This window comes from Lycium barbarum, chromosome 9, assembly GCF_019175385.1.
Source record: "Lycium barbarum isolate Lr01 chromosome 9, ASM1917538v2, whole genome shotgun sequence".
Lineage (NCBI taxonomy): Eukaryota > Viridiplantae > Streptophyta > Magnoliopsida > Solanales > Solanaceae > Lycium > Lycium barbarum.
In genome coordinates, this window is record NC_083345.1 from 6,370,710 (window position 1) to 6,442,798 (window position 72,089).

Sequence of the window (72,089 nt, forward strand, 5' to 3'; positions counted from 1 at the left end):
ATAATAAATTATATTCCTTTTTTCTTGGTTCCATAGTAATGAGCTTCTTTAGACCTTCCGGTTCTTTTCATTTGTATTTTTATTGTATTTTATGTAATATTGAATTAAGATAAGCTTAAATGGGACATGGATGTTGAGGATTTATATAGTGGACTGTCACTCTTGACTTATTGAGGAAGCTCTTATAGTAGCAATGACCTTTTTTTTTTTTATATAGCTAATTATGGATAAATTATTTGGGTCATGGGGCTCTTTACTTTAGAAAAAATCTATAAATGAAATAATTGTGATTTTCGGATAGTAAGAATGATGTCGTACCGAAAAAATAAAAAATAAATAAGAGAAAGTTGAGTGATTTTGTGATTAGAAAAATAAGTTTAATGAATTTAGATCAATTATATTTACAAATTGAATGACCTTCAGCGAAATTAACATGAAATGTTAGAGCATGTTGAAGACTACAATTTTTTTTTTCAACCTCCTAAACTCTATGACCATCAAACAGCGCCACAAAAAAATTGAACGGAGGAGGCGTCTAATGTAAATTGGTGATTTCCAAAAATGTATTAGCTTCACTGTTCACAAGTCAATAGTCAATACAACTGAAATTCTGCTCAATTAGCAACACATTACACTATCTCACAGTTTGAAATATTCGTAACTCTTGCCTCACAAAATTAACTTATCGCTTACAACTAGAATTTATACCCGACGAACAACAATTTTTTTTAAAAAAAAAATTATTAAGCAGGATAAAAAAAAATGCAAGACCAACCCTTACACTGTCCCTGTTCTACAATTTCTACGAAGTAAGCATCAAAAGAAAATGACAAAAATAGTCCCTTATCTTTTGTAGTAGGTTCAAAATAGTCCATTAAGTATCAACTGAGCAGTTTTGATCATTTAAATTTGTCAAAAATTAACACTTTTAATCTCCATCAAAGGCCTGCAATCGGGACTTTAGTTCCGGTGGTTCGCTTTGCTGCCGGGGTGCAACATTTGTGAGACTTCGAATGGATTGGTCCGTACGCCTCTCCCCCTCGCCAAGCCTGAAGAAAGGAGCAACTTAGATACCTCTTTGTTAACTATATTCCTGGTTTGCTAAAAGGGTCCTTGGGCCCCATCAATCTCTATACCCTTGATGCAATGGACTCCCCAAAGCCACTAAACCGCTCTCTTCCACTCGATTTGAACTGAACCTCGTTCTAGTGAGATTTTCTCCCTTTTTGAAACTGAAACTCAGTTGCCTATCTGATCCTTGGTCTAATTGGCCTTTCTCTATAGCTCGAATCGAATAGCTGGGCTACCCATTCCCTTGGCTTGGTTGGTTATATAAGAGAATCCCGGGAGAAAGCAAGTTAGACCTTACTTAGGGCGAAAGATTTCTTGGATGGTTCATTCCAGTCTGAAGTCAGTCAAGTCATGGAATTGGCAGAAGTTCCCCCTTAACCAACCCTAAGAGGGAATTCTTCTATTCATTAAGATGAAGCCATTCAGTCAGCTCTGAATCTGAACTCAATGATTGCAATTCAAAAAGGGCATGAAGCTTTGGCTCAGTACAGTAGCATTTGACTTTGGGAAAGAGAATCGATCACTTACCTTGCTTTGGCATGCCAGAAGCATTTCGCTATGGTTCTCATTGATTGAGTCGATCCCGAGACAAAGCAAAGGGAGTTCCGTGGGTTCAGTTTGCTTAGAGGCAGAAAGCCTAGAAGAGGCCTAGAAGTCATAAGGAATAGGCACTGTACCGGCAGCGAACTCTAAGGTTTGGCTTTTTCTTTTATTGACTTTCCTTTCTTGAGTCAATGTCGCATTTTGCGTGCTTGGTTAGATCTCCTAACCTAATGTAATGAACGAGAAGGTGCAAAATTCAGTCTTAGCTAAGCATTCGAATTCTGGGTAAGAGATGTTAAAATTTAATCGGTACAGTAAAAAAAATTAAACCTATATTCACAATCTCATTTAAAAAAAGAAAATTAAAAGAAAAGGTCAAGTATTAATTTGAAATTATTTAGGAAAAAAACAAAACTTCCAAACCCCTCCTTAGCAAATCTAATAAAAGGGCAGCGAGCTAGAACCTAACTCCTATTACACTTTTACAATACTCCATTCTAGGTGCACAATGCAGATGCTTTTGTAAAATTACTTCACAAATCAATATAATTGAAACTTTGACCTTCATTGTTTATAATTTTTTGAAATATCTCAAACTCTTGCTTTATAAAATTAACTTATGAAGATATTACAACTAGAACTTATACTCTGATGCACAACAAAATTCGTTTTTCTAAAATTTAGTTAAGCGGGTTAAAATAGTAAAGATCAACTCTGAGGGTTTGTTTCGTGAGGAAACAAGTTATCCCAAGATTACTTAGTTATCCCACCTAATCTTTAGGATTATTTATATCTTATGCCATCGTACCAAACCAGTCCTTACTGTGTTTCTTTTCTGCAATTTCGACAATGTAAAAAAGAAAACATCAGGAAAAATGGTCCCTTATTTTCTATAGTAGGTTAAAAATAGTCTATCAAGTATCAAGAAAGCACTTTTTTGGCTAAGCTTAAAACCTAACTCTCCTATCACTCGACCATACGCCATTAGAGTCGCATAATGTCCTCTCCACAACAGATGCTTCTCTAGAATTCCTCCATCTCTTGTTTGTAATAATGGCACATGGAGGTTATGGAAAACGCAGAGTTCCTGAAGCTAATAATAATAGAAACAGGCGACCCACCAAATCATCATTAGGTGTTGACAAGAAGAACAAGTCCAAACCCAAGGCTAAGGCTAAAGCTGTGTCTATCAAGAATCAAATTCGCTCAGTTGAACGCATGCTCCGCAAAGTACATATTTACCCCTTGTCTCTCCTTTTTGTTTTTTGAGATATTATTATAGAGAAACAAAAAATGAAGGGTTTAGAATGTACTTTCATATTTCTCTCATTATTAGGAATCATAGGTTTTGTCTTACAAATATCTAAGTTTAGGCAGGGGCGGAGCTAGCATGGTAGTCTCCGGTGCGGCCGAACCCACTAACTTTGGTCTAACCCCTGTATTTGTCTTGATTGAATATGTATAAATTGTTAATTTAGAATCCTGTTGATAAATAGTTGAAGAAGAAACATTTTTTTGCTTCAAAATAGTAATGGCGACTAGAGCATGATGAATTAATGGCTCCTTTTCTCTCCTTTTTTTTTTTTTTTTAAATTATTATAGAGAAACAAAAATGAAGGGTTTGGATTGTACATTTATATTGTGTTCATATATTCTGTTGTTTCTAGGAATCACTGGAGGTTGAACTAAGTTTAGGTATCACTTTGGATATGATTTTTGTTTTGTTACATTTATATTTAGGTATTTTAGGAAGTATGTAAAATACTGTAAGTAGCATTTTTGTGTAGTAAAAACTTTAGTTAGTTACAGGAAAAACTTTTTTTTTTGCTTCAAATAGTAATGGCGCATTGTAACAGGAGTATTTATACTAGAGTGCAACGAAATGGGGTTGAATAATGCTAATATCTCTGAAAAACTTGAACAATTTATGAAAAGAGTGATTTTTTTATTTTAAAAAGCGAATTTTTTGAATGATGAAGTATATGAAAAGAGTGAATTTCTTGAATGGTAAAATATATGAAAAGAGTGAATTTTTTGAATGGTAAAGTTTATGAAAAGAGTAATTTGGAAAATGCCCTTTTTTTTTCCTGTCAAATGTAGTTTTGATTCTTAATTAAGCTCATTTCTATGTGTGCTATTGGAAGAATTGTTTTGTTGATGTAACATATAATTTTTAAGTTTGATTAGAGTTGGTTGCAGAATTGATTAAATCCTGGGTGGTGTTTGCATCTCTTAACTGAACTAGTAGTTGCACACCATGGATGGCTTAAAGTTGTTGTCTTTGCTCAACTTTTTTTTTTTTTTTTTGTTCATTAGCTTAAATTGTCAACAAACTATTGTGGTAAGTGTTTTGGAAATAAATGTTGATCATAAAGGATGGGAATTGTAAATACGAAACAAATGGAGCTTATCGATTTGGAGAAACTTTAACATATAGGAGCAATAGGGTGCTTAGTTTTTGGCATTCAGTTTACGGCCTGATTGTTTTCCTATCATCTTCTGTGAAAGAGTCGCTGTTAGCTATGGATTACTGGAACAATCTACAAAGCGTAGGGATAACTAGTTTCACACCCAATAACTGATAATCTTTTCTGACAATGATTTCTGTCAGATGTAAGCAACAAACTAGTGTTTTTGATAAATATTCTTTTTTATACTAAGCAATATTAGATCAGACAAGTTAGACATTAGTTAGATAAGACAACGGAATGGATGTAGTGGATTCATATTGCCGACCACAACTGATTTGGGATCAAGATGTAGTTAATTGATTGATTGGCATGTAGTTATATTAGGATTTTAGTTAAAGCAAGTGTAACGTCAATTTAATGTTTATGGTATTCCCACTAATTGTATAGTATAAAAACATCCTGTGAAATTATGTCGGATGACTATGGATTACATTTTTTCACTATTCCCACTAATTGTATAGTATAAAAACATCTTCTGAAATTATGTCGGATGATTATGGATTACATTTTTTCACATTCTACATGTCATGCTGATGTGTCTGTATTCCACTTTGAGTTCATAACTATCTACCTGTAAATTTTGTTATCTGAGTTTTGAGACTCAAATGTGGGTTTGCACGAAATAGATTTAGAGCAAAGTTCTGTGCTTGGTATTAGTTCTCTCAAGTGACATACAGCTAATGTAGGAAGCTAGCATGTTCATTTAGCATTTTTAGTCTGTAAACCCTGAGGTGGTATAAGATTTGAGTGCAAAATTGTTGAGAAAAACATAGTAACAGGATATTTTTCCAGGATCTGCTTCCTGAAATTAGAGAAGTTCAAAAACAGAAGTTGGATGAACTCAAAAAGCAGCAAGAGCTTCAGAATCGTTTGGCTTTGGAACGCAAAATATTCCTTCGCAATAGGAAGGTTAAGTTTTTTGGTTAGTAACTTCTTCTCTGCTTTATACATTTGATATGCTTCCACATATTACGTTCTAGTGTCAGGATTGATTCATTGAACTTTCAAATTTATGGGCAGATAGAAGAAAAATTGAGAGAAGAATAAGACGTTTGGAGAAACAGCAGCGCACTTCATCTGGTAAGGCCCAAGAAACAGAAATTGCTGAACAACTTGCTAAACTGAAAGAGGACCTTGAATATGTTCGGGTGAGCTTCTGATTAGTTTACCTGTTTCTTATGTTCTTTGGTTTTCATCTCCGGTTGAGTTCGACTCTGTTTCTCGCAGTAATGATCTTTTCACCTAAGCAGTTTTCTACTTTTTCTGGTCCAAGATTTAGTGGGCGTTTGGCCATAAAAATTATTCACTTTTTTCCGGATTTTTTTTTTACTTTTAGCGTTTGGCGATAAAAATTATTCACGTTTTTCCGGAGTTGTATTCCGGAATACTAAAAACAAGAAAAACTTGTTTTTCAAAAAAATTCCACTTTTTTACACTACATTTCACCAAAAACTACAATTTCAAAAACTATGGCCAAACATAACTCCAACTCCAACTCCAACTTCAAAAATTCCAAAAAAAGTGAAAAAGTTTTTGGTATTTATGGCCAAACAGGCCCTTAGAGTTTAATCTATTTTCTTTCCAAAGAAAGAATTCAATGAGAAGTATAAAGTCAAGTGTTTTCTTCTGAATATTATTGTGGATGCCATTTGTTTTTTGCTAGTGAGAGCATTAGGTCCTCTTATATATTGATGGAGATGCAATTGTTAGCGCCTAGGTTTGGGGTCATCTAGGGTTCCTTTAAGAATTTGCTAATGCAAAGATCACCTGTTGTAATGGATAACTCAGAATTCTACCTTTGCAAATGGTTTCTCGTGTAGTACAATAAAACGTATGAGGTCTCTGCTAGTGTAAGGTCAAACATAATTGGTCATTTTTTGTCTTCTCACTCTGATAACGAAGTACTATTTCAAACGCAGTTCTTTCCCAAGACTGAGAAATATGTACCCTTGTTTTCGGGAGGTGACGAGCAAGATATTGTTGACAAAAGATGTAAATTACGGGAGCAAATCAAAGCCAATATAGTTGCTGCTGCCGCAAGTGGGAAAGATTTGGAAGGTACTACATTGTCGTTCAATCTGTAGTTCACATTAGTTTTGACTAGCTCGTATAGAGTTCCTTTTGTTTTGAAGATGCTTATTGCAACACCTGGTACGTCAAAATCTGTAACTAAAAAACACTACATAACAGAATATGTGTGTAAGCTGATTTTATCTTATCTTAGCTGCTAAGTGATCAATCCTCGTATCCTCGTCAAAACTAAATGAATCTTTCCGTTTTCTCATTTTAAGCATTTTAATATGAAACATGTGACCAAGAGCGTTAATTACTTGTATAGGGAAAAAATTCTTTTATAGAAAAAGGTGCACTTTGGTTGATGGTTATGTAGTGTTAGTTTGTTGTAGGTATTCAAATTAGATATTTTCGCCCATGCTTCTGAATGATGGCATTGTGAACAAGATCTTGGTTAGCTTCAGAGAAATATGTAAGCATAATTTATGGAGTAACATGTGGAAACCTTATTTCCTTATCAAAAAAAAAGAAAAAGTGGAAACCTTATTGCCTTAGATTAAGAACTTACTCTAAAGAAGCCTGTAACCATGCATCTCCTTGATGCCTTTTTATGAAATGCATACTTCATCAAAAAAAAACTTACGCTTAAGAAGCTCTTGAGATTTAGCAAATCTGAGAGCGGGAGATGGACTTTGTGTCAGAAGCTGCAACATAGTGACCTTCGGTCGGTTTTAGTGGATGGACTTTTAGACGGAACTTAAGTTGCTCTTCTCACTGGTGTACTTGTTGATTTCTAATTTGGTATTGGCAACATTGCTTGCATCGACTGGAACTGACCCCTCTACTTGGGCCTTTCCTAACAGAAACAGGGAGCGAAGATGATGGGCTTCTTGATTTAAGCGATGATGATTTCTTTGAAGGTGGAAGCTCAAGCGATGATGCTGATGACGAGTGGACTGATAAAAGTGCAAGGTATTGATATATACTTAAAAAATACTCTTTCGTTTCAATTTGTGTCTTACTTTCTATTTTAGTCTATTCTAAAAAGAATGTCATTTTCTATATTTAGTGGCTCTTTAATTCCAATATCCTACTTAATATATTTAAGATCATAAGATTCAATGTGCATTTTGGTACATTATAAACATCTTTAGTTTAAGACAACAAAATTCAAAAGGTTTCTTTACTTTCTTAAACTCCGTGCCTAGTTAAACTAAGACACATAAATTGAGACGGAGGGAGTAATTGCTATGGACTTTATGCTTGCAGGCTATTAATAATTGTTCTATGTTGAGTCAAAGTATCTTTTGGGTAGATGGACTGAAGTCTATAATATGCGCAAGCGGAATTATGACATTACATAAGGGTCAACAATTTTCTCGTGATGTTGTTTGATGATGTATTAGTGTTAGATTTTAAGACATAATATGAGCTTGGCAGTGAAGTTAGTACTAGTTAAAGTTGTTGTATCCATCCTCTTCTAAAACTCGATGGAATGAAGTAGGGACACAAAAACCAATCTCCTCCTAAAGCTCAATGAAAGACTCGAGAGATGGAAACCAATAAAAGGTGCATGATTGAGTTCGAGTCCAATTGTGAGCACTTTGCTCAGATTCTTCATTTTCTTATACCAAACAAACAACTACGCCTCAATCCCCGACTAGTTAGCGTCCACCTCAACAACAGCAACAAACCGGTGTAATCCCACAAGTGGGGTCTGGGGAGGGTAGTGTGTATGCAGACCTTATTCCTACCTTGAGAAGGTAGAGAGGTTGTTCCCGATATACCCTCAGCTCAAATAATGGTGAAAAAGAGGCAGTAGCAATAAGCATAACAAGATAATAAGATAACCGAGGCTAAAGAAACAACAGGTAATAATAGTAATCTAAAAATAAGGAAGTACAAGAATAAAACTCACTCTGAGAATGGGAAAGAACTACGCTCGACTATCTACTAACCTTCTACCCTAATTCTCGGACCTCCACACTCTCCTATCAAGGGCATGTCCTTGGTGAGCTGAAGTTGAGCCAAGTCCTGCCTAATCGCTTCACCACAATACTTCTTCGGCCTACCTCTACCCCTCCTCAAGCCCACTACGGCCAACCTCTCACATCTCCTTAGCGTCCACCTTCTACTTTAAAAAAAAAAAAAAAAAAAAAATGGAGTTTCCTCTGGGGTCTTTAGAAGGCGATTAATGCTTGCGTACTGATCGATTTGCATGAAGCCTTCAATGCGGAAATTCTTTTTGTGAGCCATTTTCTTGTTGATCATTATAAGGAGAGCTCTAATACTTTTATTGCAGAGAACAAGCTTCCAGTGCATCTGGGAAAGCAGCTTCAAGCATGTCCAGCGATGAAAAGAATCTGGTCTCTCAATTTGAATTTTCTACCTTTGCTGCTGAAAGTTGACTTCGAAATTTAATATCAACGTAGTCTCTTACCATTTGAAATGTTGTATGCAGAAGCAAGTATCTGCCCGTGCTCTAATGCCGCCACCTCGTCCTTCGAGCAAGTCTTTTAGTCATTCAGCAAATAAAAAATCACGGTTTGGAGGATGTACAAGTAAGAAATCATCTTTCCGTGATGTGTCAACCTCCAGCAACACATCAGATAGCATTAATCGATCTACCTTCAGAAAAGGAAGACCTGCAGATTCACTCACAGGCAACAGTGGCAATATCAGCTCTAACTCTGATGCTCGAAAACCCAAAAGAAAGAGGAGACCTAAGAAGAAAAAACAACAGGTTGTTACTTTTGAATGCAATGTGGCTTTTCCTTCCTGATCATCATTATGTCTTACTTTTGGTCTTTTGGGGGACTTGACATACTGAAGACGTCCCATAAACATGAGGCTAAAACAGTCAAAACAATAAGTTAAAGTATTCATGTTGGTAAAAAAATGAGAATGGTCTAGTTCAATTACTTCGGGTTCTAATACATGAGTGTATACACAGAGTCAGTTGTTTGACTGCGGAGTGGGAATAACTGGAATATCCACATGGTGCGGAGTGGGAATAGCCGGAATATCCACACATACATATATAGTGCATGTACTGCCTAGCATAAATATGAAGTATGTTTGGCCTCTTGTTGTCGTGTCCTCGATCCCTTGAATGAAGGTCGAAGAATCTGTCTAATGCATCTTCTTTACTTGTCTTTTTCCCCTCGTGTGAAATGCATCTTTTCATTGTTGAAATACCAGATGATAATATATATAGGCTGGGTTTAAAATAGGTTGCCTGTTGGTGGTACTCTTTTCTGTTACTTGGTAGGTCTTTTCTGGAGTTTAGCTCTATACATTAGAAGTGCAAGATAGATATATAGAAATTTATGCAGTGCATCTTATTCAAGTTCTGCGTACAAACTACCCTCCTCAGACCCCACTTGTGGGATTGCACTGGGTATGTTGTTGTCATCTTTAGTCAAGTTCTTGAATCTTTAGACTGCTCTGCACAACTTTCACCACCTTCGGTATAAAATACAGAATCCTTATGACTGTATATTAAACACACTTTTGACTCATGTTTCGATTTATATTCATAACTAACTCCTTGTTTACAATTTTCTCAGGCTTGAATCAAGTTCGTATAGTTGCCAATATCGTTGCAGCTTTTTTTTACGAGTTGCGAGGACATTTGAAATGCCTCTGTATTTCAAGAATTAGATAGCAATTTGCTGAGGCTACATATGTTTGAATAACATCTGTTTGATATAGTCTCCATTTTACTGTTGTAATCATTGCTTTAATCTCCAACCTTTTACACCAGTGCCTCCCCCAGTTTTCTCCAAAGGGGTGTCAAAGAAATACAGTATTTATTTAGTGGCAGTTCTTAGGACACCACAATTTCCAAATACATCACTTTTATTTCTCACTAGTAAAAATGTGTATTTAGAGACATCATCAGACCCCCACATACACACATTCTTCACGGTTTATAATTCCCCAAGGTAACAGACACTTGTGTGAATTAATTCTTACAATTTCAGTTTCTTTTGGGACACTGGAATAAGACTTCTTATCGATTATATCAAAATTCGTCTTAATCATTGGGATTTTTCTTAGACTCCCTCTGTCCCATTTTGTGTGGCATTTCTTTAGTTTGTTCCAAAAGAACTATCTATCTTTTTTTATCTAGAAATAATCTGATATTAAAAGAATTTCTTTAGTAAATGAATTATAGTCACGCAAATGTGTACAACTTACTATCTTAAATGATTAATTACAAAAGAGTTTCTTTCTTAACCTACGTGTCTTGTCAATTATCATTTACATAAAATTGAATGTAGGGAGTACTACTAGAGCCCGTTTGGCTTAGCTTATAAGTTGTTGAAGATAGCTTATAAGCTATTTTTAGCTTTTTTGAGTGTTTGGCTGATCAGCTTATAAGTTATTTTATGCTTAAAATAAGTCAAAATAAATAAATTGGGATAGCTCAACTTATTTTTTTTGGCAAGCTAAGCCAAACGGGCCCCTAATGTTACACTAATTTTTCTTAAAGGGGAAATATGAAACATTGAAAAAGTTTTTATTACAAAAAAAGGTTCCTTCTCTGAGGTTGGTACGTAAATTAACCTTTTCATCTCATGAAGTAAGTATATCAGTGAATTGAATGGCTTGATTAGATCCCCACGGTGATAGTCGTCACTCGTCAGGCCTTTTCTATAGCGATTGATTTTTTTAAAAAAAAAGAATATTTGATGAAAATATAAATACCACTAAATTTGAACAAAAACTTCTTCAGGTTGATTTATGTATGTTTCACTCTTTGTAATGCGAGTACAAACATATTTCTTTTTGGTCTAACGGTGGTATTTATATTTCTTGGATACAAGTTAACAATATTGTATGATCAAACAAACTCTAAGTTAGTTATCACAAGAACATTTTCCTCATCAAGTAAAGTATATTCTTCACTTTAGCCAAAAAAAGTATATTCTTCACTTTAGCCAAAAAAAGTATATTCTTCATCGGAGACTACTTCTTCATGCACAACTTAAACAACTTTTCATAGAGCTTCAAGGAAGAATGACTCCTATTTTAAGTGTTCAAAATCTTCCATATAAATAAGAATTTAGTGGACAATAAAGTTTAATATAACATAGTGTCTTAATCGTAGTAACTTAATATACGTACCTACTAAGGAGTAAAGAGTTGGTGTAGGTTTATTAGTAAAGTAAACAATATACAAGTTTGTTTGTTATGGTATTAGAGCAATTAATTCCAACATAAAATTCCACATAAGATAATGCACTGTTTGGTTAGCCGCATAAAAGAAAATTAACCATATAATTGATGCAAGACAAAATGTTAAATAAGTATATATGTATTAACAATTGGGGATTAAACTATTGAAAGAAGAAAATGTTCTTTTAAATAACTTTTTGTGTTGCTTGCGCCTTCTTTTTCTTCTGTTTAACTTTTCGTTCAATTTTTGGGTGTTGAAAGAATCCAGTTATTGATTGCTACATTGGATTCCAAGTGCTTTTGATTTTTTTTTGGTCAATGAACAGTAGATAATTAACTCTACCCCCCCCCCCCCCCGGGCACCCCACAGCCTCACCAAAAATATTACTGCAACACTGGGTCTCAATTAAAGTAGCGAAGGTTTAATTAAAAGGTACTTTTGCTCTGTCAAGTTTTTACACTTATTATAATAGGGAAATTACATTCTATGTGCACGGTGCTGACAACTACTATATTTTATAAAATGATCCAAGTTACATTATATGAAAGTTTAAAGAATTTTTACAATAACGATGTAATTTTACCTGTTATAATTTTTTTTATCATACGTTATTAATGAATGCATATTTATATTAATTAATCTGATTGTATAAATACTTGTTATAATAACACTGTGTAGAACTTAAACTCTTCTTTAATACAATATGCAAAAAGTATTCTACTCCTTCCGTCCCAAAATAAGTATCACCTTAGAAAGAAAAAAAAGTTTCAAAATAAGTGTCGTCTTAGGAATACAAGACAAAAACTAACAAGTGTTTTCAACTATGCTTAGTATTAAAGAAGCAGTCCTCTTTAATATTGCTCAATTCTAAAAAGACATCAAATAAATAGAGAGTCTAATAAACTCTACATTGTGTTTATTGATTTGTTAATATGCATAATTTTTGCTAAGGTAAAACTTATTTTGGGACGGAGGGAGTAAATACTAAACTCAGAAATGGTTGCAAATTAACTGAATACAAGTGAATCATTTCATATCTTTTCTTAAAAGTATCCAAAGAAGTAGAGATTCCCTAAAAGGAATAATATGTTAAAAAATAATATAAGGAAAAAGGATCAGCTAAAAAGGTTCCTTTACTTAAATTACTGGCTTAATTGTTTACTGAAGTGTGAACACTTGCAACTATTACCTCGTAAATCTCTCCTCGACATGTGTTAATTAAATGTATCTGGACAGTGAGTGAAGAACAAGATTTGAGATATACATATTGATTAAGAAGTAATCAAGTTGTTAAGTACTTATTTAGTTATTTTCAGTTAACTTTTGTTTGCTTTATGTAGTACGCACAGGGCTCCAAGAAAACTTATTTTTTAAGCCTTAAAATTCGTTTACAAACATTAAAATAAGTAGCAGAGCACAAGAAATTTTCTTGATTGCTCAATAAGATTCTTATGAAATGTTTTAATTATTCGATAAATGTATTCTGTCCACCAACTAGCAAACATGATCCTTAAGAAAGATTTTGGATTCTTATGTCAAAAGCCCACTCTCCATTCTGAATAAACAATTACCTATTAACCCTGATTAAGAGCTGAAAATTTGTATTATACAAGTTTTTTTTTTTTTTTTCTTGGTGTAAACACGGGTGCAAATACATTTTTTCTTAAACTTGTTGAAGAGTTTTACATTGGGCTCTTATCTCTCTTACTCTCTTTATATGATTTAGATAATTCTCTCCTCTTGAGCTAGCTTTTAGAGTAAGGTTACACCCAAGATCAATTCCTATAAAACATGATAACAAAGCATGGACACATTCTAATTCTTATTATCTGACATTTGGCCCCATATTAAAACTTGTCCATGCTTCAGATACCCAATCCTAGGCGTGAGGGGGGTGTTGAAGAGTCTCACATTGAACTTTATGGGATGAGTGATTTCTTTATATTGCTTGACAATTTTCACTAATTGAGCTAGCTTTTGAGGTTGAACTTAGCTCAAAACATATCCGCAGACACTTATGTGTGAAAGATTACTCAAAGTTTCTAATAAATACTTCTTTTGTCGCATTTTATGTGATGTCATTTGATTGGGTACAAAATTATAGTTTTTTTTTTTTTTTTTGACTTGTGGTCTGAAATAAAGGAGTAGAATGTAGAATGGAAAGTCTAAAAGTAAATCATTTCTAAATATAAAAAGATATCATTCTTTTGAGAACACTAAAAAAAAATGCATCATATAAATTGGGCATAGGAAGCATAACATTTTGAACTCATATTTGCGAAAGTTGAAAATATGTGGTCAAACTTATCAAAGTTTATATCTTCAATCCGCCTCTAAATAACTCTCTAATAGCATCTCATGTAAGCCAATAGGGGCGGAGCTAAAGGGCGCGAGGGCTTCATCTAAATTCCCTTTGTTGAAAAATTATGTTGTATATACGAGATCAAGAATCATTTTGAGTGCATTATTTATAATAGACATTGAGTCCATTTAACTTCTTCATTTACTTACTTTTTATATTATAAATTTCCTTTGTGAAACTTGTGACTCCAATATTACAAGGCAATGTATGAAGATACCACAAAGACAATGATAAAGTTGATAAACAAAACTAAAATCTAATCACATGAATCAATGGAATTAGAATCTTTTTTTTCTTCCCATTAGTCTCATTTTTCTGTGTGTGTGAAATAGGGCAATTCTGCAAGAATATAGGCATGTTCATTAATGGTGGATTTTTTAAAATTAAGGACTTTTAAGTTTAATGCATTCCCTGCATCTGTACTTCACTCATTCTGAACTTTGACCATGTCTGGTCTAGCTTCATGTGGCATTTTAAAGTTTTGTTCTTTAATTATTTCAAATAATTGAACTTTGACCTTTTCAAGATGAACGAAAATTTAGGTGGACAGTATAATGATTGTTCTGAAGCAATTAAAACTTCTTGCCAACTTGTTAATTAATGTACCCTGAAGTTAGAATCCAATGAACTTAGCGTGATTTGGTTATAAAAAATATTTTGAAAAATAACTATGAGAAGATGGTAGCAGTTTGTTTTTAAGTTTCCAAAAACTGAGCTTGTAAATTACAAAAAAGTGTTGTTTGAACTGTTTTTATTAAGAAAAAGTTAACCTTTTCGGAAGATTTCTAAACTCAATTTTTGGAATCTTACAAAGACTCAAAAAACGGGAGTCTTTCGGATTAGGTTTAGAGTAAATGTTTTCTAAAAACCGCCAAAGGAAAGTTGGTGGGTAGTAAGTACCCTTCTATACTTAATCGAAGGTCTCGAGTTCATGCCCTTAGAATGGAGTCGGCTTTGGTAGACCGTGCCTTACCCGAAAGTGGAACGTTCAGGCATAAATCGGGATTAGATGGTCCCAAAACGATTACCAGACACTCTTTAGAGAAGGAAAAAAAGTAATTCCTAGAAAAATTTGGTTAATCTTTGGGAACTAGAAAATTTTGGAGCAACAGTAAAGTTGTCTCCGTATAACCTTTTAGATCATGGGTTCGAGCTGTGGAAGCAACCACTAATACTTGCATTAGGGTAGACTATATACATCACACTCTAGGGCCGCACGCTTTCTGCACCAGACTACCCTCTTCTAGAATATTTTGGTTTGGTTTCGGAAACTAAAATCTATTTTGGCAATCGAACGGCTCTCCTTTTCTTGTTGGGTAAAGTTTTTTGGAAAAATTGAATAAACAAAAAAGGAACTTTGGTTAGTAGTATGCCACACGAAAGTGTATGAAAGAATCCAAGTTTGCAACTTCTCTCGCTTTTTCTCCGCAGTACAACTGATTCCTACTTATCTTGATGAGCATATGGAATCTAGTGGAATTCATTGAATGAAATTTGCTTGCAATTAAGTATTTACAGCTTTTTGTCTTCTTTTGGTTTGAGTTTATATTTTGATTGAAGGAAAAATCTAATGTTATTGAGTCCATATAAGTTCAGCTTTTGGATATCAAAAATTGAAATTAAATAGAATCAATTAACATCAGCTATTTCCTCTAAAGGAAACTGGATATAAGAAGATTGTTTTATGCATTATATGTTTGAGCCTTCAACAAAGATATCCTCTAAATTGTTGTTGTAGGTATGAACTGAAGGTCGGGTTCGAGCAATGGGTATGAAGAACTTTTCTGTAGAAACTTTGTTAATTCTTTAGTGAATCTATACGAAGAATTTTTCTGTAGAAACTTTGTTAATTCTTTAGTGAATCTATCCAATACGAATCCAAATATCCCCACATTTCTTGTTGAAGAAGCGTTGATTCTTTTTTGCCTTATGTTATATAAAAAGTTCAATAAGTGTTTCTTATCTAGTGAAATATAGGGTGTCTCACAATACTGATGTTTTAGAATTTTCGATTCTTGGTAATAAAACAACGCCCTTTTTGTCTGGTTTATTTGCTAAAGTCATCATTCTTGTTTTAAGTAGTTCTTGTTATGATTTCTAAGGTAATAACTCAACTGGATTGCTATCATCATTGCAGACTGTTAAATATGAAACACAGGGGAAAAGAATAGTTTGCAAGATGTTCAAGAATAAAATCAGATCAGATCCAAGAATTAATTTGAGAACCAAAAATACCATTCACTGTGAATTTGTACAATTGCTTCCTTAGCAACAAAAAAAAAAAAAAAAAAAAACAAGTAATTATACTTTGTATGCTTGATGGATTATTCCAAACAGAACAGAAAATAACACTTGCAGGATCTTTAAAACCACCATGGTTTGCCTTTCCTGCTATGTACACTCCATATCATTTGACTCCAAAAAGAAACAACAAAATTAATAAACTGTAATTACTAAGGTTTTTTCTGTCCAGGAGAAAAAACTGTTTTGATTACAAGAGGATTGCCCAAAAAAAAAAATCAATATTCAGGTTCATTTAACTCAAGAACCCAAGCTGAAAAAAGACCTCCTTTTACTGCCCAAGAGAGGAAAAAAACTTCATCATCTTCATCATATATTCTTCTTCTAGCCCTGTCATAGAAAAAGATACAAACTTTCTATTGGGAAGTTTATAATTTATAGTTTTATACTCCACATCCCAAGCCTCTTGCTTCTGATCCTTTCATTATTCTCAGCCTCTTACAAGATGACATGAACATTCTGCAATAACATACAAAAAACCCATTAGAATTATACATATTGTATACATAAATATACATATAATATACATAATCAGTGTATAAGTTTTGTATGTTTTGCAAGATTACAAGATTCAAGAACTTACTCCCAAGGAACATCACCAACAAGCATCAAGTCACCATCTTTATCTTCATAAGCAGGTGCAAATTCAGAGCCTTTGTAGCCTTCTCTTTCTGAGTATTCACCTATGGTGAGTTTGAACATGTTTTCTAAGGCTTTTAACAGTTCTGGATAACACTTGTACATTTTCAGATCAATTTTTCTAAGATAAGGCGCACCATCCATGCTAACTTTTACATACATCCTAGATTCAGATTCTGTTTTCTTTTGTTGGATGTTATTCATTCTGTTAGATCTCACTGGTGGCCACCCCACAATTTGTGACCTGCAACCATTAAAAATATCAAATTTAGTACTCTTTTCTGCAATACCTATGAGTTGTTTAAAAAAAGTACAGATTTCTAAGGGAAATTTCAAGAAACTTACTTGGAAACAGGTGGAGTTTTGACATGATCAGAACTAGACTTTGATTCACAATCTTCTTCATCCAAAGCCCTTTTGTTGTTATTTTTGGAATTAGACAATATTTCTTCTTGGTCAGATTCTTGATCTTCTGTACCTGGTAAACCTAATCTCAGCTCAGTTGCTTTGAAATTCAGATCCTTTTGATGTGTACTTTCCATTTTTGGATACCCAAACGAAATCAAACCTCTGTAGTACTAGTAAATTAGCCTCAAACACAAAGTCCCAAAATTTCCAAATACTTTCTTGATCAAGATTGCTGCTTTATTTCCTTTAAGAGTTGGCAAAAAAGAGATGTGCAATGCACTTGTATTTGTATTCAAAGAAAAGGTTAGGTCTTTACAAGTTGTGGGTTGCAGTTAATATAAACACAGAAAGGGAAAAGGAAATTTGTAGACAAAGGAACTTTAGTTGGGTGGGTGGGATTGTCGGGGAGTGGAGTGGGGGTATTGAAGAATCAAAATCATATAGAGCCGGTTTGGATGAGCTTATTTTAAGCGGCAAACAGCTTATAAGCTAAAAAAATAAATTGGGATAATTCAACTTATTTTTTTGGCTTATATGCTATTTTCAATTATAAGCTGCTTTAGATAAGCTAAGTTAAACTGACTCAATTATTTTTTTGAGCTTTTTTTAAGTATAAAATGATTTTAAACTGACTAGCCAAACACTCAAAAAAACTGAAAACAGCTTATAAGTAACTTATAAGTCAATCCAAACGGGCTCATACTCCTCCGTATCAAAAAGATTATACTTAAGCTATTTGCATACACTTTAAGAAAATATTAACTTTCAGATAAAAATAGATAATTTAAATAAATTATTTTTAATTAAATAGATATTGAATTAATTATATAATATTTAACAGAAATAAATCTGAAAAAATAAAATTAATTTTTTTTTTAATTTTATAAATAAATAATTTTTTTTAATTAAAAAGAATTAAATGCACACTCTTTTTTGTTAGGAGGGTGTACTACATTATTTTTTAGCTGAAAGTACATAAATTTAGGACAAAGGGAAGGTAAAGTTGTCGGCAGCAAGAGTAGCAGCTTAAAGACAAGTGAACCTATATTTAGGGGACAAGAGTGGGACAAGTTCGGCCGCCCATAGGGAAAAGACTTTGAGGATTCAATGGAATTGAAAGGGATGGATGGTCAAGATGAGTTTTGGGAGGTTGTGGAGATAAATCAGCTACGTTGGATTGTATTTCTTGGGTTTTGAGAGGTAGGGTGCGTGGTGTTATGTTTAGCAAAACTTTGCTTTCTTACTACTTAGTCCAATTTGCTTCTCTTTCTTATTAAACTAGACGACAGCACTGACCCAACACTTTAGATTATAATGTATTTATGTATATATATAGTTATTTTTGAATAATGATTATATATAGAGTATATATGATGTTCAAAACACGATTAATATAACATTATAGTTTATGCTCCGCATTTAAAATTTTTTTATATTAATGTTTGCTACGAATACAAAATCGGAAAATTTATTAATATTTTTTAAAAGAGAAGACTTGTTTAAAAGGAAACTATTTTCCTTTTTACCAAATTTTAATTTGGATAATTCTAATTCAAATTATTAAATTAATTTTACATGTTTAAGACGAAACAAAGTAGAAATTGATTTTCTATTTAAACGAAAAAATACTATTTTTTAATTTTTGGTAAATATTCTCGGTTTAGCTCATTTTACTTGTCATGTTGTCTTTTGCATGATTTTTTAAGAAAACGCCGATTAGAATTGTAATTTGACTAATTTACCTTATTCATTATTTGATCTCCATTTGATATTTTTTTTTACGATATTAATCTCTTTTCACATTTATTAGAGGAAGAATAAAAATAAAAAAGTAATTAAATTCTATCTTATTTTAAAATATAAATATTTTAAGTATATTTATTTTAGTGAACATAACAAATAAATGACATGGCGGAATAGCAAATACAACAGTTTAATATCTAGATTAGATCTCAGGCTAATATAAAAAAAAACTGTATGGTTTGACTACTTAACTTTTTGAAAAAAAGCAATTTCATTTGCTCCCACTAATGGATTGATACGCATGTGGCAATGAATCCATCATTATGGACTTAATGAGATACTTTGGAAATTACATGAATATTGTTTGATTTTTTAATATGGAGCGCACTTTTTTTTTTTGACATTATTAATTTTGTACTATTTTTATGCATATATATATATATATATATATATATATATATATATATATATATATATATATATATATATATATATTGCTTGATTTTGTCAATATGGGATACTATGTTCAAAATACGATTAATATAACATTGTAGTTTGTGCTCCGTATTTAAAACTTTATTATATTAGTGTTTGTTACGAATACGCACGTGACAATGAATCCATCATTATTAACTTAATGAGATACTTTGGAAATTAAATGAATATTATTTGATTTTTTAATATGGGGTGCACTTTTTTTTTTACATTATTAATTTGCACTATTTTTTTAATATTAGTTGTTGTTTAATATATATGGGGCCCACAATTTTTTTTAATTAAATTGGAACGGATATACATATATATTAGAATTATGGGGCCCACACTTTTTTTTTGGACATTATTAGTTCGTACTATTTTTATGCATATAATATATATACATATAGTATGTTTAAAACACGATTAATATAACATTGTAATTTGTGCTCCGTATCTAAAACTTTATTATATTAGTGTTTGCTACGAATATAAAGTCTGCACTTTTTTTTGACATTATTAATTTGCACTATTTTTATGCATATATATATATATATATATATATATATATATATATATATATATATATATATATTAGAATTATGGGGCCCACAATTTTTTTTTGCACTTTTGTTTTTGACATTGTTTGTTTTTTTAATATGGGATTCACTTTATATATATATATATATATATTGCTTGATTTTGTCAATATGGGATACTATGTTTAAAACACGATTAATATAACATTATAGTTTGTGCTCCGTATTTAAAACTTTATTATATTAGTGTTTGCTACGAATACGCATGTGGCAATGAATCCATCCTTATTAACTTAATGAGATACTTTGGAAATTAAATGAATATTGTTTGATTTTTTAATATGTGGTGCACTTTTTTTTTGACATTATTAATTTGCACTATTTTTTTAATATTAGTTGTTGTTTAATATATATGGGGCCCACAAATTTTTTTAATTAAATTGGAATGGATATATTACTGCTATATAGCGCCTACAATTTTTTTTTTTATATTAGTTGTTGTTTAATATATATGGGAATATATATACATATACTATGTTCAAAACACGATTAATATAACATTGTAGTTTGTGCTCCGTATCTAAAACTTTATTATATTAGTGTTTGCTACAAATACAAAGCTAACACTTTTTTTTTTAACATTATATTTTTTTTTTCATATGGGGTTCACTTTTTTTTTTTTTTTTGATATTGCTTGATACATTATTAGTTTGCACTATTTTTATGCATATAATATATATTTTCAAATTAGGAAATAAATCATTCATTTTGGCACGAACTAAAAAGAAAATAGGTTCACATAAATTAAAACAGAGAGAGTAGTATTTTTTCTCTGTCTCTAATTAATTGTTATGGTTACTAAAAATAATTATTCTTAAATTATTTATCATTTTAGAAGTTCAAGGTACAATTAATTACTTTTTTCTCATTTTATCCTTAGTAGAGCTTTGTCACTAATGAAAATGACACATAAATATAGTGAATATATAATGAAGAGAGACTATAATCATACATAAATAAAGATAAATTTAGTCAAATACCTCTTCTAATTAATATTTCTTAAAAAATGTGTAAAACACGAATGCGGCAGATAATTTGAAACGAAGAAAGTGCTAATTGTGTGATTAATTTTTTTATTTCACATATTAATCGGTTCAAAATTTATAAACGCAAAAATATAGTAGAGATTTGAAACGTATGCAGGAAACTCGCACTTGCGTTTCTTAAGAAGAGAACTCGTAGGAGCCAACTTTCCTCACGGATGTTGCAAATGCACAAACAAAACACAGTAATCAGCGGAAAAAACTAATTTCAATTCCATATAGCAAGAAATGCATTGTGAATAAAGTAAAACCAGAAACAATTGATATTTTTTTGGGGTTCCAAGTAATTAGTCCACTATTTATGAAATAAGGAGAAAGTGGACACAAATAAGGAGGCCTTCAAACTAAGCCTCTGCGGCTAAGTATGTCCTTCAACTTTAAGTATGCACAAGTAGGCACCTCAACTTGTCTCTCATTTGTCAGTTGAACATTCTAACTTACAAAATGATTATTCAGGCATCTTCAAAATGTATGTGCTACATCATCATTCGTGTTTATGTATTCAACTTTATACAAGTTGAGGTGTCTACTTATGCAATACCCAAAGTTTGATGGCATACATGCCAGCTAAAGTCAAGTTTAAGGGTTCATTTATGTATTAGCTATTATAGTATTAGTTAAGCCAATTTTTTTCTCGATATAGTAGGAAAAGAAGAAGATTACGCCAGCGGGAATATGGTGAAATAGTTAAAAATTATCTAATTCTTAATTACTACAAATATCGAAATCGACCTTGGACATTATAGAAATATTTCAGTATGAAACATTTTACAATTCTTATAGTGTGCTTATTAGTCATAAATATGAATTAATTAAACAGTAATCGAATAATTATTAATGAAGAAAAAGAGGAAAGGAAAGCCTACCATGTGAAATGAAAAGGAGGGTCCGCATGAGTTTTGTTTATGTATGGGCAAGGCAATGGTATAGCTTTTAGGGGAACTCAAATTTTTCGTTATGTTCATTTCTGACGGGGCGGATCTACACCTTGCCGAGGGTGTTCGGGTTTTCGTTATGTTCATTTCTGATAGGGGCGGATCTACACCTTGCCGAGGGTGTTCACCCGAACACCCTCGGCAAAAAATTACAGTGTACATATAGGGTAGATTTTATGTGTTTATGTATATAAATTAACTTTTGAACACCCTGAACAAATACAAAAGGTTAGCTCAAGCGGTCCAGGGTGTTCAAAATTGTCTCCAACATCCTAGGTTTGATTCTTAGGGATAACATTTTTTTTATATCTAGCTTTTATTATTTTTTCCGAACACCTTGAGTGAAAATTCTAGATCCGCCACTGATTTCTGATGCCTACATTAGCACATGATGTATTATTTTGTTTTTAGTTTAATATTTATGTCTTAATAGTGTAAATAAAAAGTACTACTACATAATCAAGTCGATTATTAATAATTATAAATAATTTTGTATAAATATAAAATAATAGTTAACTTGTCTTCATAAGTTAGCAACAACAACATTGATAACCGTTGTAATTAGTCATTATTATGTACAGCTAGAATATTAGTCATTATTATGTATAGCTAGAATATTTCCTAGAATATTATGTCCAGCGAGAATATCTCCTAGAATAAGGTAAGTCTTTTGTATATATTGATGACACAGCATCATACTTAATCAAGGAATTGATTTCCTACATGGTATCAGACTAGGTTTTCCTTCTCCCCAAAACCCTAACCTAGCCGCCACCCTAACCTAGCCGGCCGCACCTCCCCTCTCCCCTTCGTTCCTCTTCTTCCTCAATTATTCTTCCTTCCTTCATCTTCAAAGCCACCATAACTGACACAGGAGCAAAGTTTCACTCCGCCCTCTCCATAACCAATGTCAAATCTCTCGTTCCTTTCACATTGGACATTGAAAATGGTCCATATCATTCATGGGTGGCGTTATTTAAGGTGCAAGCCCGAGTGCATAACCTGATGCATCACATTATCCCCCCTAAAGAGGCCACGACTAAGGCTAAAATTGATGCCTTACGGGCAGCTGATCCTGAACTCTATGATCGTCTTGATGCGGCAGTCTTACAGTGGATATATGGTACGATCTCTCCTGAATTACTTCAAGCCATATTGGTGAAGGATGACACCGCGGCGAAAGCCTGGCAGAGGTTGGAGGCCATCTTTCAAGACAACAAGGGTTCCAGGGCAACCCATCTCGAGGAAGAACTTGCTGCTGTCTCTCTCGAAAAATTTTCAAGTGCGGATGCGTATTGCAACCACGTGAAAACCTTGGCGGACAGGCTGGCTGATGTGGATGCTCCAGTGGCAAATAGTCGCCTTGTCTTGCGGCTCATTGGTGGTCTTCCAAAGGCCTACTCTGGCACGACGGATTTTGTCCAAAATCAAGACCCATTACCACCTTTTGAAAGCGTTCGATCCCGAATAAAATTGGCGGAACGTACTCTCAAAAACCGTCTCTCCAAGGAAGCCGGCGGGAATGCTGCTTTTATTGCCTCTACTGGCGGTGCCCAACCAGGTAACATGGAACATGTTAACTCCAACTCTCAGAATAATTTTTCTTCAAGTTCCAATCATGGCAAGAATAATAACAACAAGAACAAGAAGAAAAATAATAATGGAAAGAACAATGGGCAAAACCGTAATAATGGCCGCAGTGGGGGTGTCCAGAACGGTGGCCGCGGCACCAACCAGTGGCCGACTGCCGGCACCAGTCAGTGGCAGCCTGTCACAACCCAACTAGGGGCCGTGACGAGTACCCGATACTTGTACCGAGCACCCCTTACCTGTCGTTTTACCTCTATTACTGAGTGGGCCGTATGAACTATACCATATTTTTTTTTTGTTGCTTAACATTAACATTAATAGCATAATTATAAACACGGACTAATAAACTTTGCTAGCACATTATACAGCGACGAGGGCCATCAAAAGTATAAAACATCTAACTGTACACATCTGTCTACGAGCCTCTAAACATAGTACACATATACATAGAAAGGGCCTACTGCCGTGCCCGAATATATACACAAAAATAGTACCAAGGAACTGAGGCTCCAGGACAACTGGAGCGCTGCCAATTGCTGCTGATAGGACTCCTAGGAATCAGGTCCGTCTACCTGCTGACCTGCGCGGCATGAAACGCAGCGTCCACAAGAAGGGACGTCAGTACGAATAGTGTACCGAGTATGTAAGGCATGGAAGATAATATAAACAGAAACATAAGGTACGATTAACAATACCATGGGATCATAGGACATATAATGAGACAAGAAAGTAACCTGTACATATAAGTGCCCTTTGGCGGATACCATGCATGCTTAGCGCTGCGGAACGTGCAGCCCGATCCACATGTGTATATACTATAACATATTGTTGCGGAACGTGCAGCCCGCTCCATGTGTACATATAGTACCTTACTTCCTTGGAAAACATCTTCTTTCATATATATATATATATATATATATATATATATATATATATATATATATATATATATATATATATAAAATAAAACATATCATATTGCCGAGGCGTCGGCTCCGATCCATTTAACCATACACCCCGCGTCCGGGACGAAATTATGTATCATACTCCAACTGATCAGGTGGCTGTGCGTCTATAGCGCCTTCCCTTTCCTGTACTTCCCCATATACATATACATATACTTATAAACATACATCATCTATACAACATGCATGAAAACCCAAGGAAGTTACGTATCCATCGGAGTGACGTAAGGTCGGTAACCTCCGATTGCATTATGGAATAACCGTGGTCGCTTTGTTTCACCTCGAAGGAACGAGTATTTTAAGGCGAGACTACCAACGTAGAATGGCGTTAAGAGAAACATAGAATAGGATCATGGGTATCATAGACGTCAATTCATATGCTTTGGAATCTTTAGAAAATAGTGTCATAACTAAGAAATAGAATTAAAGATCGGGAACTAGTTTGATACTTTCATACTCATATTGAATTCTTAGCTCAAGACTCTTAGTCATGGAATCATTTTTGTCATACTTATCATAGGCATATTCTCTTTTCTAACATCATTGTTATCATTATCGTCATAGAAGTATTCTCGTTAGAATAGTTATAGTACTTGTCATTTGGTAACGGAATAAAGATCAAAGGTTTCCTTTGGATTCAACTTCAAAGTAAGTCAAACGGAACAGTAAGGAAAATCCGGGAACAATGGGCCCACCTCGGGTCAAATGAGGCGGCGTACCAAATTTACGTACGTTACATTTCATGACGGCACTTGTGAGGGTTTTAAGGTAGTCGAGTCCTGTTTATGCAAGCTCCAGGTGTTTAGGAGGTTTTTCCAACATTTCGCACACTTTCTAATTCAATTCTACTGAATGAAAAAGGGGAAACTTTAGGTGCGGATTCCGAAAAATAGAGTTGTCCCCGAGGTTCATATGCAACATATTACGTCTAAGACATGCCATAGAAGGAAGGGTGAAGCCTTACATACCTCTTTCCGCTCCTTATGCTATTCCGAATTCAAGTTGCAAATCCGCCAAAATCTACAAATTGGTCACATTTACCAAACTTTTATTAGAGCATTTGGAATTGGAATCTTAAGATAATACTTGGCTACCGAAATTTCGGCAGCACTTCCCCTGTAAATACACCATCCACAAAATTCAACTCAGCCAATTTTTAATCAATAACAATCCGGGAATTCAACCCGGCCACACTATCAACATAATGTCAACAACCATACTAACAATTTCCATATTCAATCCAAGATACATTATAACAACTTAATCAATTTACTACTTCTTTCAAAACCTCCCAACTCCAATAAAAACAATAACAACCTTATAATATATATTCCAACAACACCATACTAATATCATTATCTTCCATACATGTAAGAACATAATATTCAATTTACATAATCTTCCAAGACAAGCCTCCAACTACTAATACTTCACTAAGCTCATTAGGCTTTTATTTGCAATATAAAATCCACAACACAACAACCAACCTACTAAATAAAACTTGCTCACCATTCATTCATGATTCACCAAATATACACGGCTATACATGTGATATACAACTCACGGCCAACATCATGCACACATGGCTACACTTCACTAAAATCATCCAACTTCCATTATTAACGTAGCATTCATTACAACCACAACTATCCACTAGATAAAATAATTAAAACATGATTTCCACCCACACATAGACATACACGGCCACACAACTATATTCTTGCTATTCATGAATTTCACTCACTTTTGCACACTACAACATGCATAAACATCCATAACATATAAGAAAAGAGTTTCACCTTACCTTCTTCTTTGATTCTCCAACTTGCTTGAATTTCCAACTTATGAATTTGTGTTTTTCTTGCTTCAATAACAACTCTACTTTGTTAAGGACCCTCCACTAGGTAGAAAATGATTTTTGAAGGAATTTTTGTCAATTTTCTTGTTAATTTTTGCACTTGGCCGAAATGGCCTTTGAAGTTTTCTCCTTCTTTTCTTTTCTCAAGTGTTCTTGAAATTTCTAGGGAATTATATGGAATTTTGTGAAGACTTGGTCTTCTTTTAAATCATTCACTTAATTCCCATATGGGCTTGGTGTTGACACCCAATTTTGTCCCACCTATCCTCCGAAATACCTATTTTTCGCTTCCAATATTTTGGCAACTTTAAAAAATAATTATTTGCATTTTTTTATTAATACCGACATTTCATTATCCTGTCATTATCTTTACTACCATCACTACTGCCATTATTATTATTACTATTATCATTATTATTATTATTATTATTATTATTATTATTATTATTATTGTTATCATTATTATTACCAGTATTATCATAATTTGCGTTTCAGCATTTTTTACCACCTTATGCATGCGCATCGCATTTATTTCGCACAATTAAATGATAGCGTTTATTTGTTTTCAAAATGATTTTTTGCACGACTATTACAATGTCATATAATTTTATTATTTGAGCACTAATAATTACATATTTTATATTTTAGTCTGTATTAATTCAGTCCATAATTAAAATCCTAAAACTCTTTGGGCTGAAACCAATTCATAAAATCAGCCCACATTTTAAAACTCATCCAACCCAGCCCATTTCCTAATTAATCAGCCCTACTCTAAATTCCCCAGCCCACTATTTTTAACCCAATACCCGGTCCATTAATCCGACCCGCCCCTTCATTTAACAAAGGAAACCCATTAGGGTTCCCTTCATCTTTTTCAGAAAACACGCCGCCCCCTCCAGCTCCCTTCTCTCTTCTCCTTCCCCGCTCCTCTTCTCTCTCCCACGCACGCCTCTGTCTCCACTTCACCGTGTCTCCCCCACGCGTCTGACACCCCACACCTTCCTGTTCCCCACGCTCTTCCCTCTCCCGCTTCCTTCAACAACTATAAAGAAAGGGGAGAGATTCAAAAGAGGGGGCTTGGTTTTCGATTCATGAAATCCCCTAAGAATCAAGTTTTTTCGAGCCGCAAAATCCTCCTAAACAAAGCATAAGCCGCCTAGAATTCCTCAAAAAATCAGTTTGTCTTCAGCATTCGTAAGCTTATTTCAATATTGGGTCAAGAATACTAGTTCCAGTTCGTATTCGTTTATTTTGTTGTTGCATCGAGCGTCGCAAGCTCGGATTTGGTAGTATTCGAGCGTAGATTGGAAACCCCGCGCCTCACTTCGCTGCATCCGAAGCAGGTGATTTCCTTTCCCTAAATTAAGTAGTTTGGTGTTTAGATGATGATTATATGTTTAGCTTAAGTTGAAGGCGCGATTAGCACGATCCCTCAATTCTGTGTTAGTTAGATAAATGATTGGCTTGTATGGGTGTAGTTTAACTGGGTGATATTAGTCTTACACCCTGTTATCCATATGATTTTGTATATTATTTTGTTATATCGCTTGAATATCTCCTATAGTTGTGTTTGATCTATGATCAGTAGTTCCCTCGTTTATTTCAGCATTTGGCTTCTCCTGATCTTATTGCTGCCTACTATGAGTTTATGCTAGTTTCGGAATATAAGTGGACTAAATCTTTAGTTTAATTAGGTTTTTGCTTGACATTGTTTTATTTTACCATTTTCCAGTTTAGTAGTTTGGTTGCGTGTCAGTATGAACTATATTAAATGATATCATTAATATCTCTGTGCTAGGCTATAAACTGATTCTGATAGATTCCGATGTTAGTATGAGTTCATTTTGGTTCATGTAGTCTTCAGCATGCTAAAGTAGGATTTAAACGATGTAGCAGGTCTAAATAGGATTAACAAGAGTCTGAATTCAACTTGGGTCTGCTTGTAAACATATAATGTCTCTGATTAAATATCCCTTTCTGCTTAAGAATGATTCAAATTATTATCTTGTTATAACTAGTTTGAAATTAAAATTCATGCTAAGGCTGTTTTGAGTGAGCCTTATGGAATGCCCAAGTTTAATTCATCGTACTATAGAGTGAGGTGTTGAGTGTGTGCAAGTCTTCTTCTCATTTACATATCAAACTTCCTGTCGTCTACTGCGAACAACAAGGAGAAAGGATATTTAGAAAGGCTTGACTTGACACAAAATCTATAACCAGGATACAACTCAGCTTTTTGTTGATGTCTTGTGTTGAAATTCTCCCTCAGAAATCAACTGTCATGTAGGAAGTTCAAAGAATAATAAATGATCATCCTCTGTCATGTATAAGTCTGTCTTCATTCATTAATATCACTTAAGATCATTATATGGATCAGTTGAGCGCAGACCCCTAGGTACTACTTGTTTAAACCTGAAAATTGCTATATTATCATATTCCATCGAATTACCTTTCGAGATTATTTGGGCTGTTGTTTTGATAATTAGAAAATGCTAATTAGCCCATCTTGCATCCTAATGTGTCATCGGTTTGGACCAGTGTTCTCCTGGAATGTATATTTTTAGAGTCTGTTTTCCCTCTTGTTGCTTTAGTCTTCTAAGCCTGATGCTTTGTTCTGTATGGTCGATCTTGGCAAGTTGATATTTTCTTTAAGAATTATGTTGAATTGATGCACTCCTTCCATGTGCTGGTTTGGTAGCTACTAAAGTCTAGTGCATCAATGCTGTTTTGAGTGTTTGCTGACCCTGTTCTTTGTCAAAAACTGCCCTAAAACTAAGTAACTTTCAAAGGAATCTCATTTCGCTTGGCCACTGTTTTTTTTTTCTAGCAACAGATATTCACACTTAATAAGGCTATTACACTTAACAAGACTTACCACTGCTATCAGTTGCTATGTTGCCCCGAGCTACTGCAATTTGGATAAAGTTGCCACTGTCCCTTTTGAAACTGTTGCTGCATTTGTAATATCCATCTTAGATTAATTAATTGCTGCATTTTGTTGTTGTCTGTGATTGGCATGTTTGTGACTAAGCTGTTTTTTTTTTTTTTCTTATTTTTCTAAAGAAACTGATATTACACTTAAGTTACTAGTTTAGAATAGCTGCTACTTTTGCAAAAGAATAGAGGAAGGTACCTCACTTGAGATATTGCTGGAATTTTTAAGAAATAATGGATGCATTCGGTAATTAAGAAATAGATGATACATTTGGTAAGGCAAACATAGGGATGGGTTTAGCCTCCTCCGATAGCCAGCCATGCTTAAGGTTCTAGAAATCTTTGGAACTTGTACGGCATCGGGAAGATGAAGGCGAAAGCTTTTCAGTATTAGCCTTCTATACATCCCTATGAACGTGTATACATGATGTATGCTTAGAATATACGTAATCCGTTGAATTGTTTTGAGTTCATATCTCATCTGTTTAACATTATTCATTGGTCACATACTAATCCTTTTCCTTTCGTTTTATGCATGACCACCGCATACGAGTCCCCCGGATTCATCTTCTTCCCCATTTGGTGTTGGGCTATAAAGCCCAACGAAATCTCCTCCGTGTCCAGCCTCCCCTGTCCGCAGCAAGCATATAAAATATTATGGGTTAAGGCCCATATTACTGCAGCAACCCACAATAATGCAAAGAAGTTACTGGGCTAAAAAGCCAACTGCAGCAGATCAGCCATCCTTAATATATCTACTCTTGTATTTCGTTTTGTGCATTTAATTTGTATCATGCGACTAACTCTTTGTTTGCTTCATTTTCCTAGTTTAGATGAATCCTAATAAATTAGAAGGTTTAGTTTGGGAATGGGTAGTTAGTTCAAGGAAAAGAATTAAAGAATATTTTATAAACATGTTTTTTTAAAGTTATCTAAATTATGCATAAGTTTAGCCGAATGTAGTTAATAAAACATAATTTTGTTTATACTTTCGAAAATGCGAAGTTAATTAGTACCTCATCGTTTAGTTTGTTTCAAGTATTTATTAAAACATTGCACAAACTTGCGTTTTCTTCTATTTATTGTTTTATGCAAATCTTATTTTAAATAGCATTATTTCATAAATTTATTTTAAATGGCATTTGAAGTGTTTTTTTTATGCAAATTATTATATTTTCTACAAATCTCATTCTAAATAGCATTTTTATTTAAAGCCTTATCAACTTTTCATAAGTTCTATTTTAAATGGCCTTTAAGATTCCCTCTTATGCAAATTATTATATTTTCTAAATAGCATTATTATATTTTCATTTAAAGCCTAACAACATTTATAAGTCTTATTTCAAAGTATTAGTATATTTTCTTTTTAAAACCCCAGCAGCATTTGCAAGTCGTTTTTCTTAAAGTTTAAGCACTATATTTGCATCTTCCACTTTAATTAGTTAACCTAAGTTTGGTCGGATAACCGTAAGTTAGCGGATTCTAAAGGATGCCTAACCCCTTCCCTTTAGGATAATATAGAACCCTTACCTAGAATCACACTGGTTAAGCAGACTATTAACGGAGGTTTAATTAGCATTACCTTAGTTAATAATTAGGTGTCCTAATTCACCGTAAAATCAATTAGGTGGCGACTCCTTAAAACAAAACAATTTAGGAATCTCCAATATGTTGTACTCCGCTTCAACCCGGTTAAAATGGGGTATAACAGCTTGGCGACTCCGCTGGGGACTTGTAGGTTCTAACCATAACAAATTTAGGTTAATAATTAATTTGTTGGATGTTTGGTTGTTTTCTTTATGTTTGCTTTTATTGTTGCCGTGTTTGTTTCTTTTATGTGCTTTTAAGTGAGTGCTTTATTATGTAAATTTTCTATGTAAGAATGTTACCGCTTTCTTTAAATTGGCATTCCGTTCATATTTCCTCCACTTCTGGAAAACTCACACTATCACACGTACACGCGAGGTGTGTTTTGCGCACCCGCAAATTTTCTTCGTAGAATCCAAATTTTAGAAGAGTTGGCGTATGCGCGGGGTGCCCGAGTAACGGGGACCGCGTAGCCTTCTCACTCGAGTAGTCCGCTCGGGAACCTTGTGTCATAAGAAGCCAACTCCTAGTCAGCTTAAGATAGAGCTGAACCAAAACCCTCTTAAGAACATGCACGAACCTAGGAAGGCTTAATACCCAAGGTGTATTAAGTCCATTAGTAAACGTTACCAAAATGTCCAAGTGGGTTCATGACCCCAAGCGACGCTTATCATGTTATGTGTGCATTATTTGAAGTTGATTGTGCCAAATATCGACCATTGCTCTAATTAATTAAACTTTAGGATGGTGGGATTTGACTAACCTTTTGTGATGCAGATAGCCATGAAGATCGCGAGTTTTGAAAGAAGCTTGGACGCAATTGAACTTAGCTTATTTTTAGGAATATTTTTCTTTTCTTATTTGGCATGTAATAAAGCTTAAAAATATTTATGTAGTTCATTTTGGGAATAGACCCGTTTAATTAATTAAAGAGCAAATGGGATGACATATAATGACACCTTCATCTTTCAAATACACGTTAGGCCTACCTCGGGCATAAGGAGGTCCCCTACGTATTAACACGCGTGAATGTTATTTTATATACTTGTTTTGTGTGCTTGCTTGCTAAATGATTTACTTGAATTTATTTGCAATATGCTTGCTTTTGAATTTATTTGCGATTATCACCTGATGCCAAGCTCATTACTTAAATTTAAAAAGGCTTTTATTTGAATTTATTTGTGAAAAGTTATTACTTGATATTTGCTAACATCATTTTTGTTTCAGAAGAAAAGTAAAATTCATATTTGCTTTGCCGCACAATTGCATATTGTTCATTAATTATTTTTGCATCATCCTCGCCTCAAAAAAAAAAAAAAAAACAAAAACAAAAAAACAAAACAAAACAAAAAAACTATTTATTCCGCGGTTAGCTCACTTTAGCCACTCTAGAACACCTTTAAGATCGTTCGCATTCTTAGCATGGCTCCCGACAAATTTCTAATCGTCGGAGGAAATTTCCTAATTTTCGCATAGATAAACTAGCCTTGAAAAATCCTTAAAGTTAACTCTTATAGTTCCAACTCTGTTTTAATAGGCATTCTCTTATCGTTATTTGCTTAGTTACTCAAATCTATTAGTGTCGAACAATTTGCCCCATCAAACCGCAAGTTTTAGAGCTTTTTTTTTTACGGGTACGATCTTCTGTCTCAAACGATGAAACATTCGACCCGTTAGCTCTATGCCTCGTAGAATCCATTTTGCACTCGGTTTACGTTATGGAACTTTTACTTTCAAATTCTATCATTTTTCAGCATTTATCATTTCTTAAATTGGTAGATGTCCAAATTTATTGGTCCAATCTATCAAATGGCACTTCTCGATTGTTCGATTTTTGCCATCAAGTTGTTCAAGAATGACTGTTCAAGTACCTTGCTTCTGCGGAGTCTTCGCTCCGTCAATCACGTCATTCTAGGTCGCTGAAATTTATCTTCGCGCGCCCATTAATTTCAATTTTTGGCATACAAGTCGAAAGACAATCTCATAGGTCTTCTGTCCTTGACATTTTTGCAACCCGCCAGTGCTTCGTAACTCTCGGGTATATTAAATTCAACTGCCTTGCGCCCGATCAATCGTGATCTTCTTTAAGCTAATCTCTTGCATTATTAAAAAAAAAACTTTTTACACACCGCCCAAACTACGTTTGACCTGATTTCCTGTCGGATACAGGATACGTAGGCAGCCTATATAAGGCCCGGTCTTCTTTACTGCAAATTTTAATATTCCCCGAACGAGGGAGCATGAAACTGGGACAAATTATAAAAAAAAAAAAAAAAAAAAAGGGAATTAAAATAAAAAAATAAAAAATGGATGCCGAAATTGGTAAGAATTAACTCAGAACCGAGCTTTGGCGTTCAATATAAGTCAACCTTTCTTCAAATGGCATGTTCTACTCCAATGTAGTTTTCTTTTCTTCCGATTCATTCGCAACCGTCAGAGCTAAATAGCTGGTGATTCATTTTCGTCCTTTCGTTTCCTTTATATGACTCAAGTCATCTCTAATCTAGAGCCTGCTTAATTAGATCACGAACTTTAAATGGGATATATATATATATATATATATATATATATATATATATATATATATATATATATATATATATATATATATATATATATATATATTATTTTGGGCATTTACTTCATGCACTAACATTTTATTTTGTTTGTGAAGTTTACTTTTCTCTTTAAAAGGTTGTCTGGCATTGAACATTGTTTTGGCTGCGAATCTGCATTAAGGACGAGATACAATGGCAAAAAGATTTGAATCATTCAACACCGGTATGGGTTTGGTACAAGAACAAAACGATAGCAAGGGAAAGGTGGTTCGAAAAAATATTGTAGCCAATCTGGGAAATACCTTAAGCCTTCTTCCTAACACAACCTCAACTTCCAGCAACGTTTCCTTAGCCATTTCGCCTCACTTAGATCCTACCTATACCATTCCACAAATGCCTTCAACCTACACTCCCGATCAAGTAGTGATAATTCCTAATCCTCAATTTTCCACAACCACCACTCAATTCGAGAAAAGTAAGAAAAATGAACTGGCAATATCCCCATATAGGAGGCCTGGAAAGGAAATCAAGTCGCTTTGCCATGAAGATTTGGGAAAAGAACTCCACGATTTGAGGAAAGTCATTAATGAAGAGTTATGTTCGAGAAATTTCCAGATTTTGAAGTATGAAGATTTATGTGTGCATCCAAACGTTGAGCTTCCGTCAGGGTACAAAATACCTAAGTTTAACACTTTCAATGGGAAGGGAGATCCCGTCGCTCATTTAAAGGACTATTGCAGTAGATTAATTGGTATTGGACATATTGAAGCAGTACGAATGAGATTGTTCATTCAAAGTTTATCAGGATCAGCACTCTATTGGTACACTAAACAAGATTTTAGCAAATGGCTTACGTGGGAAGATATGGCCCGCGGATTTATAAAGCAATTCGAGTTTAACAATGGAGTCGATCCGCACATAGCCGATTTGCTTAGAATAAAGAAAATTCCACATGAGTCTTTCCAAGAATATGCCATACGATGGAGGTTAGAAGCTTCAAAAATACATCCTCCATTATCCGAGAGGGAATTGATCTCAACCTTCATCCAAATTCAGGAAGACTTATATTATGATAAATTGCTCGGAGCTTGTGCACACAACTCCTCTGATTTTGATTAGGATTGGTAGGGAACTAGAAAATGCCATTCAAGAAGGGAGAATTACAGATAGCTCAGCAACACAAGCCGTTCACCAAACCTTCCAAGCGGAGATACTAGGAAATCTGCAAAGTGAAATGAAACAAAACCAATTTGCTTCCACGATTATGCATCAAGCGCAATGCCATAAAAGTCACCAAATTTTTCAATCTTATGCCACTATGCAATGTCCTCGTCAGCAAAACTCCCAGCAAGGCTACCAACGACAGGTTCACCAAGCACAATCAAGCTCTCAACATAAAATGAAGAGGAAATCGTTTTGCTTCACTACTCTAAATGAACCATTGGCAAATATATTTAAAAGGTTGAGTGCTAAGGGTATTCTACAACCAAAGAAGGGATTTATACCTAAGCATCCACCGCCAAACATTGATTTATCTAAGAGTTGTGCTTATCACTCAAACATTCAAGGACATGACATTGAAGAATGTCCAGCACTAAGATTTAAGATTCAAAGCATGATTGAAAGTGACAAGATAAAGCTACAGCTAGAGCCTTCAACCGGTAATATTGCAAACACAAAGACAACTGTTTTTAAGGGCGATTCATCGAAACTGGCACCAAGGCATTTGAAAAGAAAGCGTGCAACAAGTCAAGCAGACTGATAGGGACATCATCTCGCTACTCGAGAATGTCATCCTCCACATGCCCATCTTTAGGAATAGCGCTATCTTGTAATCTTTTCTAGACTTTTTCAATGAACTACGGTCGACCTGATTCCTGTTAGTAGCAGGATACGTAGGCGCCCATGTTGGGTCCGGTCTCAATAAATAAAAATTCCAATTCCCCCATTGCCGAACTGGAGAAATTTTGCAGACAGCTTATCCCAAGCCATATTCACATAATCAGATTTTCGCAATGGCATAGCAACGAGAAGCGCAGATTCAAAGCCAAAGCTTCAATGTTCAATACAAGGCAATCACTTCCTTTTATACTAACAAATTTTCTTTGAGTAATGCAGAACCGATTTTTAGCTACTCCTCAACGATAATGCACGGCATACGAATCTTAGCATCAAGAAAACATCACGAAAGTCATGAAGCAAAGGATGATTCAAAATCAACACAAATTTCGAAACCCATAATTTTCTTTGAGCGCAGGAATTTTATTCATGGAAACATTTTAGCAAGGTGAAATATCACCAAGGTTTCCAGTTGCGGAAGCCGAAGTATGCTTACAGCTTTGCAGGGACTGCGCATCGAGCGGTTTGAATCTTCCTATAACACGCACAAATATTATTGCTTTCAAATGCTCTGCGCATGCACTACTATTTTAAATACCACGCACTGCATATGCACTATTGCTTTAAATTCCCCGCACTGCATGCACTATTATTTTTAATACCACGCACTGCATATGCACTATTGCTTTAAATTCCCCACACTGCATGCACTACTATTTTAAATACCACGCACTGCATATGCACTATTGCTTTAAATTTCCCGCACTGCATATGCACCACTGCTTTCAAATGTCCCGCACTGCAAAAGCACCGCGCCTGCATTGGATTATTACTTTCAAATGTCCTGCAAAGGCACAACATCATTGTTCGCAAACGCACAGCATTTGGGTTCTTCCACCCTAAAATAGGATACTTGGGTTAGTCCACCCTAAAATAGGATATATCGGGTTCGTCCACCCTAAAATAGGACATATTGGGTTCTTCCACCTTAAAATAGGATATTGGGTTCTTCCACCCTAAAATAGAATGCTTGGGTTCTTCCACCCTAAAATAGGATGCTTGGGTTCTTCCACCCTAAAATAGGATACTTGGGTTCGTCCACCCTAAAATAGGACATATTGGGTTCTTCCACCCTAAAATAGGATATATTGGGTTCGTCCACCCTAAAATAGGACATATTGGGTACTTCCACCCTAAAATAGGATGCTTGGGTACTTCCACCCTATAATAGGATGTTTGGGTTCTTCCACCCTAAAATAGGATGCTTGGGTTCTTCCACCCTAAAATAGGATACTTGGGTTCGTCCACCCTAAAACAGGATACACGGGTTCTTCCACCCTAAAATAGGAAATTTCGGGCTCAACCGCCTTTTATATATTGAATGGGCTGTGCACCGCCCCTTTGAAATTTTTACATAAGGCTGAGCACCGCCTTTCATATGTTACATGGGCCATGCACCGCCCTTTGTAATTTATGCATAAGGTTGAGCACCGCCTTTCATATGTTACATGGGCCATGCACCGCCCTTTGTAATTTCTGCATAAGGCTGAGCACCACCTTTCATGTTGCATGGGCTGCGCACCGCCCATTTAAATTTCTGCATAAGGCTGAGCACCGCCCTTTTAATTTCTGCATAAGGTTGTGCACCGCCTTTCATATGATGCATGGGCTGCGCACCGCCCTTTGCATCGCTTTCATATGTTATATGGGCCATGCACCGCCCTTTTAGATTTCTGCATAAGGCTGTGCACCGCCTTCCATATGATGCATGGGCTGCGCATCGCCCTTTGCATCGCTTTCATATATTGCCTGGGTCATGCACCGCCCTTTTTAATTTCTGCATAAGGCTGTGCACCGCCTTTCATATGATGTATGGGCTGCGCACCGCCCTTTGCATCGCTTTCATGTATTGCCTGGGCCATGCACCCCCCTTTGTAATTTCTGCATAAGGCTGAGCACCGCCTTCCATATGATGCATGGGCTGCGCACCGCCCTTTGCATCGCTTTCATATATTGCCTGGGCCATGCACCGCCCTTTTTAGATTTCTGCATAAGGCTGTGCACCGCCTTCCATATGATGCATGGGCGGCGCACCGCCCTTTGCATCGCTTTCATATATTGCCTGGGCCATGCACCGCCCTTTTTAAAATTTTCGCATAAGGCTGTGCACCGCCTTTTATATGATGCATGGGCTGCGCACCGCCCGTTGCATCGCTTTCATATATTACCTGGGCCATGCACCGCCCTTTTAAATTTTCGCATAAGGCTGTGCACCGCCTTTTATATGATGCATGGGCTGCGCACCGCCCTTTGCATCGCTTTCATTTATTGCTTGGGCCATGCACCGCCCTTTTAAATTTTTCTGCATAAGGCTGTGCACCGCCTCTTATAGGATGCATGGGCTGCGCACCGCCCTTTGCATCGCTTTTACATATTACTTGGGCCATGCACCGTCCTTTTAAATTTCTGCATAAGGCTGAGCACCGTCTTTCATATATTACATGGGCCATGCACCGCCCTTTGAAATATTTGCATAAGGCTGCGCACCGCCTTCAATACATTACATGGGCCATGCACCGCCCTTTGTAATTTTCTGCACAAGGCTGAGCACCGCCTTTCATATGATGCATGGGCCGCACACCGCACCTTTGCATCGCTTTCACATGTTGCACGGGCTGCGCACCGCCTTTGAAATTTCTGCATAAGACATCGCACCGCACCTGCTTTGTTTTATTATTATTCTTTTCTTAATGCCCTGCATATGTTCGCAGCCGCATTGCACCGCGCTTGCATCGCTTTATTTCAAATGTTTATTTTACTGATTGTTTTATCTAGTTTAAAGTTTCGCAGGAGCTTTAGCGCAATGTGGAACTATTTCTTCGGCAGCGAACTGGGGCAATACGTCGGGAAGGATGAGCAGACTTCCCGACAAGGGTTAAAGATCTACCTCGAACACTCGGCTCCAATTTCAAATTTCCCGCTCGCGTTCCAGCACACTCAATTTTCAAAGTTCTATCACAATACCCAGTGTCATCATAATTCGACACTGGGACAATATTTTGCGAAGATTCGCATCAAATCGTGAGTTGCCAGTCATAGGTGCCGTAGTCTTCCTAGAACTACACATGGCCTGATTCTCGTGCAACCCGAGATATGTAGGCGATTCAGAGACCAGAGTTCGGCCGTAATTTTCTTTACCCTTAGTTCTCCGTGGTCCTTTAGTCGGGACAAAATAGGCTACTAAGTCAACGTCTTTGCCCGAAAATTCCTTCATCATTACCGGACAAAGAGGGACAAGTTGTTGACACCCAATTTTGTCCCACCTATCCTCCGAAATACCTATTTTTCGCTTCCAATATTTTGGCAGCTTTAAAAAATAATTATTTGCATTTTTTTATTAATACCGACATTTCATTATCCTGTCATTATCTTTACTACCATCACTACTGCCATTATTATTATTACTATTATCATTATTATTATTATTATTATTATTATTATTATTATTATTATTGTTATCATTATTATTACCAGTATTATCATAATTTGCGTTTCAGCATTTTTTACCACCTTATGCATACGCATCGCATTTATTTCGCACAATTAAATGATAGCGTTTATTTGTTTTCAAAATGATTTTTTGCACGACTATTACAATGTCATATAATTTTATTATCTGAGCACTAATAATTACATATTTTACATTTTAGTCCGTATTAATCCAGTCCATAATTAAAATCCTAAAACTCTTTGGGCTGAAACCAATTCATAAAATCAGCCCACATTTTAAAACTCATCCAACCCAGCCCATTTCCTAATTAATCAGCCCTACTCTAAATTCCCCAGCCCACTATTTTTAACCCAATACCCGGTCCATTAATCCGACCCGCCCTTTCATTTAACAAAGGAAACCCATTAGGGTTCCCTTCATCTTTTTCAGAAAACACGCCGCCCCCTCCAGCTCCCTTCTCTCTTCTCCTTCCCCGCTCCTCTTCTCTCTCCCACGCACGCCTCTGTCTCCACTTCACCGTGTCTCCCCCACGCGTCTGACACCCCACACCTTCCTGTTCCCCACGCTCTTCCCTCTCCCGCTTCCTTCAACAACTATAAATAAAGGGGAGAGATTCGAAAGAGGGGGCTTGGTTTTCGATTCATGAAATCCCCTAAGAATCAAGTTTTTTCGAGCCGCAAAATCCTCCTAAACAAAGCATAAGCCGCCTGGAATTCCTCAAAAAATCAGTTTGTCTTCAGCAGTCGTAAGCTTATTTCAATATTGGGTCAAGAATACTAGTTCCAGTTCGTATTCGTTTATTTTGTTGTTGCATCGAGCGTCGCAAGCTCGGATTTGGTAGTGTTCGATCGTAGATTGGAAACCCCGCGCCTCACTTCGCTGCATCCGAAGCAGGTGATTTCCTTTCCCTAAATTAAGTATTTTGGTGTTTAGATGATGATTATATGTTTAGCTTAAGTTGAAGGCGCGATTAGCACGATCCCTCAATTCTGTGTTAGTTAGATAAATGATTGGCTTGTATGGGTGTAGTTTAACTGGGTGATATTAGTCTTACACCCTGTTATCCATATGATTTTGTATATTATTTTGTTATATCGTTTGAATATCTCCTATAGTTGTGTTTGATCTATGATCAGTAGTTCCCTCGTTTATTTCAGCATTTGGCTTCTCCTGATCTTATTGCTGCCTACTATGAGTTTATGCTAGTTTCGGAATATAAGTGGACTAAATCTTTAGTTTAATTAGGTTTTTGCTTGACATTGTTTTATTTTACCATTTTTCAGTTTAGTAGTTTGGTTGCGTGTCAGTATGAGTGTGTGCAAGTCTTCTTCTCATTTACATATCAAACTTCCTGTCGTCTACTGCGAACAACAAGGAGAAAGGATATTTAGAAAGGCTTGACTTGACACAAAATCTATAACCAGGATACAACTCAGCTTTTTGTTGATGTCTTGTGTTGTAATTCTCCCTCAGAAATCAACTGTCATGTAGGAAGTTCAAAGAATAATAAATGATCATCCTCTGTCATGTATAAGTCTGTCTTCATTCATTAATATCACTTAAGATCATTATATGGATCAGTTGAGCGCAGACCCCTAGGTACTACTTGTTTAAACCTGAAAATTGCTATATTATCATATTCCATCGAATTACCTTTCGAGATTATTTGGGCTGTTGTTTTGATAATTAGAAAATGCTAATTAGCCCATCTTGCATCCTAATGTGTCATCGGTTTGGACCAGTGTTCTCCTGGAATGTATATTTTTAGAGTCTGTTTTCCCTCTTGTTGCTTTAGTCTTCTAAGCCTGATGCTTTGTTCTGTATGGTCGATCTTGGCAAGTTGATATTTTCTTTAAGAATTATGTTGAATTGATGCACTCCTTCCATGTGCTGGTTTGGTAGCTACTAAAGTCTAGTGCATCAATGCTGTTTTGAGTGTTTGCTGACCCTGTTCTTTGTCAAAAACTGCCCTAAAACTAAGTAACTTTCAAAGGAATCTCATTTCGCTTGGCCACTGTTTTTTTTTTCTAGCAACAGATATTCACACTTAATAAGGCTATTACACTTAACAAGACTTACCACTGCTATCAGTTGCTATGTTGCCCCGAGCTACTGCAATTTGGATAAAGTTGCCACTGTCCCTTTTGAAACTGTTGCTGCATTTGTAATATCCATCTTAGATTAATTAATTGTTGCATTTTGTTGTTGTCTGTGATTGGCATGTTTGTGACTAAGCTGTTTTTTTTTTCTTTCTTATTTTTCTAAAGAAACTGATATTACACTTACGTTACTAGTTTAGAATAGCTGCTACTTTTGCAAAAGAATAGAGGAAGGTACCTCACTTGAGATATTGCTGGAATTTTTAAGAAATAATGGATGCATTCGGTAATTAAGAAATAGATGATACATTTGGTAAGGCAAACATAGGGATGGGTTTAGCCTCCTCCGATAGCCAGCCATGCTTAAGGTTCTAGAAATCTTTGGAACTTGTACGACATCGGGAAGATGAGGGCGAAAGCTTTTCAGTATTAGCCTTCTATACATCCCTATGAACGTGTATACATGATGTATGCTTAGCATATACGTAATCTGTTGAATTGTTTTGAGTTCATATCTCATCTGTTTAACATTATTCATTGGTCACATACTAATCCTTTTCCTTTCGTTTTATGCATGACCACCGCATACGAGTCCCTCGGATTCATCTTCTTCCGCATTTGGTGTTGGGCTAAAAAGCCCAACGAAATCTCCTCCGTGTCCAGCCTCCCCTGTCCGCAGCAAGCATATAAAATATTATGGGTTAAGGCCCATATTACTGCAGCAACCCACAATAATGCAAAGAAGTTACTGGGCTAAAAAGCCAACTGCAGCAGATCAGCCATCCTTAATATATCTACTCTTGTATTTCGTTTTGTGCATTTAATTTGTATCATGCGACTAACTCTTTGTTTGCTTCATTTTCCTAGTTTAGATGAATCCTAATAAATTAGAAGGTTTAGTTTGGGAATGGGTAGTTAGTTCAAGGAAAAGAATTAAAGAATATTTTATAAACATGTTTTTTTAAAGTTATCTAAATTATGCATAAGTTTAGCCGAATGTAGTTAATAAAACATAATTTTGTTTATACTTCCGAAAATGCGAAGTTAATTAGTACCTCATCGTTTAGTTTGTTTCAAGTATTTATTAAAACATTGCACAAACTTGCGTTTTCTTCTATTTATTGTTTTATGCAAATCTTATTTTAAATAGCATTATTTCATAAATTTATTTTAAATGGCATTTGAAGTGTTTTTTTTTATGCAAATTATTATATTTTCTACAAATCTCATTCTAAATTGCATTTTTATTTAAAGCCTTATCAACTTTTCATAAGTTCTATTTTAAATGGCCTTTAAGATTTCCTCTTATGCAAATTATTATATTTTTTAAATAGCATTATTATATTTTCATTTAAAGCCTAACAACATTTATAAGTCTTATTTCAAAGTATTAGTATATTTTCTTTTTAAAACCCCAGCAGCATTTGCAAGTCGTTTTTCTTAAAGTTTAAGCACTATATTTGCATCTTCCACTTTAATTAGTTAACCTAAGTTTGGTCGGATAACCGTAAGTTAGCGGATTCTAAAGGATGCCTAACCCCTTCCCTTTAGGATAATATAGAACCCTTACCTAGAATCACACTGGTTAAGCAGACTATTAACGGAGGTTTAATTAGCATTACCTTAGTTAATAATTAGGTGTCCTAATTCACCGTAAAATCAATTAGGTGGCGACTCCTTAAAACAAAACAATTTAGGAATCTCCAATATGTTGTACTCCGCTTCAACCCGGTTAAAATGGTGTATAACACTTGGCCCATCAAGAAAGAAGTTGGATGGCCAACCTTGGCCCAAAGTGATCTAGCCCATTTTTTTTTGTACTTCATGACAAATTTAATTTTTCCAATTTCCAAATTTGCCCTTCGCCTTCCTCCATATTTCCACGAGTCATATTGCAAATTTACCTTTTTGCCCCTAACTTTTCTTAATATTTTCGCTTCTAAATTCTTCATAAGCAACTCATATGCCAAACAAAACAAAAAAATAAGGCCTTGCTTGTTGTCTTCCCGCGATTATCTTGAATTATCCGATTGCACAAAAATGCGGGATATAACACAGCCGCGCCACGTTCTCCTCCTATACCCTCCATATGGGCAGTGGCCAACACAGTGGGCTGCTCCACCATGCCCTTACCCGACTGCTCCACGGCAGCAGCCGCGACCAGCGATGCAGCCCGGCATTATCGGGCCCAGACCTCAACAGGCATACACGGCCTCGGTAGCACAGCCCTATGTTGGCTACACTCCGACAGACATTGAGGCGGCAATGCATACTTTCTCTATCGCTCCACCGGATGGAAATTAGTATATGGATACCGATGCAACATCACATATGACCTCGGACCAAGGTACACTCTCATCTTATTTTAATTTGAGCAATAGTAATCATCGCATTGTTGTTGGTAATGGGCATGTAATTCCAATTCATGGTTTCGGGAACACTACTCTCTCACCTCCACACACCCCTCTCACCTTAAATAATGTATTGCATGCACCCAAGCTCATTAAAAATCTTATTTCCGTCCGAAAATTTGCCATTGATAACTGGGTTTCTATTGAATTTGACCCGTTTGGTTTTTATGTGAAGGATTTCCAGACGGGGAACAAACTAATGAGATGTAACATTAGCGAGGACCTCTATCCACTCTCCACCGTCATCCAGGCCTCACCTTCACAATCTCCTTCCGTCTTCACTGCTTTGTCTCCTGATTTATGGCATCGTCATTTAGGACATCCGGGAGCCCAAACTTTACGCTTTCTTCATAGAAAGCATTTTATTGAATGTAATATGAACAAACAGTTTTTATGTTCATCTTGTACTTTGGGGAAACAAGTTAAATTACCTTTTTATGAATCGATGTCATTCACTGCTTTTCCATTTGACATAGTTCATAGTGATCTTTGGACATCGCTCGTAGCTAGCTCTAATGGGCATCGTTACTATGTACTATTTCTTGATGATTTTAGTAAATTTTTGTGGACTTTTCCTATCTCTAAGAAGTCTCAAGTTTACTCTCTTTTCACCTCATTCCATGCTCTTGTCAAAACTCAATTTGAAAGGTCCTTTAAAAATTTACAATGTGACAATGGGAAAGAATTTGATAACGGGCCACTTCAACTATTTGCTCAAAAACATGGGATGCAATTCCGCGTCTCTTGCCCTCACACATCTCCTCAAAATGGAAAAGTCGAACGTCACATCCGATCCATAAATAATGTATTTCGGACCATGCTCACCCATGCCTCGATGCCCTCTCTTTTTAGCATCATGCACTTTCTATGGCCACATACCTTTTGAACATTCTCCCTACTAAAGTTCTCGGATCCTCTTCCCGTACTCAACTCCTCTACCAGAAAGATCCTCTCTATTCCCATCTTCGGGTTTTTGGGTGTCTCTGTTTTCCTTTGTTTCCATCCACCACCATTCATAAGTTGCAAGCACGGTCCACTCCTTGTGTCTTTCTTGGGTACCCTTCCGATCATAGGGGATATAAGTGTTATGATATGTCAACCCGAAAAATCTTCGTTGCCCGTCATGTGGTATTTGATGAACACACATTCCTATTCTCAAAACTTCATACTCCTACATCTCACACGTATGAATTTTTGGACCATAATGTTCATCCATACATCACTCATCACATGCAACGAAATTCTGGAACTACATCTCCCAACACTCTAAATCCCCTCCCACCTCCACCCGCGACCACTCCTAGTCCCCAGCAGCAGCCCCCCGCTGCAGGACAGCCCTCACGCTGCTCCTGCACCGCTGCCTTCCAGCCCGTCACCACCACCTACGACCCCCTCTCCACAGCAGCTACACCCCATGACTACTCAGTCCCGTAATGGCATTTTCAAACCCAATTTGAAATATTCCTCCAACCTTAACACAGAGACCACTACCTCCATCTCTCCATTACCCAAAAATCCCGTAAGTGCTCTCCGTGACTTAAATTGGAAGAATGCCATGATGGATGAATTTAATGCTCTAATTGCAAATAAGACATGGGAGTTAGTTCCTCGGCCTGCTAATGTTAATGTGATTCGGTCAATGTGGATTTTCCGTCATAAAAAGAAATCTAATGGTTATTTTGAGAGGCATAAAGCCCATCTTGTAGGTGATGGCAGGTCTCAGCAGAAGGGTGTTGACTGTGAGGAGACCTTCAGTCCGGTGGTCAAACCGGCATCCATTCGCACTGTGCTAAGTATTGCATTATCTTATTCTTGGCCCATCTACCAGCTCGATGTCAAGAATACTTTTCTTCATGGTAATCTATCTGACACTCTATATATGTATCAACCATTGGGTTTTCGGGACCCCAATTTTCCTGATCATGTCTGCCTATTGAAGAAGTCTCTCTACGGCCTGAAACAAGCCCCTCAGGCTTGGTACCAGCGGTTTGCTGATTTTGTCGCCACCGTTGGCTTCTCACACAGCAAGTCTGATCACTCATTATTCATTTATCGCAGGGGTTCTGATATTGCATATATACTGTTTTATGTCGATGACATCATTCTTACGGCCTCTTCAGACGATCTCCGTAAGTCTATTATGGCACTCTTGAGTGCCGAGTTTGCCATGAAAGACCTTGGTCCACTGAGCTATTTCTTGGGTGTTGCTGTTACTCGTAATGCAGATGGCTTATTTTTATCATAGAAGCAATATGTTGAAGAAATCCTGGAACGGGCAGGGATGTCACACTGTAGCCCGTCTCCTACACCTGTTGACACGAAGCCGAAGCTAAGTGCCGCCAACGATGCACCATTTGATGATCTGACTAAGTATCGTCAGCTTGCTGGGGCTTTGCAGTACCTTACATTCACTAGACCAGATATCTCCTATGCCGTCCAACAGGTGTGTCTCCACATGCATGACCCTTGTAATGAACACATGGCTGCTCTTAAGCGTATTCTGCGCTACTTTCAGGGGTCTATCGATTTTGGTTTGCATCTCTACAAGTCTACTGTCAACAACTTAGTCTCCTATACAGATGTAGATTAGGGTGGCTGCCCGGATACCAGACGCTCCACCTCTGGCTATTGTGTCTTTCTCGATGACAACTTGATTTCCTGGTCCTCAAAACGTCAGCCTACACTCTCTCGTTCTAGTGCTGAGACCGAATACAGAGGAGTTGCTAATGTTGTCTCCGAATCCTGCTGGATCAGGAATTTACTTCTTGAGCTACATTGCCCGATCCAAAAGGCGACACTTGTTTATTGTGACAATGTGAGTGCGATATACTTATTAGGTAACCCGGTACAACATCAGCGCACTAAACACATTGAAATGGACATACACTTTGTTCGCGAAAAAGTTGCCCGTGGCGAGGTTCGTGTCCTTCATGTTCCGTCCCGATATCATATTGCAGACATTTTTACAAAAGGGCTTCCGCGCGTACTGTTTAATGACTTTCGGGACAGTCTAAGCGTTCGTCCACTTCCCGCTTCGACTGCGGGGTGTGATAACCGTTGTAATTAGTCATTATTATGTACAGCTAGAATATTAGTCATTATTATGTACAGCTAGAATATTTCCTAGAATATTATGTACAGCTAGAATATTTCCTCGAATAAGGTAAGTCTTTTGTATATATTGATGACACAACATCATAATTAATCAAGGAATTGATTTCCTACAAACATATCCAGAGAAATATCACATAGTGGAGTCTGGGAAGGGTAGAGTGTACGCAAACCTTACCTTTACCTTGGGAGGTAGGGAGACTGTTTCCGGTAAGACCCTCGGCACAAGGACAAGCAGTTTAAAGCAGTATAAAAGATATGAAAAATATTGTAAAAAGCATGATAAAAAAAAAGTTGGATGAAAAACAAAGAAGCAGTAACTACCACAAAATAATACGATAATCGGTCTTCATAAGTTAAATTTACCAATAGTATAATTTTTTGATATTATTAATAAATGTAATTTAATTTATATTTTTTTTTCATTATAGAGGAGATGTCGAAGACAAACCTGGCAGCAGGAATTAAACAACCACTTAAAATGTAATTTTTCTTTTTTTACTTATATCAGTAGACTGAAAATTTTGGTTCACATGTTGTATTTGATGAGCATGGAAGTCATCTTATTTTTCATATGTAATATGTGTGTGTTGTATGTATTTGATTTGACCTTTCATTAAGGAATTTTATTTTAAATCCTTTTTTTGCTGTGTTAGGCTTAATTTGGTTTAAACTTGACTAATAGGAAAACTCCAAATGAGATATTGTTGAATATAGTGAAATAAAGACAAGAAATAGAAATGTTAGCTAAAGTCTACACCATTGTGTCACCTTAATTTGCTCCTTTTCTATTTAAGGTCAATTTAAGTTGCCAAATAAGCATATTCTTTCTTTTAAGAATAAATGTGAGTACAATGTTTCCAAACCATTATTTACTCCTTTCTTTTTTATTACTTTCATGGTATCAAGATAATGTCGACCCTTTAAATCAAGACAGTAAAGATTCATTTTGTTATCTTTTTGAACATCTCTTGCAGTTTCATTAGACAAACAAGCCAACACTTAGTTGCGAAACATTAAAGAATTTTGTACCATCAATAGTTTTTTTTCCTTCTTTTTCTTTTTTCTAATCTTACCCAATGTTGAGATTCAACATTCAATTACAATTGTAGCTTACCTTGCAATTAAATTTTCCCCATTAATTGAAAACATGCCAAAAAGAATTAGGGTTGAATTTCGAGGTAGATATTTTCGCATGAAGTGAAATACTAATATTTGCTCTTAAATGAACTTATTTTGTAAAAAAAAATAAAAAAAATGTACTAATCCTCTGTTTTGATAAACATTGATAGGAAGTTAGAGGAATACTGTTACTAATTTTTAGGGCTGGGAGACGTGGTGGGACGGATGAAATCCTTTCAACTTTAATCGGATGTCTCGTGTTCGAGCTATGAGAATGGAAAAATTCCAGGTACAAAACATTTTGCCCGGTGTTGGGTTCAGCCCAAAGATACTCTTAAGTCTTGACATGGTGTGATATTGCCTGGTTTGGTCCAAGTCTGCACGGTTTTCCTCAAAAGGCCTCAAGTCATTAAGATATCCCTAGACCTTATAGTAGAGATTTGAAACGATTCACAAGTCGATTTTCGAGATTCATTATGTGTCATCCACATCATTAGAGTATAATGGCAATCGAAGCCCGCAACTAGCTGCTTCTTGTGTGCGCGTCTCCAAGCTCGTAATGACAACCAAAATGAGCCTGCACCATCTCTCTGCCATTGCTATACTCGTCCTGCCGAAATTGGGTTCTGATATTAGTTGTTAGGCTATATCAGTCCATAGTTATTCTTAACATGGTGTTATATTGTCCGCTTTGTGTCAAGCCCGCACGAATTTTCTCAAAAGGCCTCACACCATTAAGAGATCCTACACCTTATGTGCACCTTCTCAATCTTTTCAGATATGAATGTGGTCTTCATTCACACACCCAACAATATTTGTAAATGATTAAGATGATGTCCTTACAACAACGCTAGTCCCACATTTGTTCATCTGTTTTGAGTCAACTTAGGCCATGCATGGGATTCTCTTATCCTTTTTATATTATGAGCATAATATGGCCCATTGTGCAAGTATACAAGTTGCCATTGTTTGGGCAAAGTTAAGTGGCTGCATTTGTTATCAACCCACCCATTTTGTTTTCTTTCTAATTAACCAAACCGGTAGATAAAATAAAGAAATTAAAAATGAAAATAATGATTGCAAGTAACCTTAGTAGCCTAATTAGTAGAAATACGCAGGAAATTTCCATTCAACAAGATTAATCATAGATTACGGCATTACGCGTATCAGTTCAAAGGGAAGAAACACTAGGAAAGTAGGAATTATTCCTAATGTGAAACTTAGTAATATTTCTTAATGTATTTGAGAAAAAAGAACATATTGAAGTTTCCTCGCTGTTAAATCGTGCCATTTACTATTCAAGCACCATAATATAACTTGGTAGAATAAAGAACAATAAAATTAGCAAGGGAGCTAGTCATCATGATCAAATTACAAATATCTTTTAAAATTATATTCAATTTATAAACTCATCATTATCATCTAATTAATAGCTAGGAATTAAGTATTACAATTTCGAAATATTACAAGTCGCCGATACTGAAATTTTTTGAGATATATAAAGCTCACGAATTTGTTAACTTGACCTATCACTGCTGTAATTTAGCACAACTCCTCAAGTAGTGCTTCAGATGGTATAACACAAAAAAATAAAAAATAAAAGGAGGCCTTACAAAAGTTCTTTTGGCTTGTCTCTCTTTTTATTTTGATTTTGATTTATGTCCGTAGTTTGATTCCCATTTAATTCGAATTTATTAAAACTTTACCTCGAGAACTCTGATAAAATATGGATGATGGATCACATGTGGTATCGCTTTTGGATAGTTTCAATCCTTTCATCATCTTAGAGTCCATTTGGATTAGACGATTGTAAATAGCTAATAAACATTTAAGTGCTAGAAACTATCTTAAGTGTTCAATCTAATTTTAAAAACAAGCAGTTACTTATTAGGATAGAACTATTGAAACTTTTAATAATTAGCAGTTGATGTGTTCAGTAAAATTGTGTTGATAACATGTTCTTTTATTGTAATAACTGAAATATTCATAATTTTTTTTGTAAAAAAATATAAATTTAAAAGTATCCGTGTAAAGAAAAGGAGAACCGACGAACAAGGGAGAGGGAGTTATGAGTTAAATTTGGGAAATATATTTTGAGAATTAGGAAAAAACCAGCAAGACCAAAATAACTTGATCAAATTAGAAGTGATTATGAATTTATAAGCTGAAAAGTCATAAGTTGGGATGATCACCTTATAATTTTGGCTGATTTTAGCTTACCAAATGCGTCAATAAGCTAAAAAGTGCATATAAATTAGTTTGATCAATTTATAAGCTTAGCCAAAGATATTCTCAGCTAGTTTGAGAAAACATATTTTATTTTAGTTTATTCACTATTTTTCATTTTCTTGGTGAAACGGAAAATAAAAGAAAAAGAAAGACGCGTAAGACACGACGAATAAGAGTGGAACGTGCAATGATTTTGTCCGGCGGTTCCAATTTTATTCTTCTTAAAACTTTATTGTAACTCCTTTTTTTGCTTTGCTTGAATGGGTTAAGAAATATGATGTGATTTATTAAAAGCATATTTTGATAAGATTCTTTGTCTGGTCTTTGAAGTACTCATCATTGTTAAGCTGAAAAAAACAACTAAAAAGACGAATAGATGATAAAGAATTGTAAAGAATATCTTTCTTTGAAGGGGCAATTCAAAGAAATATATATGGCTCTTGGCGTTTGAGAATATGTGACATATTGCAGATTCTTTTCAAGTAGTAGCATTTAACTAGGTTGGAATAATAGCATTTTTCGAATTTTGATATCTCAATTATAATAAATTTTTAGTTTGATTCTTATGCTATATAATCAGGAAATTTTACCTTTCAATTGATTAAGGAACCGTTTGGCCATGAGAAGTATTCACTTTTTTCCAGATTTTTTTTTTCACTTTTTGCCGGAATCAACATTTAGTCATGAAAATTCCAAATACAACTTATTTAGTCATGAAAATTCAACTCAAGTTGTATTTGGAATTTGAAGAACACCAAAAAAATTTGTTTTCACTTTTAATATATTCAAACAACCAAATATTTTTTGCAAAAACTATAACCAAACACAACTCCAAAATACCAAATAAAGTGAAAAATATTTGATTTTCATGGCCAAACGCCTACTAAATATGTTTTTTGATATCTTTATATAGAAAATATGTTATATTTGGGTCATTTTTAGAACTATAGTGCTCTCATATATTAAGTAACAACACAAGCATTGTAATAGTTAATAATTATTAAATTTGTGAAAATTCACAAATATAGGTATCAAAAGTGCATATTTTAATAAATTACTACTATAATTAAATATATTTATATAGATATTAAAGAATCAAATAAGAATTTGTCAATATTCAAAGGACAAATCGCGCAAATTTCGTTAACTAAGTAACTATTAAACAAAGATGACGAGACATTTTTCCGTCAAGATGATGAGACTTTATGAATATAGCAATTGACATTAATTAGTTTCTTTTTTATCTTCTTTAATTGATTGTGTAGATAAATTCTTCTGTTATCCCCAGAGCATTACTATTTCTACCATATGGTATAGTTGGGTAAATTATCGTTCTCTTCCTGTTAATTTTTCGTTCTTTACTTGTTATATCTATAAAATTGCTATAAAGATCCATACATATTGATCAATCTGTTTTATACCCTTGCTTAAATTACTACTGAAAAAAAGGATTATCAAAATAATATAGGTCTCAAGATTTATCCCGAATTAATTAAAGCGCCTACCAATTTTTGACAAATTTATCACGCTATTTTAACTTGCTCAATTTGAACCAAATATTATCTGAGACCATTGTATGGTCATAATTTACGATTTTTTGAATGTTAAAGTCCCATTCAGGATACTACTAAAAATTTCTCAATTTATTTGTCACGAAATTTCATTTTTTCTTAACTACAGTCAAACCTATCTATAATGGCAGCGTTTGTCCGAAAATTTCATGGCTGCTATAGTGAGGCGTTGTTATGTATGCATGTCTGCATTTGATGTTTCGATCTCATTTAGCTGTTATAAATAAAAGTACGCAAAAATCATTTGTCTGTATTTTTTATGTTATAAACGAAACCAAAATAGTTGTTAATTTTAAAATCTCAATCGAGTTTCATAATTCATTAATTGAAAATTGAAAAGGCAAATAAATTACTAAGATATTCATACCTATTTGTACCATAATGATAAATAATTAAAATCTAAGGAACATATGTGTTCAAAATTAACTGAAAATTTAAATATTATAAATTTGACGTAAGAATTCTACAATTTTATGTTGTTTCACAAATTCCAGTCTATTAATGATAATATTACGCTTGAACTGTTGAAGATTTTTATTCATACTTTCAACAAAAGGGAATTTAATAGCTTTCCTTTGAAGGCTGTCTAAGAGCTTTGTAGTATAATTGGAGATTTTTAGATATTTGTACTTGAAAATTTACTGTGTGCATGACATTAATGATGATTATCTTAAGTATTTTAATATTTTATTTTTGTAGATAATATATTTCTACAAAATATTACTAATAATACAATATTTGAGTATGGCTGTTATAGAGATTTTTATAAAATATTATAATACAATATTTGAGTACGACTGTTATAGAGAGGTAATTTTACAAAGAGTATACCGCTATAATGAATGTCACTGCTGTTATAGGTACAATGTTATTAGGCCAAAGTCATAGATGGACCCCTGGACTTGTCCTGATTTTTCATTTAGACCCCTTAACTGAAACGTTGATCATCTGGAACCTCGAATAAACTGTGTCATTTGAACACCTCATGCCAGCTGGCAAAACGCGTGCAGTACACTGCTTTAAACAGAGCGTGAGAGACCAATTTTTTTCTTTTTTAAAATTTTTAATCATTAAAAATTAATTTTAACAAAAACTCTATTTTAAAATCTATTTAAATAATTTAAAAAAACTGAAAAACCCAACGCATCCTCTCCGATAGCCCACTTCACCGCCGCCACTGCCGCCGCTACCGCCGCCGCTCCACTTCAAAATCTATTTAAACAAATCTCCGACGAAAAACGACACCATTTTTTTAATTATTTAAATAGATTTTGAAGCGGCGGTGGGGGTGGCGGAGGCAGCAGTGGCGGCGGCGAAGTTAATTTAAATAATTTAAATAATCTATTTAAATTATTTAAATAGATTTTAAAATTAATTTTAGATTATTTAAATTATTTAAATAGATTTTAAAATTAATTTTTCTTAAAATTATTTTTTTTTGTTGACATGGCTTATTTTTATTGGTCTATTTTTCCATGTCACAACAAGTGTACTGCACACGTGTGCCCAGCTGGCACGAGGTGTTCAAATGACACAATTTATCTTATGTTCGAGGGTCGAGATGGTCAACGTTTCAGTTAAGGGGTCTAAATGAAAAATCAGGACAAGTTCAGGAGTCCATCTATGACTTTAGCCAATGTTATTATAGATAAGTAAAAAAAAGAATGAAAATTTTGATTCCGAAAAAAATCAGGTTGTTATAGTGAAATGCTTTTATAAGGAATGACAATTATAGAGAGATTTAACGGTATTCAATACTTACTGACCTGATTAATCCATATAGGGAAGTGCTTCCTGTCACAATTTCTCCATTTTAAGAATTCGAACCCCACCTTTGATTAAGAGTATCTCATTTATCCTTGCTGGATCGGAAATGGTGTCACCAACTTTCACTATCAAGAATTTGGTGCTATTTTCCATACTGAAAAGCAAAAAGTGATGCAAAGGCCAAAAAGAGTGTCATTTTTTGTGTATATTGTTTCTTTTAAAGAAATCCAAAAGAGAGAAAAAAAAAAAAAAAAAAAAAAAAAAAAGGAAAAAAGAACAGAAAAACAGAAGACTTAATCACAGTTCATCTTGTCTGTGTAGTTAAAAAGTAGACACCACAAAAGCGAGACATTTCTTGGTTTTCTCCATTTAAAGGCTTCATGGGAATTGCTCTCTAAGAAAGAAAACAAATTTCAGTACAGAAAATGGACACGTTGTGTTGTCTTATCCTTATTCTTCAGTTAGCTATGCTTGGTTAAGCTTTCATTTTCTCATCGTATTATTGTCCAAACAAACATATCTTGATAGTTAATAAAGCATCTAATTTAAGAAAAGTATTATGAGCTAAATTTTGTGCTGCATAAAATCGTTAGCTTTAAAATCATGTCTATATGAATTTGCTCATATTTGTCAGTTCCAAGTCCCCCCCAAAAAAAAAAATGCCGGCTTGCAATAGGTTTATAATAATATAAAATTAGCCAATTTATGATAAATTTTTCAATTTAAATTGAATTGTGATGTTGTGTCAGTAGCGACACATAAATTAACCAATATATTTCACAATTTGATCGAATTTCAAAAAGTCTTTCCCATTATTCAGATTATTGGAATTTTCAATCAAGATATTAACTTTAGGAATGGAGTATTTCTTTCATAACCAAAGAAACTGTTAAGGTGAGGATTCAAGACTGATTGATAGAATTTGGTGATACTTTGTACTGATCACCAACTTTTTGTTAACGCATTGTACTCCTTTTGCAAGATCAATTTTTAGATATGAAAAATCAAATGATAGAAGGGGAAATATGAAATCTCGGATTAAACAACTGAAGCCATTTGCTCACATATCGCCATCTCGGTCCTATGTCTGAATAAAGGAGAATAACTGCGGTAAATTGACAATCAAAATGAACTAGTCAATTGGTAATAAACTCACCAATTTTACGTAGATTTACATTGTTGTTGTTATATATAAACACACCCCCTTCCCCCACCACAAATTTGAAGATAGTATATGAATCCGCGACTTTTGCAGCACAAAAAAAAAATTGAACCAAACTAGCACAAAAAAAAAAAAAACATTACTAGGTTTCACGCACTAAATTAGTGCGTGAAAGGACCAAACTGCAAAAATGCAACTTGGGCCTTTCACGCACGAATTTCGTGCGTGAAGGAGGCAACAAAAAGTCGCCCCCTCCTTCCCCACCACAGACCCGACCCTTTCACTTTCCCACCACAGAACCTGCCATTAACGCCCCCTTTCAGTGGTCCCAACCCCCCCCCCCCCCCCCCAAAATGTTGTTTTCGTGTTGTTTTTCAATCCAAAGTTTAATATTCTTGGTATATTGAAGTGTAGGAACAAATTTCTAAGGTTAGATTTTGGAATAGAGCGGCGCGGAGCTCATTTTGAAAACTCAAAAACACCTTCATTCTAGGTATTTTACTACGAATTTTTTATTACATTGCTAAATATATTATTACCTTAGGTATGGTGGGAGGGATCTGTGGTGGATTGCGCATTCTTTTTTGTGTGTTTTTGGGCAGTCCGCATCTGCGACTGCCCCCTTTAATTTTTTTTTTAATTTGTTTATCTATTGTTAATTAGTTAATTATTTATTACTTGTTTCTTTAGTATTTGTTAATTGTTCGATTAGCGACTTATGTATTTATTAATTGTTAGACTAGCTATTTCAATTGTTAGACTGACTAATTATTTATTTAGTTTTTGTTAAGCCAATTGTTTATTTGTTAATAATTTCTTAATTGTTTCATTAGTTAATTAATTGTTTATTTGTTAAATATACGATAATAATTTATTAATTTTTTGATTAGTTACTTAATTGTTTATTTATTAAATATATGATAATAACTTGTTAATTGTTTGATTAGTTAGTTAATTGTTTATTTATTAATTATTTATACTAATTGTATGCTAACTAATTGTTAATTATTAGTTTAGCTGATGTTGACCGACGTGCGCGTCTATACCTACTCATCATATTCGGGGCCATCCTGTTCCCGAACACTTCAGGTTCGCATATGAGCTTGAGGTATCTTCGGTATATCGACGATCTCGCCAAGATAGGATGTTATAGTTGGGGCGCTGCTGTGCTGGGCTACATGTATCGAGGATTCTGCCGATGTTCTATGGGCACAAGGGTAGAGGTCCCTGCATTTTGCTCGCTCCTTCAGGTAATATATTTAAGTGTGTGTAATTAAACACAAGATATATTTTTTTAAAACGACGACTGATAAAATATTTTTTAAATGACTATATCAGATATGGGTGTGGACTAGGTTGAGACCTTTTTAGCCCATACCAGCTCACCCTCCCGCTGACTATCTTACTGTGCCGATGCCATACGCGCGGAGATAGTCGCGAGGCGTACGCCGACGTGTGGAGACGCACCACAGCCTTCTCCCGTTTAGGGATCAGCTAGACCGCATGACGACGCAGACAGTATGTTCATATTTTGGATCCACACGCTAGACCACATAACTACTATTTTAGTCTTTTATTGTTAACTAGTTCAATTCTTTTTACAGGCTTTTATATGGACGCCGTATGATCATATTTTGGATGAGGTGCCGGCGTTTTGTAGGGCTGGTCAGCACATGTGGATGTTGCGGTGTCCATTGATACATATGGATATCGTAGAGTATCACGCGCCCGACCGCATGTTACGGCAGTTTGGGTATGTACAGAATATACCAGCGGCTACGGTTTGGGAGCATGACCATTATGCGAGGGACGAGCGTGCGGGCGTCGATGATGCATGGCGACTCCATATGTAGCAGCAGGTCCAGAGTTGGGATGTGAGGATGACGAGCCTAACGGTGGTTGGACATGACACTCCGATCCATGTGTACATGGAGTGGTACATGTGGATCACTCGCATCATTATTGGCAACCCCTCTAGGCGTCGTCCAGATGGCCTGGGATATGTAGCTCTCGCAGGAGCGTACGAGGCGCTGGTAAATTTTATTAGTCTTAAACTTAAACCATCGTCGTATGTACTACTTTTCAAATTTATTCAATTGTTAATATTTGCAAACATATGCAGGTACGGACCGTTCAGACGATGAGCACTGCCCGTACGGAGGCCCCCGAGATTGGTATGAGACAGGCACATGACTTTGAGCGTCTCCATGAGCGTGTTCCCGGTGCCCCACCTGGGGCAGCAGGAGGTCGTGGTCGCCGAGGAGCTGGTGGCCGTCGTAGAGGTGGTAGGGTCGTCGTAGGGTTGTATTGTTATTGTAATTTATTATTGTATTGCTTTGAATTATTATTGTAATTAAATGGAATGAATTATTTTTTAATTAGTATAAACCTCTCGTATTGGATGAATTATTATTAAATCAAATATTTATATTTGTACATTCAAATATAATAGCTTAAATCAAAACCCTATAAATATGACAAGTTTCAAAACTTACTTCGGGGCACTTTAGAACCCCTAAAACGACGATCCAAACGTTTAGGTGGACTTGATGTAATGAGCCGACATTATTGTACGCAAAAAAAGATATTAAGTTTTATATAAAATATTGATATTTTGGGGTTTTGAAACATGACTAATCTTTGCCCAAAGTATGGAAAAAAACATGATTTGAAAGGTAACAAAAAAAAAAAAAAAAAAAAGGCCTCCTTCACGCACGAAATTCACGCGTGAAAGGCCCAAGTTGCATTTTTGCAGTTTGTTCTTTCACGCACTAATTTAGTGCGTGAAACCTAGTAATGTTTTTTTTTTGTGCTAGTTTGGTTCAACTTTTTTTTTTGTGCTACAAAAGTCGTGGATTCGATAGTATATGAGCCCGTTTGGATTGGCTTATAAGTTGCTTATAAGCTGTTTTCAGTTTTTTTGAGTGTTTGGCTGACCAGCTTAAAGTCATTTTGTGCTTAAAATAAGCTCAAAAAAATAATTGGGCCCATTTGACTTAGCTTATCTAAAGCAGTTTATAAGCTGAAAACAGCTTATAAGCCAAAAAAAAAAAGTTAAACTACCCCAACTTATTTTTTTTTAGCTTATAAGCTGTTTACAGCTTATAGGCATAAGCTCATCCAAACAGGCTCTGTAGTGCCTTATAAAAGACAATATAGTGCCTTATAAAAGACAATCGTTTTAAATTATGGCATATATATAATGCAGAAAAGTAAAGGGGTGATTGTGAAGTATATCTAGCTATTTTGGAGTTTGCTATAATAAACATAGTCAACACTTCACTTGTGCGATTACACTAGTATGTTATTGTTGCTGTAATAAACATAGCAAGAAGATAGTGATACAAAGCAAGAAAACATGTTCTTTCCTGTCTCTTTTATATTTTCTTGTGACCGCAAAATATTTGAACAGTTTCTTTTTCCTTCTGGATATTTGGATGATATGACTAATTAAAAGAGATAATTAGAAAAAAAAGAAAAACAGCTAGCTATAGTTTGGCATTGGCAAAGTTGCGCAGGGAAGATTTTGGGAATGTATAACTGGCAATGTACCTCTTCTTATGGAACTTAGCTTGTTGGAGTATCAAATTAATTTTTGTGGTCTCATTGAATTACTTAAAATTACCCTTTGTGACAAAATATTGAAATTAGTTAGCATTATTGGCACGTTTTTGGACCTTGAAGACAAAAATGGTATGTTTTTTTTTTTTTTTTTTTTTTATACCAAAAGGGGCTTTTCGTTGGTTATCCAAAGAAATGTTAACCCCATTTAACATTTCCGTCAAATGTAAAAAAAAAAAAAAAAAAAATGTATTTCGTTACATACCTGGCGAAATACAATTTTTTTTTAATTTTTTTTTTGTATTTCGCTAGGTTACTAGCGAAATGTAATTCATTTTTTTTCCTTTTTTTTTAAATCCACTTTTTCGTGTTTTTTTTTAAGTTTCCTAAAATACAATTATGAAAATATAAATTTTTTAGGACAAAAAAAATCAATTTTCCTGATTTATTGTTTCAGATATTTTAATTAATTAAAAAAATCCAATTTTTCATTTCTTTTCAAAAAGCAGGTTTAAAAAATGAGATTCATTTTTCCTGATTCTAAAAAAACCATTTTCCAGATTTAAAAAAAAAAAATTGCCAGTAATAAAATACCATAATTTACATTTAAAATAAAAAATAAAAAATTAGTATTGACCGTTAGTCAAAGGGCATAAATGAGCCAAAAAGTTGAATTGAGGGGTATTCGTAGCAAAATAGAGGAATGAAGGGTATTTTTAGATCTTTTCTAATAGTTCAGGAGCATTTTTGCCATTTTCTGTTAAATTTTTAACAAAATATATGGGAGTTGACTAAAAGCACACCACTTATGCAAACATAATGCTCCATGTAAGAGAGCGTATATAGTTTTAGGTCCAAACCTAAATGTAATATACTATTTTGATTCTTTTCTCAAAAACTAAACTGTAACGGCGCGGTTAAGTCAAATAACACAGTAAAATACTACGTTAAAGATTATTTTTTGTAAAAAGCAGCATTTTACTGCAGTAGTTTTGAAAACTTTAGGTTTAAGTGTTATATTTTTGTAAGGTTATTTTAGAACTTTATATGTCGAGAAAATTAGTCAGCTTTATTTTCAAAAATTGAAACCACATAAGTGAAATTGACATTCACAACTACGTTACTCCGAAATTTTTATGTTGAAGTCTATTGAGCATCATCATATTATAAATAAAGAAAACTAAAAATTTCCCGCCAATTTGGGGGAAAATTAAAATTGGAAGGGAAAAAAGAGGTTTTCTTGAAAATCGGCCCGGCCAAACCACCTTTCGGTGTTTGCGCTGCTAGATCTCGGAAAAATATGCAAAATCATTTTTTTTTGCATAAATCGGATATCCGAGCGCAAAGTTATGACTGTTTAAAGTTTTACCAATTTACAACTACTCTTTCTCCTATATTTTTTAACTATGTTTTTATCTAATTGAATTAGATTTATATTCAAAATAAAGTTATGTCTTGATTAAAAAATAACACGCTTGAATCAAAACCTTAAAAAATAAAACACTTAAACCTAAAGTTTCCAAACAAAACTTACTTCGGGCACCTTTTCAACCCCTAAAACGACGATCTGAACATCTATGTATCCTTGATGTATTGAGCTTACATTATTGTACGCAGAAAAAAATATCAAGTTCTATATAAAATATTGACATTTTAGAATCTTGACACACGACTAATCGTTGGTCAAAGTATGAAAAAATAAACACTAAGTGTTGCCAATTTTTTTTTTATTAAAATAAGATGTTGCGATCTTTTTATGGAAAAAAAACATTAAGTGTTCCTTAAGTGTGTTATTTTTTAATGCGTAACTTTATTTCGAATATGTTGCGATCTTTTAAAAAAGGTCTAAAAATACCCTTCATTCATCTATTTTGCTATGAATACCCCTCAATTTAACTTTTTGGCTCATTTAAGCCCTTTGACTAACGGTCAATACTAATTTTTTTTTTTTAAAATGTAAATTATGGCATTTTATTACTGGCAATTTTTTTTTTTTAAATCTGGAAAATGATTTTTTTAGAATCAGGAAAAATGAATCTCATTTTTTAAACCTGCTTTTTGAAAAGAAATGAAAAATTGGATTTTTTTAATTAATTAAAATATCTGAAACAATAAATCAGGAAAATTGATTTTTTTGTGTCCTAAAAAATTTATATTTTCATAATTTTATTTTAGGAAACTTAAAAAAAACACACGAAAAAGTGGATTTTTTTTTTAAAAAGGAAAAAAAATGAATTACATTTCGCTAGTAACCTAGCGAAATACAAAAAAAAAATTGTATTTCGCCAGGAATGTAACGAAATGCATTTTTTTTTTTTTACATTTGACGGAAATGTTAAATGGAGTTAACATTTCGTTGGATAACCAACGAAAAGCCCTTTTTGGTATATAAAAAAAGAAGACATACTATTTTTGTCTTCAAGGTCAAAAAACGTGCCATTTTGGCGTCGGACTCAGCATTATTGAGTATTAATATGGTTTTCTTACTTTCTTCTTTTGATATGAAAGAAAGTTTCGACGTAACAGTAAATTGTCGATGAGGGAACAAGTGGTCATCGATTCAAATCGTGAAAACAATGTGTTGCAGAAATGTAAGATAGGACTTTGAACAAAGATTCAATATGATTCAACCTTTTCTTGAAAGTCACACATAATGGAAGATTAATGCACTGGGCCCCCTTTTTTTTTTTTCTTGATCCTCTTCGATACACCATAAGTTTCTATTTACTCGAATATCTAGTTATACTTCATGGCTCATGCAATCTGACTAGTTCGAAACTCAAGAAAACGAAGTTGTGATGAACCTCTTCCGCCTCTTTAGTTCTGCCATAATGATATGGGTTACATTAAATATATAATTAGATAAGATGTAATAGTGACACACTCCAACAAAAATCTCACCCTTCCACTCAACAAAAGTACCTACTTACAGCTATATATTAAGGAAAAGGTAAAAGCAAAAATTTTAGGATAGATATGCTTGTTCACCTTAAATAGTAAAGTATCCCTTGTAAGTCAATGTTTCTTCACCTTGATTTTTCTTTTACTTGGGAGGAAAAAGTAAAAATAGAAAATGCCCACGAGTTCATGTGAAACGAATGATGAAAATTGAAACATCTCTACTTTAATCGAATCCTAATTATTTCTGTGCCAAAAAGAGGTACACTGAGGCAATTTCTCACCTGCTTCTTAATTTATGTCTACTTGTTTTCTAAGAAAAGTAAAAAAGGAAAAAAAAAGGTGCAATAGTTTCAGACAAATTGTCTTTGTTTGATTTCATAAAGTTAGCAAGGACACCAAGTGCAGGCTGTACAGTCCCTGTTCAAAAGAGACAATAGGCCCAAAAACACCTTTAATCATTATTCCTTCTTTTGCCCAAGTCGGTGCCATTACCTTTTCTAGTATATACAAATACAAAAATTAACCTCAATAAAATTGTGTTTATATCCTAATTATACTTAGTGATAATTAAGGATATTAGTTAGCAAAAGAAGAAGAAGAAAAGGATATGAGTTTAAGTCCTACTGATTATACATGTCACATATTAAGTTAATTATATAAATTCACTTTTCATTCCATTTGTGGGAATTTATTGATCTGAAATCATCCCTTGGTCTCATGTTTGAGTGTGATGAATCACTTTGTGCCGACATATTGCCAATATAGTTCTTCGACCCATATGAGAATGAAAAACTGGAACAGTTTATCCATTAGTGGATGAAGAATCACGAACATAATAATTTTTGATTGACCATTTTTTCAGGCGATTTCTTGATAGGTATATTAATTGGCAATATGATAAAAATGATAATGAACTTGCTAGTGTGTATTAAAATTTATTTACTACTAATATGTATAACTTAAATCCGATAGGAAGTATCCATGTGTAGAGGAGTGGTGGGGAAGAAGTTAGGTTAAGAATGCTGGCATGGCATGTAAGAAGTGTCCTTTAACATTTAGACAAAAATGACAAAACAACTCTGATGAGTATGGGTATGTCATGTACATGTACATATGGTATTATTCCAAGTGGTCCCTAAAGATGAAACACCACTCATCAATGCCTAAAGGATGTGGAAAACAGCTCAGTTTGGAAACTGGGGATGTTGGGCATGTAATGGAGGAAGTAGGGAGGAATGTAACATTTGGATATCTTCAGGTTGAACAATTTTCTAAAAAATAATTTATACTACATTCATATGAAAATTATAGTGAACGCAGTAATAGTGCAATTTACCAATTAAAAATCTTAAATTCGCCTCTTACGACAAAAAAAGATAATTTTCAATGTCCGCAAAAGATTTGACAAACTTTTTTTTTCATAGGATGTGATAGTTTATTGACTTTGATGTTCAAATGGATCAATAACAAGTCCTTAGCCTGATCATTGAGATTGATATATATAAACCAAAAAATTTCATGTTTCAATTTCATCAAAGGATTGATATGCATTATATTTCTTTTTGATAGTGCTCGGATCAATTTGTGTGCATTTAAACTGTTTTATCGGATATTTGCTACCTTCCAGCAACACGTATATCAAGTAACTCAACCCATCAATGCTTAGGAAGACTAATCTTTATTCTACTTCTGTGTTTGCGCTTGTACTGATCCTATTACCAAGTGTTAGAGAGTGTTGATTTCAAACAATTGGTATTGTAAATAATATATGTTAAAGTAAGTTAATAAAATGAATCAATTTATACAATATTATTAGATTATTGCCAAGAAATATGATGGAATTGATGAGATTTTTCCATCCTTAATCAGAGATTTCAAATTCGATATTTGAGAATGGAGAAAAATCTTCACAAAGAAGAGTTTTTTTAATTTTATTTTTTATTATGCCATAAACGAGACGAATTTGAATGAATTTCGAATACTCTCGTAAGTTGTACGTGGCTCTTCATAGACAGAGGCAGAGTCATTATTCTGGCATTAAATTCCGTGGGCATTAAACTCTAGTGAAAAAGTTGTTCATCACCATCCAAAATAACAAGGACCACAAATACTTTATTATCTACAAACTGGTCCACCAATTTTGTTACATTCTTCATACTCCATATCTTCAGATATATACTGTGGACCAATTCTTGTGCCTATCAATAAGAAGGGCAAGTATATATCCCCAACCAACCCCACGCCCCATGTGCCAATGGTACAAGAAATGTGGTGCTCGATGTGTCTATATAACATAATTGAGGCCCCTCTTATGTAGTATTTGTTAGCTGGCTATATTTTGATATATCTCCATTATCCCCAAATTCATGCGTATGCCATTGATACATGAAATCATAAAATTTCATGAGTATTCTGAATACACTTGTAAGTTACTACCATGTTTTATGTAATCAGTCTACTGATCACAAACACTATCAGCTATAAGTAGGGATTTAGTAGCTCAGTTGGTTAGCTATCTGAACTTTCATCTTGTTGGTGAGAGTTCGAATCCCCACGTTGTATCTCCTCCCCCATTTCCCCATCCCCTATCCCCTATGTAATAATAATAATAAAAAAATACTATCAGCTATAAAAAGCGTACTAATTTCTTCACAGAGGATCCAAACAATCTTATAAAAATATTTAAATATAAGAGCTTTTTGTTACATTTCGGTATTGAAATTCGCTAATTCGACTAACTCTTTTTTTTAAAAAGAAAATTCACTAAGAGAGTTACATGCTAGACAGAGATTGTACAAGAGACGTCTTCCTTCATCCTTGATACATTATAAGCTATGCCTCAAAAAACAAATTTCTTCAGACCTTTAAGTGATAGGGGGGAGTCACTCTTGTGTTCTCTCTAGAATTAGATGGTTTATTTTCCTGTTGGAGGAATTAAGATAATGAGCAAACATTTATAAATTAGTAACGCAAAGTAACTGTTCATTGTTCACTATTTGAAGAAAGAAAGTTGTTTTGGCAGGGTCGAAGAAGACATGTAAGTCACCGAGGCACTGCGGATTCGTTATTGTAAGGCATCTAAAAACCTAAATTTTGACCTTTTTGTCGTGTCTTATGGGCATGTTCACAGAGGAAAAGGTTCTCCATGGATAGCATCTGCTTCCCCTTCAATTTCTGGATAGTCCTCTGAGACTGACCATCATTCTGAGGATAGAAGGTTTTGCTAAGACTCACTCTGCTACCCAAACCCTTTTGCAGGCTTTGCCACAAAATTAAAGTGAACCGTGGATCTCATACTATGGATGATAGTATCTCGTGTAAGCGCAAATATAAGGGCGTAGCAAATTGACTATTGGGATCACTTGAACAAAGCACAATTATTACTGTAGGCGCTCCATACTGGAGGATTCCTCGTTGTCAATACTAACTTGAAATTTATGATTAAGAGCCTGTTTGGATGGGCTTAAAAAAAGCAGCTTATAAGCTGGAAATAGCTTATAAGTCAAAAAAAAAAAAAATTGGGGTAGGTCAACTTATTTTTTTAGCTTATAAGCTGTTTTCAGCTTATAAGTTGCTTTAGATAAGCTAAGACGGGTTTAATTAATTTTTTAGGCTTATTTTAAGCACAAAATGACTTTAAACTGGCTAGTCAAACACTCAAAAAAGCTGAAAACTGCTTATAAGCAACTTATAAGCCAATCCAAACGGGCTCTAAGAATTAAAATGTCTCAATCATTTCACACACTTCTCGAATCAGTATAGGTAAGAATAGTAAGTTTAAGGCTTAATGCATATGCAGCCCCCTGAACCAAAGAATAACTTACCACATGTCTACAATATTACTTTACTTTCATTACAACAATTTATTTTTTGCTTCTAATAAAAATTAGATTTAGAGGGTTTGATAGACACATTTAAGGACGAGTTCAGGAGTTCAATAAGAACAATACTTAATTGAGATGTCAAAATAAAATAAAAAAAAAATTTAGAGGGCTGCATATGCATTAAGCCTAAGTTTAAATTATTTGAAAATGTAAAAATTCTCGTGGTAGGTTCTTCATCACACTTCCAAATAAAACAAGATTTGGGTCAATGCACGAGTGTGTGTTCCCTCTTTGCTGTGATTACTGCGTGTGGGTCCAAATTCACAGTCGTTGTTTGGATTTTGCTGAATTTGGGCCCAACTCCAATTTCTTGCCTGGTTCAGGTTGTCACCAACCCTTTAAACCAAAAATAGTAGTATATGCATATATATGCTTGTATATTACTCCCAAGTCATGATACTGAACTCCCGCTCAGTTAAAAATTTTAAAAAATTTCGCAAGGCACATTTTTGGCCTTAAGGCAGAATTTGCAAAATCCTATGCGATTTTTTTTTTACTGAGTTGGGATTCGAACCCACAACCTCGGAATATTAGGCGAAGGACAAAACTTAAAGACCACCGATTGAAAGGACAAAAAATAAAGACCACCCCAAAAGAAGGCCAATCCACGCAAAAAAATGTATTCACATGGTTCTGAAAACAAATTGGGCCTAAATTCTATAACATGGACCACTAGTAACAAACTCAGGGCAATTCGCAGAATTGACCTTCTTTGGGGGTGGTCTTTAAATTTTGCCCTCATATTTGAAATCTTTAAATTTTGCCCTTCGGCTAAAACCCATAGGTTCCAGGTTCGAATCCCAACACAGTCAAAATTTTAAAAATAAATTTGCAAGGCAGAGTTTAAATTTCGCTATGCCCTCACCGGCATACACTTGTGAAGGAATTACCAAAGTTATGTCGGACCCGACATACTTATGTCTTATGGGCAGACTTGGCATAAATATGCCGGGTCCGGCATAACTTTGGTAATTCCTTCACAAGTTTATGCCGGATCCGGCATAAAGTTTGCCCATAAGTATGCCCCCACCGGCATAAACTTGTTAAGGAATTACCAAAGTTATGCCGGATCCGGCATACTTATGCCAAGTCTGCCCATAAGGCATGAGTATGCCGGGTCCGGCATAAATTTGGCAATTCCTTAACAAGTGTATGCCGGGTCCGGCATACACGCGACCCAAACCTTGCCTTGTAATTTTTTTTTAATTTATGCTTGAGCGGGGGTTCGAACTCAGAACCTCATGATTTCTGAGTGAACGCTCAGAGTTGCAATGCGAAGGGCAAAAGTTAAAGACCACCAATATGAGGGACATAATTTAAAAACCATAAATATGAGGGGCAAAATTTAAAGACCGCCCCAAAAGAAGGGCAATCCGCGCAAAAAAATGTACAAACTCATATATCACCTGCACCAAAATTAAGAACGGAAATTAACGCGAAAATACTCATCCAAACAATATTACACTTTATAGTTTATACAATTGACATGTATGCTTTATTGATACACAATAGTGTGATTCATTGTTCTTACTGTGTTATATCTTCTTGATATACAATTATGTGAATTGTATACTCCGAATGTGTGCAATATACAAAGTTGTAATGTGCAATAAATTCTTTAAGGAGTGCATTTTGTAAATGAATGCACGCGGATATATTACCCATATGGGTAGTCCTATAAGGAAGCCCAAAATATATGTGTTTTGTCAAGTTTGATTGTTCATAAATGACAAAAGATAGCTCATTAGACTAAGTTCTCATTACGCGTGAGGTCAATGGAAGAATTTGATTATATGAACTCTATTATATACTACTTTATCTTGCAATTTTTGAGTAGTTATTTCCCCGAATTGACAATAAATAATTAAACTAAAGGATGCTTGTTTCCTCCAATCAGCTACGAACACCCAATGGTGAACATAACGTTCATAATAGGGATACTTGATCTTAGCCAAAAGACCAAGAAAGGTATAGTAATAAATGAAAAGATAATCAACAACTGTACACTTAAATTCTGAATCTGCCTTTCTCGACCTTCTGTTTCTGCACCCCTTTGCCACGTGACAAAAGCTAAAAATGTATATGAAACCAATGCAAAACGAGGGAAGATTACTATTTGCTTGAAGTTTGTAGTATAAGTGGTGTAAAATAGCCAGGGATTGCAATGAATGCTAGAATGACTAGAGATCTAGCAATTATAGTGATCAGCTGGAGAATGTTTTTCAGCATTTAATCAATCAAAGGATTAAATTTTGGGCAACGATTGAATGTGATTGGAAAAACATTTCAAAACCATTCGTTTTATTTTTCGTATCATTTTTATTCCCTCAATTTCTTTTTCACTATCATTTTCAAATTCCAATAATAGGACGGAATTTGAAAGAGAAAATATACTTTCCTTGACTTAATGAATAGATTTGGACATAGTACCTACAAATGACCACGTCTACAAAATTCAGCTGCCTAATGCAGTAAATTAAAGTCCATTGCTTTCTACAATTATTATTTGTTAGGTGTGGAAATTTAAATGCATTTCTATTTCCAAATAGCTGGAGATGTAGGTATTTCATGCATAAATGCTCTCAAAGGAACGCTCTTAATTTTTTATATTTTTACTATCTTAAAATATGTATTGAATTTGTGTGGTGGAGTTGAGGTTCTTTAACAAAATGAATTGTCTATTTTAGAGAAGAAAGTGACAGACTTAATAATTAAAAAAAAAAAAAGAGAGAAAAAAGTGTCTGGTTGAAACTGATATAGGAAGTGTCAAATCTTTCTGCTTTCATTTTATGTATTTTTGTGGAGGCTGAATATATATATATATATATATATATATATATATATATATATATATATATATATATATATATATAACAATTGAGTTCAAGATTAAAGAGTTGACAGACTGAATTGGATAATGATAATTCATAAAGTGTTTGTATATCTTACTGGAAAAGCAATGATTAAATTGTACTATACTTTAAGGTATTGACCTAATTTAATAAATAGTTGAGAGTGTGTTAGAATGATAACAATTTTTTTATCCGAACCGAGGTCTTTGAGTTTTGGGAATCGAGTTTTCTTTGACTGGAATCAAGAAAATCTACCATAATAAGCTTTCTACTCCACAAATACGAATTAGTCTAGACCCGAAATGATTTTGTGTGTGGGTGTGTGTGTGTTTTTTTTTTTTTTTTAGCAAAAAGTGTAAATAGCACTCACTGCTCACTTTTCAGCCAAGTAATTGAAAATAACACTGCCTTGAAATTTCAAATCAACAAGTGAAACGCCTTCATAATGCCCCGAAATAAAATACCATGATAATAGCTATTTTTCAATTATAAAAACTTGTCTATTTATGAATTTTAACCTTGAAAAATGACCTAGTTTGATATGATCGAGCTCTAAAAGTTAACGTTTAAATCACAAAGTAGTTGGAAGAAAGCCAACTGTTACATGGAGGGGCTAGGCTGTACAAATAGCTCAACTTCAAGAAAAGGAGGTTTTGGAGGATTGTTTAACAGAAGGATATATTTTGGGAAATCTTTTACATACCACCAAGGATGTAAGGGAATGTATCTAACTTTTAATTAGAGGTTTCAAGCACTATTAAACAATGCGAGTTTTCATCAAAAATTGATTCGTTAAAAATGTTTTCAGCGAACTTTCCATTGGAGAATCCGTATTTCTGACACGTTTTCACATATTTTAGTAATGAGATTCAAGACCTGAAAATGAAGCATAAATTTGAATTAATCAAAATAGATTCCGAATACGAAAGGGTTATACCAGAAAAAAAAAAAAAAAAAAAGACCTTTTAAGTAATAAAGACTTTCAACCTACAGAAAGCTAGTGTGGGAAAAATTAGGAGTAGGAGGGAAATAAAAGCATTAGAATTTTATGGTACTTACATAAGGAAGATATTGCCATAAATAAATCCATTATGAAAGCGATTTTTCAAATATTCTTCTTCAGGATTTTTCATGTTGTGATGTTTAAAGTGCGAGTAATGCTACATTAGATACTTTGGGTTAATTAACTTGTCCATTTCGTACTTTAATATGAAATATATACTTATGAAAAGAGTTGATTTGTATGCAAGTTTATACTAAAGATGATACTACAAGAATCAGCTGTTCCGCTTTGGAGAGATCTAGGTATTATAGGTCGCGGGTCTACTCTTTTCTTTGAAAAGGCGTACGTAAAAAAATTCACTCTTTTTATACCGTATAATTTTCGAAGGAAGGGGATTCAATTTACCTATCTGCACGTTTTGCTAGCTTCAGGATAAATTTAATAACAAGGACATTCTACTATCAACATTGGACAAATTAAGATTAGTGGACAAAATCGGTGATTGATATGGGATTATAAAGGATATCTTATCATATCATAATCAGATTTACTTTATCGTTTAACGTTCCCAAGTACCCTTGAAATTGACAGCTTCCACAAGATCACACATACAATACAACTAATGAACTAGACCTAATCTTGACTCCAATTTTCCACGCATATTAAAAAGAAAAATTGATTCACCTTAGCTCATATAAAATACCAAGTTGATCCTATTTGCCAGCTTCTACATACATATCAATATAATCTCTATTCACAAAAAGTGGTAAATCTTGAATCAGATCTCTCTCATATCATCAAAACCAAGATTTGATATCCATGGCTCTCAAACCAAACTAGGTTGTGGAGGTTAGGTCATTCATGACTAAAAAGAAGAGAAATAGTTGACTTTTAATACTTCTTTTAGATTAAACATTAAATTATTATTCCCTCCCCTTCACAATTAGTGATTTTCTAGCCTCATAAATCTGACTCAGAATAAGTGATTTTCTTAAAAGAATATCAATTACCCATTTTTTAATTTTTATATATTTACCATTGTCTAATATATCATATAAACAAACTTCTAAAAAGTCTTTCAATACCTTTTTACTTTTCTCATAAGTAGATTAGGATAATTGAGTCAAACAACTCTCTTAATCAAATGTTACTCACTAAGTAGTTTTTTTTTTTGGGGTCTTTACACAAATAGACTGCACAATTCATCGATTACTTTTTCTAGTTGATATACATAAGTTATACACTGATTATACATGGTTATACATATATTATACATATATTATACATTCACCAGCTATTTTTAGCTTAAAAGGTTGGGTGAACGGCTATTTAGGTTAATTCTTCTTCTTCCTCTTTTTTTAATTGGCGTGTCTAGGGATGGAGTCACTGGTATAATTACGGGATCCACGTAACTCAATAATTTTGATTCATGCTTTGTATTTGTGTTAAAAATATTTGTTTAATCTATATAATTTTCTATCTAGAACTAGTAAGTGAAAAATGATTAATTGTGATCCAGAATTCATAAATTAATTCTAGATCTACCTCCAAGTGTGCCAAAACCTTAAAAATTACTTATTGTGGTCCGATCCGTAGAGAATAGTAAATTACTAATTAAAGTAAAAAATAAATTAGGATGTTGGGTAGGCTGCAGAAGAACAAAAAAATTAAATGTCGATGGTAGACATTCCAAGCAATGAGTGTTATAATCAGCCCCCACCTTGGGATCCATTGTCTCTGCCTCAACCAACATTTGGAATAATATTATTGTGGTGAAGATTCCCTATATATTGCAATCCCAAATTAAACTAGATTAGTGATAAACACTACTTTAATTAACTATGCGTAGCTGGTGTAACTTGTCTCCTCAACATGGTCATTACAAAATTAATTTTGAAATCAACTTAGATCTGACTGATAATTGTTAGAACCACACCCCAAACCCCCACCATTTTTCTTTTCGGGATTGAGCGAAGTGATATTATTAGATCGGAAAATACTTACCTACACATGGTATTTACACCAATTTAAATAATTTAATCTTAAGAAATTAGAAATTAAAATAAAAAAATATAAATAACACTTAACTTGTTTAAGCGATAAAAGTTTATATTAAAAAACATGTCATGTATTCAACTATGCATTTGTTGTAAAAACAGATAAGCTTTCCTTTTCTTTAAGGACCAATTAGTCAAGATTGATATTTCCCTCTGGGGTTCACCTTGTTTCTTTTGTGCTTCTTTTTTTTTTTTTTTTGCCAGAAAAAGAAACGGAAGAAGGAAAATACATTTTAAGTTGATATGGCTATAAGTCAACGCCAATAATTAAATTGTTAAATTGTTTTACTACTGCCTGTAATTTACTACGTAGTAGTTTCTAGGTAGTCAATAAGGAATGCGAGAACTCATAAATCTGAAAAATAAATGAATTATTTGATAATTGATCTTACATCAATATACTAAGATTTATACAGCTATTTAATTGGAGAAAAAAGTCCCGTATGAATTAGTGGTTAATAATGAAGAACTTATAAGCTTTGACAACTGATATATTAGCATAACAGCAATCCTCTCAAAGGTCTATCCAAAAAATAGTGTCAGGGCCTGAGAAAGTAATAAATGTCAGAAATATCTGGACCAAAGTTACCCTATAGTAGTTCATAAAATAAGTAGAGGAGAAACAAATTATCAACAGAAGAATCGCTTTTGCACACAATTCAGAAATACTTTCACAAATAACTGACATGAGACAGGTGAATATTCAAAATTAAAGAAATGACAATCGTTGGGCTAAGTCAGTTAAAATATACGCTCAACATTGTATGATGTTGTCTGGTTTCAGTAAAGACCGGAGAATTCTCTCCAAAAGACCTTATATCATTTAAAATATTTCTACACCATGTATGTAATTATTTGTTATGGTCCCACAAGCTACTTTCTTAATGCATAGCTCCAAGAAGGCAGTAAACCCAGTCTTACATATTACTCTGTCATTTCTATACTCGTTCTTTCAGATCTTAGATTTTGATATTAGCAATTGGGCTACGTCAGATGAAAAATACTTTAAAATGGTGTGATACTCTTTGTTGAACCAAGCTAGTCCGCACAATTTTTCACAAAATGCCTCACACCAATAAAAAATATCACGATACCTCATACATAATTAAATTCTTTTTATTAACAGTTACTAATATGGGATTTCATTTGCAAATTCAACAATAATATTGCATTCCAGGGATATAATACATTCACGTTTTAGAAGCAAAATGCAATTAGGTAAGCGTTATTTATCTGCTTAATTTTCTTGGAAAGGTAGCTGTTTGATATTTACATTGATACATATGCAAAAAATAAGGTCACAGTGGTCCTAAGTCAGTCTAAATATATATCTGTACTTCTATATTTTTCCTTTTTTCTATTTTCACTATAAGAAAGTATAGAAATGATAATAAAAAATTTAATGTTTAGCAACAACTTAGTTTTATTGTTGGCAAATGAACCTTTTGTTCCTAAATAATTTAATTTTGTTGTCATAGTATTAATTATTTTTGCAAAAAGTACTTATGGTAACAAAAAGAAAAAAGTTGTTGTACGTTGTTACAATAACAACAGTTGGGAAAAGTCTATGCAATTTTTTTTTTTATTTGTTGCCAAAAATGCTTTTTGCAACAATAATCAATTTATGACAATAATTTTTTTTTTATTACAAAATATATTTTTTCTTGTAGTGTTTGGGCAAACATATGTAATTAAATATAGTATCAATCTTATATAGTGGGTATTAGGAC

General features: G+C 34.4%; 6 protein-coding genes across 7 annotated transcripts in view; 5 read left to right on the forward strand and 1 right to left on the reverse strand.

Moving 5' to 3' along the window:
• The window catches only part of LOC132608781 (putative ion channel POLLUX-like 2), a 13,190-nt gene extending 13,135 nt beyond the window's left edge, over positions 1–55 (forward strand). For both annotated transcript variants that reach the window (XM_060322525.1, XM_060322524.1), the window contains exon 24: positions 1–55. This exon is cut by the window's left edge and continues 620 nt beyond it. The gene's annotated coding sequence lies outside the window, so the exon portion shown is untranslated.
• A 2,376-nt stretch (positions 56–2,431) lies between these two features.
• Positions 2,432–10,144, forward strand: LOC132608782 (rRNA-processing protein EFG1-like). The gene is made up of 8 exons (XM_060322527.1): positions 2,432–2,844; positions 4,878–5,007; positions 5,106–5,233; positions 6,005–6,143; positions 6,962–7,070; positions 8,401–8,464; positions 8,560–8,841; positions 9,668–10,144. The coding sequence occupies exons 1-8, from the start codon at positions 2,668–2,670 to the stop codon at positions 9,671–9,673; spliced, it is 1,035 nt and encodes a 344-aa protein (XP_060178510.1). The 5' UTR covers positions 2,432–2,667; the 3' UTR covers positions 9,674–10,144.
• Positions 10,145–15,850: 5,706 nt separating this feature from the next.
• Positions 15,851–17,399, reverse strand: LOC132610499 (auxin-responsive protein IAA1-like). The gene is made up of 3 exons (XM_060324813.1): positions 16,931–17,399; positions 16,530–16,829; positions 15,851–16,405 (listed from the first exon to the last, which is right to left on the reverse strand). Exons 1-3 carry the CDS (start codon positions 17,125–17,127, stop codon positions 16,330–16,332), a joined length of 573 nt encoding a protein of 190 aa, XP_060180796.1. The 5' UTR covers positions 17,128–17,399; the 3' UTR covers positions 15,851–16,329.
• Positions 17,400–22,792: 5,393 nt separating this feature from the next.
• On the forward strand, positions 22,793–31,524 carry LOC132611577 (uncharacterized). Its single transcript, XM_060325991.1, has 2 exons — positions 22,793–23,543; positions 31,499–31,524. The coding sequence occupies exons 1-2, from the start codon at positions 22,793–22,795 to the stop codon at positions 31,522–31,524; spliced, it is 777 nt and encodes a 258-aa protein (XP_060181974.1).
• A 1,947-nt stretch (positions 31,525–33,471) lies between these two features.
• LOC132611578 (uncharacterized) lies at positions 33,472–35,041 on the forward strand. The gene is made up of 2 exons (XM_060325992.1): positions 33,472–34,265; positions 34,399–35,041. Exons 1-2 carry the CDS (start codon positions 33,472–33,474, stop codon positions 35,039–35,041), a joined length of 1,437 nt encoding a protein of 478 aa, XP_060181975.1.
• Positions 35,042–45,420: 10,379 nt separating this feature from the next.
• LOC132611579 (uncharacterized mitochondrial protein AtMg00810-like) lies at positions 45,421–45,729 on the forward strand. Its single transcript, XM_060325993.1, has one exon. The coding sequence runs from the start codon at positions 45,421–45,423 to the stop codon at positions 45,727–45,729; it is 309 nt and encodes a 102-aa protein (XP_060181976.1).
• The last annotated feature ends 26,360 nt before the right edge of the window (positions 45,730–72,089 follow it).

Coding starts and splice junctions, on each gene's coding strand:
- LOC132608782 (XM_060322527.1), top strand. CDS start 2,668: ATGGCACATGGAGGTTATGGAAAACGCAGAGTTCCTGAAGCTAATAAT. Junction 2,845..4,877: donor TTGAACGCATGCTCCGCAAA/GTACATATTTAC, acceptor ATATTTTTCCAG/GATCTGCTTCCTGAAATTAG. Junction 8,465..8,559: donor CCAGCGATGAAAAGAATCTG/GTCTCTCAATTT, acceptor TGTTGTATGCAG/AAGCAAGTATCTGCCCGTGC.
- LOC132610499 (XM_060324813.1), bottom strand. CDS start 17,127: ATGGAAAGTACACATCAAAAGGATCTGAATTTCAAAGCAACTGAGCTG. Junction 16,830..16,930: donor AAAACTCCACCTGTTTCCAA/GTAAGTTTCTTG, acceptor TAATGGTTGCAG/GTCACAAATTGTGGGGTGGC. Junction 16,406..16,529: donor GTTGGTGATGTTCCTTGGGA/GTAAGTTCTTGA, acceptor ATGTTATTGCAG/AATGTTCATGTCATCTTGTA.
- LOC132611577 (XM_060325991.1), top strand. CDS start 22,793: ATGCATCACATTATCCCCCCTAAAGAGGCCACGACTAAGGCTAAAATT. Junction 23,544..31,498: donor GTGGCCGACTGCCGGCACCA/GTCAGTGGCAGC, acceptor TTTGTGATGCAG/ATAGCCATGAAGATCGCGAG.
- LOC132611578 (XM_060325992.1), top strand. CDS start 33,472: ATGGCAAAAAGATTTGAATCATTCAACACCGGTATGGGTTTGGTACAA. Junction 34,266..34,398: donor GAATATGCCATACGATGGAG/GTTAGAAGCTTC, acceptor GATTTTGATTAG/GATTGGTAGGGAACTAGAAA.
- LOC132611579 (XM_060325993.1), top strand. CDS start 45,421: ATGTCACACTGTAGCCCGTCTCCTACACCTGTTGACACGAAGCCGAAG.